The sequence below is a fragment of the Liolophura sinensis genome, chromosome 7 (genome assembly GCF_032854445.1).
Source record: "Liolophura sinensis isolate JHLJ2023 chromosome 7, CUHK_Ljap_v2, whole genome shotgun sequence".
Taxonomy (NCBI): Eukaryota; Metazoa; Mollusca; class Polyplacophora; order Chitonida; family Chitonidae; genus Liolophura; species Liolophura sinensis.
Window position 1 is genome coordinate 4,235,633 of NC_088301.1, and position 70,086 is coordinate 4,305,718.

Below are 70,086 nucleotides of genomic sequence, written 5' to 3' on the forward strand. Positions count from 1 at the left end.
TGCAGCTGTGGTATAACATCCCCTTAACGACCACGTCAGGGTAACTTTATAAGATGTACTCAGGGTAGTTACAGTTGTGGTATAACATCCCCTAACGACTACGTCAGGGTAATTTTATAAGATGTACTCATAGTAGTTACATTTGTGGTATAACATCCCCTTAAAGACAACGTCAGGGTAACTTTATAAAATGTACTCAGCAGAGCTGCAGTTGTGGTATAACATCCCCTCAACGACCACGTCATGGTAACTTTATAAGATGTACTCAGTAGAGCTGCAGATGTGGTATATGATCCGCTTAACAACCAGGTCAGGGTAACTTTACAAGATGTACTCAGGGTAGTTGCAATTGTGGTATGACATCCCCTTAACGACCACGTCAGGCTAACTTTATAAGATGTACTCAGTAGAGCTGCAATTGTGGTATATGATCCCCTTAACGACCACGTCAGGGTAACTTTATAAGATGCACTCAGGGTAGTTACAGTTGTGGTATAACATCCCCTTAATGACGACGTCAGGGAAACTTTATAGGATGTAGTTACAGGGTAGTTACAGTTGTGGTATAACATCCCCTAAACGGCCACGTCAAGGTAACTTTATAAGATGTACTCAGGGTAGTTGCAGTTGTGGTATAACATTTCCCTTAACGACCACGTCAAGGTAACTTTATAAGATGTACTCAGGGTAGTTACAGCTGTGGTATAACATTTCCATTAACGACCACGTCAAGGTAACTTTATAAGAAGCACTCAGGGTAGATACAGTTGTGGTATAACATCCCCTCAACGACCACGTCAGGGTAACTTTATAAGATGGTCTCAGGGTAGTTACAGCTGTGGTATAACATTTCCATTAACGACCACGTCAAGGTAACTTTATAAGAAGCACTCAGGGTAGATACAGTTGTGGTATAACATCCCCTCAACGGCCACGTCAGAGTAACTTTATCAGATGTACTCAGGGTAGTTACAGTTGTGGTATAACATGCCCTTAACGACCACGTTAGGGTAACTTTATAAGATGTACTCAGGGTAGTTACAGTTGTGGTATAACATCCCCTAACGACCAGGTCAGGGTAACTTTATAAGATGTACTCAGTAGAGCTGCAGATGTGGTATATGATCCGCTTAACAACCAGGTCAGGGTAACTTTACAAGATGTACTCAGGGTAGTTGCAGTTGTGGTATGACATCCCCTTAACGACCACGCCAGGCTAACTTTATAAGATGTACTCAGTAGAGCTGCAATTGTGGTATATGATCCCCTTAACGACCACGTCAGGGTAACTTTATAAGATGCACTCAGGGTAGTTACAGTTGTGGTATAACATCCCCTTAATGACGACGTCAGGGAAACTTTATAGGATGTAGTTACAGGGTAGTTACAGTTGTGGTATAACATCCCCTAAACGACCACGTCTAGGTAACTTTATAAGATGTACTCAGGGTAGATACAGTTGTTGTATAACATCCCCTCAACGACCACGTCAGGGTAACTTTATAAGATGTACTCAGGGTAGTTACAGTTGTGGTATAACATTTCCATTAACGACCACGTCAAGGTAACTTTATAAGATGTACTCAGGGTAGTTACAGCTGTGGTATAACATTTCCATTAACGACCACGTCAAGGTAACTTTATAAGAAGCACTCAGGGTAGATACAGTTGTGGTATAACATCCCCTCAACGACCACGTCAGGGTAACTTTATAAGATGGTCTCAGGATAGTTACAGCTGTGGTATAACATTTCCATTAACGACCACGTCAAGGTAACTTTATAAGATGTACTCAGGGTAGATACAGTTGTGGTATAACATCCCCTCAACGGCCACGTCAGAGTAACTTTATCAGATGTACTCAGGGTAGTTACAGTTGTGGTATAACATGCCCTTAACGACCACGTTAGGGTAACTTTATAAGATGTACTCAGGGTAGTTACAGTTGTGGTATAACATCCCCTAACGACCAGGTCAGGGTAACTTTATAAGATGTACTCAGTAGAGCTGCAGATGTGGTATATGATCCGCTTAACAACCAGGTCAGGGTAACTTTACAAGATGTACTCAGGGTAGTTGCAGTTGTGGTATGACATCCCCTTAACGACCACGTCAGGCTAACTTTATAAGATGTACTCAGTAGAGCTGCAATTGTGGTATATGATCCCCTTAACGACCACGTCAGGGTAACTTTATAAGATGCACTCAGGGTAGTTACAGTTGTGGTATAACATCCCCTTAACGACTACATCAGAGTAACTTTATAAGGTACAATCAGGGTAGTTGCGTGGTGGTATAACAGCCCCTTAACGGCTACGCCGGGTAACTTTAAAAGGTGCGCTCATAGTCGTTACAGGTGCGGTATAACAGCCCTCTTGCGGCCACGTCAGTGTAATTATAAGGTGCGTTTTTGGTATATTTACAGTTTCGATATAACATCCCCCTAACGATTTTAAGGGTGACTTTATAAGGTGCACCCATGGTAGATACAATTGTGGTATGAAATCCCCTTAAGGACCACGTCAGGGGTAACTTTATAAGGTGTACTCATAGTAGATACAACTGCTGTATAACATCCCCCTAACGACCACGTCAGGGTACTAAGTGTTAAACGACTAACGGAGCGTACTGGGATCACCATGGCTGCCAGTGTTACACTGGGTAAACAGATCATGGAAACTACGGCAGCGAACATCGTTACGATCACGTTACAGATTCAGAGGGCCTAATTGGCGGAAATGTCATTTTCCTGACTGACCAGTGTAATGGTGTGACTGGCCTACCGTAGTTGTTTTTTCATTGGCCTTGGAAAAAGAGTGGCGTATATGACAAAAACCACAGTTTATATCCTTAGAACCTCTAACTTGTTTAGGTCAAGGCCACGTAAGCATACTTATATATTTCCTGAATACGGCTAATCAATCCACCATGTAATTGATGTCTGCTAATTAGGTAGACATACAGCATATCACGAAAAGTCAATACCCAGGAGACCTTGGCCAGCTAAATATACCTCTGGGTAACACACATTTGTTATCACTACTCTCAGAGAAGTAGTTTGTCAGTGGGTTGTCTGAAAATTTAAACAAACCTGTAAGCGATGTATAGTAGTCGAGAAGCGCCAGTGTGTTGTAAACGTTGTGTATTAACAAAGGCCGTCAACATGGCTAAACGTATTTGCTATTATAAATGCAGTTACCGGTATTAATTAAGAATTACTATTAACTGTTATCGTTCTACATTTCAATAAAGAATGTTTGGCCAATTTGAAAGAGAAAATTGGGTTTGAATAGAGCTCTTTGGATATCGATGGGAAATGGAAGGGAAATTGTCAAGGAGTTTATGCATTTTTTAAAAAATTTAATTGGTTGGTGTTTTACACCGTTTTCTTATACGGCGGTGCAAGGAAACCGGACAGAGACTAGGGGAAAATGGTATTGGGTCGGGGAGAGCCATGGATGCCGAAAGGGAGGTGGTATTGAGAGGCAGATGGTATTGCGTCAAGGAGAGCCAGGAATGTGGGAGAGAGGTGGTATTGAGGGGAAGATGGTATTGGGTCAGGGAGAGCCATGGATGCCGGAAGGGAGGTGGTATTGAGAGGAAGATGGTATTGGGTCAGGGAGATGTTATATCGGTATTTGGAGGCAAGTTGCAATTGCAATGCAGTTATTATGTTGTACAATGATTGAAGAAGCTTTTGGATTGATAGCGGTTGCAAGGTGTACTTCAATGGTCAATCAAATTAATAAATACATAAATAAATACATAAATAAACAAATAAAATCGCATTTACGTGTATATGTGTGTTGTATAATCGATATACCAAGACCTCCTTTCCTAGCCATGCTGATGTGTGCCTATATACACCCTACACGCCTTGCCTACACGACGTACGACTTGTTTGGGGTAAGGTCATACAGATATAGATCTGTAAGTGTTATAATCCGTACTAATGATCACAGATGCTGACTGTGGGGCTTCTCGTGCCAGTCGATATTGACCCAAGCATATCGATTTTCACTTATTAGCCAGGCTTTGCCTACACTATGCAGAGAGAACGGTTTACGTAAAGAACCAGTCTCGTACATTGCTCATACACCTTCAAGCACTAACAACAGACCATATTTAAACAACATAGGGTGCGAGGGACAAATAAAATCGGAATCTCAAAATAACATCGTTACATCCAAAGAATAACCGTTTGGTGTATTTAAGTGTATCGGCATTTGTGGTTTCCTACATACAATATATAATGACTGCATTACAAATGGTGTCGTTACCGTTTGTTTTAACTTCCTCTTCTTATATTGAAAATACGTGGTTCGGCAGAAGTAGCTAAATTCGGCGGATACATCTATGGTAAAATGTAATTCTCTGTATGGTTTGAAAAAAAAAAACACTGTAAATCAATGATGCTGAAAGCCTGCCATACATAAAATAATTGTCAAGTAATTCCGAGAGAAACAGACAACTAAATATATAAAGATATACCGACATTTCATACTATGCCTGACTTATAACCAGAACGTTGCCTAATATTCGAAATGGCCGATGAAAGTCGCCCAGTAAGAACTAAACCAGTCAGAGCGGAGTGTATATAGAGCAGGAAGTGTACATAAAGCAGGAAGTTTATATTTAGCAGGGAGTGTACATAGAGCAAGAGGTGTATACAGAGCAAGGAGTGTATATAGAGCAGGGTGTGTATATAGAGCAGGAAGTGTTTACAGAGCAGGAAGTGTACATACAGCAGGGTGTGTAATATAGAGCAGGAAGTGTACATACATCAGGAGGTGTATACAGAACACGGAGTGTACGCAAAGCAGGAGTGTATAAAGCGCATGATGATGATGAATTTTCCCTAACTTTAAACCTGAAGTGCGAACGTTGTTAACGCCCTACTCTTGTACCTTGTACTCTTTAATAAATAGCCTATCTCTAAGCTTTAACTTGAACACGTAGTGAAAAAAAAAAACGGTTAAGCTTTTGCCTGAGTGCAAGTTCTTTGGATGGGAATTTCTGAGGATTATCCCAAAATAGTCCACCCAGAGTCTACGCCAGAACCACGGAGACATGTTTAAGTGTAAAGAGTTCACCTTCTCCAGTAACTACATAATTATACATGCCATCGGTAATCTTGAGAATGTTTTCTGAAGACGTTTTCTCAGCGTTCGTCACGTATCGGATTGCTGATATTCTAAGGGGAAAAATGCTATCTAACAGGAATGGAAGAGAATTTAAGCATCCATATATGGTGTGGGCTTATGTTAGTCAATACTTAGTTTTGTTATTTAATAACGATTGTTTCCTTCGGAAGTGTTAAGCTTCTATATCATTATTATATATATACATGTATAAAGAGATTATTAATAACACCTTATATCTGTAAAATTTTCTTGATCATTTAATTATAAACCACATAGCAGAGCCGTCGAGTGCATATAATTAATAAGGCCTGGAGAGCAACAGACAGGGGAATTCCAACTGGTCATGTATGACTATGGGACTGCGTCTGTACCTCGCCACCACGACCAATCACCTTCAAAGTACTGGAACCGGATACCCATTTCAGTGTTGTAGAATCGCTATGTGATCGTGCTGTCTTCCTTTCATAAAGCGATTTGCATTTTCTTTGCATTTTAGTCGTACTAAACTTTCATGGTTAATTTCGACATTTCCTGGTTAAATTCCTTGTAAATTTCCCCATGCCTTTCTTGGGGATTCATCGCAACCAAAATATCTGTTTGGCTCCACCATGTACACATGTACATCGTTAGATTCAGTTCAACCTCACTTCCACTCTACCATTCACCATTTTGTTTATTTCTTTGTGCTGGATTCGTTTTATGCAAAACTCCTACCGAATTGATTTAATTATACCGTGAATGTTTTTGTTTACTTCTTAGTGTCGCATTCACTTCTAACAAACTTGGCTTTCGTAAAATCATTTTCTTCACTTCTTTGCACCGAATTTGCTCCCTCTGTCCACCTTTTTCAAACCAGATAAATTTTAACCAAAGCTTCTATTTGGTTAACACGAATCTTTTTGTCCACTTCTTTGTGCCCAGTTTAATTTAATCAAAAGTTATGTTCGACTTTACCATGAATCATAGAACTCCCTTTTATTTGGATAACACAAATCTCCATGCCCACTTCATTGTACGGGGTTTGCTTGAAGCAAATCTATTATTGGCTTCTATAGCAAACAATTGTTCCGCATCTTCGTGTCGGATTCTCTTTAACGTAAATGTTCTTCATTTGGAGCATGCAGACAACCTGAGCACAGACCAGCATCACCGATAAACACTCGTTCTTTATACTGATGTTATGTTTAGGTTGTCACATCCGAACGCTGTATGCCACATTAACAGAAAGGCTTCCTTGTTGACGTCGGGAAATCGTCATCCACTCAGCGTAACACAGATGTCGTTTGGTACCAAAACAAGTGATTTAACGCTAGTTTAACTGAGACATTGCTCATTATGGCTTCAACAAAAAAACAAGTGGACAACCTTCTGTACTGTATGTGATCATCCATAGAACAACATTAAACAACTTTCTGCGGAACATTTCTCTTGGATTCGGGAAAAATAGGCCTCTACCGCAGAATTTGACGATGCTTCAGCAGCGTATAGCGACTTGGTAGCTGATTGATTATAACTACATTATTGTGCGAAAACTACAAACGATTTCGTTTGAAATCGCAAACACAACCTTAGGCCGTTTTTATACAATTTCGTACAACTCGTGCGCGTGTTGTGATTATTTTCTTGATGTTACACTGAATCAGGTTACACAAGTGACGCCATATTAAACTGCAATCGCACTGTCTGATTGTCGAGTCGACCCTTCCCATTCGACTAGTCGGATGAAAACATGACATGCGCCATTCCATGCGATTTTAGCATTCGACAAATCTCATCGTCTTAAAGCAGCCTATGAAACAGAATTGTCCTATTTTCAATCCAATTGTCGAATAGATTATGGTAGCTTATGACAGCTTATGGCAAGTTTGTTGTAGGGGTGTCAAAATCCCGTCATTACAGCGTCAGTTGTAAGTAGGCCTATACTTCAGCCATTCGTGGCAAACTATGCAGTAATATAGACGGTAAATTGGTTTCATTTAAAGAAAATAATCCAGATTATCTGATCATTTAACCGTTGTGTACAGCGCCGATACTATGGAACTGGGGTATATGGCTTTATAGGGAGGCGGCGTATTTTTTAATCCATGAGATTGTGTTAGTGTGAAGCAGGACCTTGAGCCGTTGTTACATCAACATGGCGACTCACCAACTACTGTGGCAGTTGTTTGCACGTACAAGTAGGCCTATATGATGACTATGTTAACAGAAAGTCATATCGTAAAATACACTCAATACCGTACTGGTCAGCATTCACAATGTAGAGCATACATGGTCATCATAATAGCAGGTGCCTCACCTTTGTGATTTGGCAGCAACCGTTCATATACGAGTCGACCTTGAGCTGGACTGATTCGATGCAATGTTAAACGTGGGCATGAGGGATACATGTTACGGGGATCAGTTAGACAGCGTTAGGCCTACACATGCAGGGTCCTAAGGATGGCACGTGCTGACTTATTTGGAGAGGCAATGTACGCGTCACAGTTTCGGCAAACATCCAAATAAAAAAAGTAGAAAGAAACATTCAAACAAATGACTCATCGTGTGTAAACTTGTTTCAATGGGCTGAATGCATTTCGCCCACTTCACCACACCAACAGGTAAAACCACTGATCAGCCTTATATCCGGATTGTTGTGTTTTTCTCCTCAGTTAGCTCCATCCTGCATGCTATATCAGGTTGTCACTGCATTTTATGTTGGGAGCAGAGAAACTGGTTAGGCGAACAACAGAGCGTGTTTCTGTCATTGCGTCCCGGATTTTACCACAACGAACGTGCTCATCTCACGGCGTTTTTAAAAGCCGCTTTCTGCATATGTTAAGTTTTAAATGTTCTAAAGGTATTTGTTCATGCTAGATATGACTGATATAGGCATCACGTATACAACGCCATTACACGAGGCAAGCGTATGAGTGGCAACAATGAACAGAATGTTCGTTTATGTAGAATCGTTTTCTTTGACAATATATCAGTTTCTAACCTGACCTGAGAGGAAACACAACCATACAATAGGACATAGTGCACAAAACATGTACACGCGCTGTAATTGGATATAAACCAGCCAGTCAAGTTCGTGTACTCAACGTCACGCGATGACGTGCCATTTCATGCCCCAACACCGTAGAGTGAAAATTAATCTCGAGTGGGTCGTTAAACACCAGTCAGTCAATGACTTAATCAAACAATCAATCAAAACTGTAAATGACGTTCCTTTCCCAGAGACACATCTAAGTTTCGCCATTTTAACACAACAGTTAAGAAATCAAATGCTAAATCAACCATTTCGGGCATAAAAGCCATATTTGAATCTTAAATTCGCATTGTCATAATTTGCTATTTGAGATTTTCAGTTCCTGTATGAACTGGTCAAAATTAAGCTTTTTTTGTGGACGGTTCAACCTTAACGGTAACACAGAACAATCATCGTTACATGACTGGATTTGTTCATTATGTACAGATAGGAAAGTGTAAAACTGAGCTAACTTGTAACGGTTGACCAAAGGCAAGGTATACACACACGCTGGCTTATCAGATTTCTCTGTGTGTGGACGTGCCATTCTTTATCCAGGGACAAGATAAGCACGTCTATTGAGGTCTACTCCTCCAGGAATTTATTTATTTATTTAGTTGATTGGTGTTTTACGCCGTACTCAAGAATATTTCACTTATACCATGGCGGCCAGCATTATGGTGGGTGGAAACCGGGCAGAGCTCGGGGGAACCCACGACCATCCGCAGGTTGCTGACAGACCTTCCCACGTACGACCTGAGAGTACTCCTCCAGGAAGTCCTGAGTAAAACTGACTGACAGCCTATTGTCACTGTGTCCTTACCTCAACAAAGACTCAATCAAACAAAGACTAGAGGAATTTATTGCACTACACTAAACTGGTAATCTTCAAAACCATTGAAGTAGAAGAAAACTTAAAACATGAGACTGAAAAGAGAACATTTTTTCTATCTGGTTGTGCCTGCTGCATAATTTTGCGATTTTTCCTTGCCATACAAGTAAAGCCTGAATACAGCAAAGCTGGCATAATTCACTGAGTCCATCGCGTCCTCCGTCTTTAACACCCTGTAATTTATGCTGGGGGTGTGTTGCCTCTCAGTCAGTGAGAGCCGCTAAAACTGCCGCCTTGTTCGTGTAAGCTCAGGCCTAGTTCTTAGGCAAAATGGAGTCGCCAACAGCGGATTTTGGCACGGACCTTACTTATTATTTATCAACTTGAGGTACATGTAAGAATTTTTTTACGGCATGCACCTGCGAGGAAATGCATACTCTTTTAAATAGTATTTGATTGATATTTAAATTTTCTTCTCCTTTAATGAAAAAAAGTTATTTGTATTCATTTATTAATTTCTCGTCTTTGTTGACCAAGACCTGCAAGTATAACCTTGTCCAAAAAATGTAAGTTTTGAACAGGTATACAGTGCTCCCTTAACTCTGCATGTGAATCAATGTCTGCGACAATAAATTTTTGTAGAGAAATCCATACTCTTTACAGCGCATGCGCCGCTCTCTACTCTTCGCTTTACATCACTACCACCAATAGACAAGCTTGACCTTGGAAGCCTAGGACACGCATGTAGGCTTACTTAGGCTTAGCCTCATAACGTGCGTCCTCCAGTGGAACTATTTAATCAGTACACATTAATAAAATTGTTTTAGGATTTGGTTGGAATCATGTTGTACACAGTCTAGATAAAAACAACGCTGAGGTCACTGTGGTTACGGTGATGTGGCCGGAAGTGTTGTCAGAAAACATTAACAGTCCGCTTCAACCTTTGTCTCTGATATTACATTATACACATGCATTATCTTTATCTAAAGTATGTACAGCGTGATTCTAACCAAAACCTGATATAAACCTGAAACAGGCTAAACTTGTCTGGTGGCGGCAGTGATGTAAAGCGAAAGGTAGAAAGAGATGCATGGGTGGTAATGAGCATGGGAGTGAAGTTCTCACCCACATTTTCGTGTCTCCATTTGACTTATTTTACACAGACCGCGAATTCGAGCTTCGTTTCATAATAAGACACTGACAACTGTTGGTAAAATGCATGCACATGTAAGTGTTTAATGTATGTGTAAACATCTGTGGCATGTGTAAAAGGCCTATATAACAGACAAGTTTTTTCACTTAACGCTATTACGTCGAATCCCCTTAGTCGAATGAAAATAGGATAAGCCCTATTTCATACGATTGTAAAGCGCGTCTTGCAAGTAGACTTGCCCTATTTCATGCCACTGTAGTATTTGACAAATTGCCATGTCTGAACACGTCTTGCAAGTAGACTTGCACAATTTTCTTGGCACTGGTTGTATTCAACGGGTCGCTACATCAATTCAGTTGTGTGAAGACGGCTTATAAGTCAGATTTGCATTCTCTGTTCTTTCAACTTGTCCAGTTCGACAAATCGTATGATGTGAATGCGGCTTAACTAAAGTTTGATACACAAATTTAAAAAGTATAACCAGAAGTCAGAGTTCATATCACCTGTAAATAATCTTTCTTTACATAATATTTTACAATATTTACAACTGTCAACAGGTAAGAGAGTATAACCAGGGTAACAATGTTAACAATTAAATTATAGGCCGTTCAAATACAATACTTCACGTGAAAATAAAAAATGAAATAAACCATACAAACTGTGTAAGGGTTTCCATGTTACAAATTCAATAATAACTCAATAGTTAAAAAAAACCTTCAATATTGCCCTGGAAAGAACTTATATGTGGATGAGAGGGTTAGGAGTATGTGTGAGAGTGGGGGTAGGATGTGTGTTGGGGAGTGGGTTGGATGGGTTGGGGGTGGGGTCTGATGGCGCTCCGTGAATCATACTGGAGGTAGTTTTGGCCATTACATGTTTACTCAGTGTTACAGCAAACAATGAACCTACATTTTTAAACACCATGTTTACATTACATGCATATATCTTACCCAGTTTGACAATATGATTGGTTACATTTCAGTTTTGAAATGTATTCAGTTGGGGCAAAATCTTGCAACTTTTTCCTATATGAATCAATCAGCTGATTTGATAGCCAGTGGTAAACCTCACGATTTTGTAAACCTCGGACCGCTACACCATTCTTCTATCAGCTGCCTTGATAAAAACGATTCAACTTGCAGTACTGTCCGTCATACCTTTCTAAGGTATTGCAAGACTTTAACAATAAGCAGGTATCAAATTTACACAGTAAACGATAACAATAAATCTGAGATCATTGGAGCAATGCTTTCCTGTTATAAAGCTCGTTCTAGGCTATAGCCAATCCAGTCAATATAGTCCCAAGTCTAGACTCTAACCAATATGGTTATAAATAAGTAATACTTCTCTAGGAAAAATCAGACCGAAACTTTCACCATATTCTGTCCATATTTACTTCTAAATAAAACCAGTCCTTTCACAATACAAAACAAAATCACAATACAAAACAAAATCACAAAACAAACCCCTAACACCCTAACCCCTCGCAACAAACAAGAATTAACACTTTTCAATGCCCAAGGACTCGTAGAATGGCTTCATCCCTCATCTCTATCCTGGGATGAAATAGACAAATGAATAAATGTAAAATTGTAGTACTCATTGCTACATTTCTTACCTAAACTATCTTTCTGACGAAGTTCCATCTCTTGTACCCAATGTATTGCAAGAGTAATCAATTGACTTAGATTATACTCTCATGCAAAAGTGCATATAACAATCCATTATTCATCAATATTTTTAAAAATAAAAACTATGCATAAATCACTCTAATTAAGCAAAATATGAATGAGCGATACATACAAATACTTTCTCCACTTAGAACTGGGCACCAACAATGTGCTTCTTATCACTAGATCTCAAACCATTTCAACCTTGCTGGCACATCCACTGCTTACTACTGGGTTCCGCTTAAAGCTTTTCTCATAAAATGGCTTGGGAGACTTGTTCTGCACAAGCCCAGGTTACCTAGTGTTCTCTCCTCTAAGAGGAAGAGGGGCCTCCGTGGCTCAGTCTAAGAGGAAGAAGAGTTGTACTGATGAATAGGGCTTCAGATCAAACAAAACTGGAGGCAAAAAATAAAAATCAAAAAAGTAATAAAGCTCTACTTCTAACACTCTTCTAAAGGCTACCACACATATCAGTTAATTTCAGGTGGAATGAGATTTGAAATTTGAGATCACTCTACACTACTTGATATTGCTTTTCCTACAGATTAGCACCCATGTGAGCCCCTGAGCCACTTATTCCCCAATGGCACCTCAACATGTAGCTGTTACTCATTCACCATTATTACACTGATACATCTAAAATCACAAGGTAATAAAAAACAAATTAACAGTAATTGGTGCCAATAAAATATACACAAGTTACAGTAAAGTTATTATTATTTGTTTCAGTTGTGTTAGCTAGCCGTACTGTAACTGTGTTGAAATTCCCGGAGAAGCCTTGTCAAATTCTCCAGACCAAACAAGTAGCCACGATCTGGTCCATTGTGATCTGCTACATCTTGAAGGAAGTCCTTGTGCGTAGCATGGGCAAAGTCTATCATACGCACGTCCACGCTGGGTGTGCCCAATGTCCGATGCTTGTGGTTATCACATAGTGTGTCAGATGACAATGATGTGGATGTACTAGGTAATGATTCTAGAGACACTGAATTGTCCGTGTTAGGGTTCTGTGCGGGTGAGGGGTGTGGAGTGGAGGGGCCAGGATTACCCTGGGGAGAGGGGCTAGACGTATCTGTGAGCTCCGCCCCATCATACATCATCAGCAGAGAGCTGGAGTAAAAGCGGAAAGTCTCCTGTTTCTCTACTACTGTATAAAGTTGCTGAAGCTTTGCCACGAACAAGTGAATGACATCTGTCCGTAAGCGATGACCGTTGTGTAAAAACTGATGTAATGCCTGTTTGAACCCATCTACACTCAAGCTCCGCCCATAGTACTTGTTGTGACAGATGTACTTCCCACTACTTGCCTGGTACACCTGCAATTTGAAATAAAAAAGCTTTGAAGTTGATAAACAAGTAGCCTCCACTCCCACTCCATTATGTTTACTCATTACAATTGCAGGTCATTCAAACATATCGTTCTTTATAAGAATCTAGCCCCTTAATGTTCATGAGGGTTTGTTTTGTTTTCGTCTTTTTCTTTTTGGCCTTAATATATGCATTCACTTTTTTATATATATCCCCTGCTTTCCTTGTTTGCTAGAAATATATGACTTTTCCTTTGTTTTCCAGGAAAGTTTCCAGGCCCTGAATGTTCAATATTAAGATCATGCTCAGGTTTTCCAGGCTTATGAAGCCTTGCCCAAAAGAGGCGTTTATTTCTGCTACATTCTACGTATTAGCACTGAATCCACTTCACAGCTCTGACATATCTCACAGCCTAACAGTTGGCTTTCTGCAATCCTCAGTGGTTCAACGACCGAAACCCAGGTAAAGGTTTTTAACGCCTCAAAACCATGTACAGGCCACTGTGTAATCAACCACGCCATGCTTTCTGCATTGCTGATCATTCATGCCAGGCAAGGATATCATGGTTGAGTGGCTATTTTAGCCAGGCTATATTACAATCCACCGGTAGGAAAAATTTGTCAGTCCTCATGCTGTGAACACACTGTATGTGTTAACTGTAGAATGTGGCTGTATTGCCCTCTCTGACTAGGAGGCCAATTTTCTGCACTACCACTGCTGAGTACACTTGTCAGAGAGGATCACAAAAGCAATGTTTAAGAGTTTCCCCAAAGCGTAAACACAATAACTATGAATAACTTCATATTAAGTGATCTGTAACTTACCCATGTCAATGGCATATGTTAATTTCATAAACTAAGCTATTAAAAAAAGAAAGTCTGCGGTCTTTCATTAACTTTCTTGTTATTGTCATTACTTATTTAGGGGGTTTTAACACCACTGTTAGGAATATTTCACTTGTATGACAAAGGTCAAGTTCATACACATATATGTTAGCTATTGGCATTCTATAAATGCACATATTGGGACTGTTTGACAAACTTCAGCGTGCTTCACAAATTCTATAGCTTAATCAGTCCAGGACCCCCTATGTATTAAAGTGAAATATTTTTGAGTACCATGTAAAATTCCTATCAAATCTCATGAAAACAGAGGTGATGTCAAAATATTCAGGTATCCAGGTAAGAAGTCGATGTACTACCACAAGGACATACCTGCATACCACAAATTCTTAGGCCTATTGTTGCTGATGTTGTTGTTTCACATTTCATCATCTGACTTTTTTTCTTAGACTCGGGCGCATCATCTCCGTGTTGCCGGGTGCCCATTTTGAGGTCAAGGACACATGGATACCTGAACTGAGCAGCAACATTCTCCAGTAAGATAAACTCTGCAGCTGGGTCAAGGACAATATGAATACCAATGTGTCTTACATGTAACCTGATTGGAGTTTAATTTTCAGTGCCTGGGAGCCATTGGGAGTTGCGTACCTTATTTAACAATATTTGCACCAGGTTACAACTGTCTCTATTTCACACCCTCACTCACAAGACACTTGGGGAAAATCACATCACCAAGACTCCAGCTTCAAGGCAAAAAAGCAAAACAAAAACGTCAATGGTGTCCAAACTGGCTTGAAGCAGGAGACTACTGACAAACACAAGTGCAATAATGTTGTAATGTTGGGATTATCTGTTCCTGGAAATATAAACAGATCTGGTTGTAAGAGAGGAAAGCCAGGCTTCAAATATGCACTGAATTTCAACAAAAGGATACTGGAGTCAGAGTCAGAGTCTGCCTTGGACTTCCTCATCTTGGCCATTTGTCGCTTATGACAGCTGATACTCCACGGGTTCAGACTGGCAGCTGTGCCTGACCCATCGAATTTGCTGTCTGAGAACTGCTTCCCTGTCTGGCTGACCATCTCTATACTGCCACTGCGCAGTAACCGCATACTGCAAACACAATAACATGAGCACTACATTACACTGTTCACAGTCCCCAAACTGTAGTCATAATTCATACCATATCATGTACCTTTTAAACCATTCAGGAAGATGAAGTCCCATATACATGTAGCATGATGGAAATGCAGATGGGGCCTGGGGGTGGTTTCATTAAGCGTTCTTAGTTAAGTAAGCCCTTAACTACCATGGCAACCTATGTTGTAGAGATATAAAGTGCACTTAGCTAAGGGATACTTAAGTATGCTTCATGAGACCAGCCCCTGGCCCTTGGCTATTTCAGGCAAAAGTTGGTCACAAGTACATGAAACACAGATAAGGAAAATACTGCAAATCTCAGCTGGGGCCTGGCTATTTTAGGTAGAATGTGGTCACAAGTACATGAAAAGTAGATGAAGAAAATACTGCAAATCTCAGCTGGGGCCTGGCTATTTTAGGTAGAATGTGGTCACAAGTACATGAAACACAGATAAGGAAAATACTGCAAATCTCAGCTGGGGCCTGGCTATTTTAGGCAAAATGTGGTCACAAGTACATGAAACACAAATGAGGAAAATACTGCAAATCTCAGCTGGGGCCTGGCTATTTTAGGCAGAATGTGATCACAAGTACATGAAACACAGATATGGAAAATACTGCAAATCTCAGCTGGGGTCTGGCTATTTTAGGCAGAATGTGATCACAAGTACATGAAACACAGATATGGAAAATACTGCAAATCTCAGCTGGGGTCTGGCTATTTTACGCACAATGTGGTCACAAGTACATGAAACACAGATAAGGAAAATACTGCAAATCTCAGCTGGGGTCTGGCTGTTTTAGGCAGAATGTGGTCACAAGTACATGAAACACAGATATGGAAAATACTGCAAATCTCAGCTGGGGTCTGGCTATTTTACGCACAATGTGGTCACAAGTACATGAAACACAGATAAGGAAAATACTGCAAATCTCAGCTGGGGTCTGGCTATTTTACGCACAATGTGGTCACAAGTACATGAAACACAAACAAGGAAAATACTGCAAATCTCAGCTGGGATCTGGCTATTTCAGAATGTGGTCTCCATTAATACAAAGAAAATACTGTTACATAGTATGATAATTCTGGATACTGTGTATCAGACTGGTTGATTGGTTGGATTATTTGATTGGTGTCGAACACCATACTCAAGACCTTGGCATGCATATGACAGCTGCTAGGTTTAAGGGCGGAGGAAACTGGGATGCCCGTAGTATACCACTGTCCTGTGGCAGGTATCTCACAAACCTCATGATTTAAAGCCCCATCCAAAGCAGTGAGAGCTGGACTTGAGCACATGATCTCAGCAGTCCATAGCCATCTGAGCCAGTAAAGGCCCCTGTATCCCAGCTTGAGAATGACCTTAAAACCCAGTCATAAACAATCAGGATATGGTCTTCATTAACAGACACTGAAAGGCCCAAATTACTGGGGTCACTATGGTATTTACTGGGGTCACTACAGTATTTACTGGAGTCACTACAGTATTTACTGGGGTCACTATGGTATTTGCTGGGGTCACTACGATATTTACTGGGGTCACTGCGGTAATTACTGGGGTTACCACAGTATTTACTGGTGTCACTACATATTTAGTCCAACAGTGTCAGTAGAAGACAGTGACCTTCCACCTAATTCTATGTCTGCTGGGTTTCACCTATTTCTAAAATGTGGACCATAAACACATTGTAGCCAGTGTCAGTTACAGAGAGAGCCAGTAAGTAGGTCAAAAGATCACTTAAGTTCTATTTATATTTTGATCACATGATTCATAATGTTTACACGCTCTAAAAAGCAATGCTAATGTTTAGAGGACAACAACTTTTACCACATGTCCACAGTCTGCATTTTCCAATCTTTCTTTCTTACACTGGAGAGCAAACTACACATCAAAATAGATCATTTAATTTTGGCAAGGACCAGTATGAGACGAGTGTAAAACATGAGAGATGTACTCCTAAATTTATCAAAATTATCTACGCTGAACACATCTACCTAAAATGTCAATTTCTCGCTAGCAGACTTGCTTTAATTAACCCTCTAATACAGTTATTATGACATAATTTAGTAGTTCCTATATTTTTACTAACGCACAAAACAGATGATGCGTAACAAACTCATGAAAGCCATCTGACTGAGTGAATGTTTTATCATTCATCTTACTCTCACTCACTTCAAGCATGTCAGGAGAGTAAAAAGAGGAGCTAGCCCAATGCATGGTGTCCGATTTTTGCTCCTCCATTTCAAGACAAACTTTATCTTCCAGTACAATTGTTTGACAAATGAAGTTTCACATTGTGTATAATTTTCAAACAGTTCTTTTCAAGCCTCAGTGAGAAACATATGAGTTTTTGTTATGATTTCTTTGGCGTAAAGCCATTACCTATAACAGCCGTGTGTGGGACTCTTCCCTGCTCGAGATTGAGATGTCATATCTGGACTCCTCCTGCCTTTGTTCTCTGAAGGTCTTGATGAGCATGGCACGTCTTTAGAAGCATGGGACGGGTAACCCACAAATGTCACGTAACCCTCACTGTCTTCTATCAACTGGACCTCTATACTCCCTGCACAAAAACACAACATGTGCCTGACAATTACAAGGAGCCAGTCTCTATAAACTTTAAAAATTATCATTTGACATGTCTTTAATTGATTCCGGGTTAGTACACTTTGGTCTCATTCAGGCCTATTTCAGTTCCATTATGTATACTGTTTATCTGTAATATTTTTGTTCAGACAAGCAGGTATTTTCATCATTCTTAAGTTAACATAATTCTTGTTACTGTCCTAATGATTCTACCCGTGAAACACTCACCTTTGAATTCTGGGGTAAAAGGATGCAACTCTTGAGGCAGTGTTGAATAGAAATGGTATTCTCGTGAACAAAGGGGTTTACACACAGTGTTCTCATTAAATCGAAACATGCTAGTATGGCCCCCAACCTGGTGGATGAACGGCTGCAGTTCTACAGGCTGACACTCGGCACTTCCTGACTCCATGTTTTGTTCTGGCATTGTAATGTTGTGATCCTTTCGGATTTCCTGTAAAACTTATTTAAGTCTGAAAAATATAAGAAGAAAAAACATGTGTGCACAATGTATGTATGTATGCATGGGGTATTACAGTGTACTTAATAATTTTTCGGTCATATAACAACAAGGTGTCATTAGGTGTGTGTACATGTACTCTGTCTTCTTGGGGAAGGACGAGTCCATGCTGCCAAAGTGCTGCCGTCACTGAAGTATCAAGTCGAAGATACGAGACAGGACACCCCACCCAGTCACATTATACTGACACTAGGCCAACCAGTCCTGTTTCCTCACAGTGCTAAGCACGAAGCGAAGCAGCAAGAAGTAACATATTAAAAGTCTTTGGTATGACCGGGCTCCAAAGTGGCCACCGAAGTGGTAAATGTACAAAGTAAATATGACATACAGTATACATGTATAGGATTTATACATGTAACTTACCAGACATGCCAGCTTGCATCTTCCAGTCATAAGTGAAAAGCCTCTAGGAAGGTAATTTAGTCACTAATATTCAGGGTTTAACTTAGTTTCTTTTTTTGGTGGTGGCTGCGTGGATTTTGCTACACATTTATAATATGTAGGTCATAGGTGAGAGGAATATGTCTGGATATAATATATAACGTGACAAGTGTATGAAACAATGCACACAAAACACTTTAATTTATAGTGAAGTCAGATTAATGGTACAAGCAACCACAATCAAAGCGATTACACAGTTTCACATAGCATGTGGCGTTGTAAATCTTGAAACATATTTGCTAACGTTTATGAGCCTGGTAATCTATGGTTTATTGCATACACATCCTGGTTTCTAAACTAGATGTGGGTCCAGCATTTATCTTACAAGTCACAAGTCAGCACCAAAACATATTATACCAGTTGAAGGGGAAGTTGCATTCTTTCTTCATGTACACATTTCTTTTAGATTTGAACATCTTTATTTTATGTTTATAACACTCAGAATTGTTTGGCTTTGACTGGGACCAGTATAACACCAACATATATCTGTTATATTAGCCCAAGAATTGGATGAGGAATGACAAACATTAAATTAATGGGATTTGACTTGTGGACTTTTGCGTACATGTGGACAGAAAACTCAAAACTACTTTCAGGCTTAGATGAAGAACATTTCTGGAGGTTTTAGATATTCATGTATCTATACAGAGCAGAGCATGACTTGTGGAATTGTTGAAATAAAGCAAGTTGAAGCTCTTCAACTGAAACTACATGTATGTACATTTTTCTAGACCGTCCTGCTGCATGGTTGCCAGTCCAACACTTTCTAGCAGTCACCAATGTAACTTGTGAACATAGCCATGTCAGCATACTGATAATAATTAAACTAGCAGAACACAAAGGTCAAGGTCTACATGTATCTAGTTTAACAGCTGACACCACCTCAATGACACTGACATACATGTGTAGGCAAGTGTGACAGCTTAGCTTAGAGAGCAGGCAAATGGTCAGCCCAGTGCCCCAGAGTAGCTTGTCAATGGAAATTTTCTAACAGGTGCATGTTAATGGGTGTAGCAATCTGACATGCGTGGGCAGATCACACACTCCGCTGCCACATTTCCAGTTTTCTTGCCACTAATAGCCTGCATTTCTGCTTAAAGCCTTTTAAACTGTCATTATCTTATACAAAAACTATACAAAAGATATGTTTATCTGTACATTAACCTAATAGTGAAAATAAACAGGATAATAGGTATATATGAAAGTTGAAACAACAATGTCTCCATTCAACAAGCCAGACCAGAATCCTGAATTACAGATGCTTAATCAACATGGACCAAATCTGAAAACTCTAAGAAATCTAATTGTCAGTAAAACTTAAGGGTCACAATGAGTATTTATAGCTCGCTGATGAAATACAATATACATGGTCATAATTTTCCACTGTGATTAATAAACAAAACCATGCACACTCTTAATTTAAAATTATTCACATCAACAATGGTTTCACGTCTTCAGCACAATTTTTACCTCATTCTATGGCATATACGAGTGATAAATCTATGATATCTTGCTTTTGTGCCCTACTCACAACCGCTACAACAGTGACATTTTTCACAGGACGCTATTGTTTTTGTTTGATACACATGCCCACCAGAGTTACCATTTATGTCACAGCACATCAATCTCCTGTCAAAGTGTTCATTTCTCGTCAACTTAAAAAGCATATGGGACTTCTTCTTTATTCTAGAACAAGCTTAAAGACAGCATCTTTGTCCACCTTTGCCTGTTAAGCAGTTCTATAGCTTGGAATATTTAAGTAATCTTGTGAAATACTTTTCGATATTTTCACATTATGATTGACATATCAACGCGGGTTCAATCATGTAAACTTGGCGTCAGATGTCAAATAGCAGATGACGTATTGACACATCAAGCAATACAGAGCCACACCCAAACCTGGAAGAAATCAGCTGAGACTAAGTAGCACACTCTCACAGTCATGTGACTTGGGGATTCCCACAAGAAATCATCTGTTGTCGGGATATACATAAATAGGTGGCTTATGTAGTAGCTCATACATATTCAGGTCACCCAACATCCCACAAAAGAATCAACATCCCACACACACTCTCAGACTCTTTTTAAGAACACAGCAAACATGATAACATGTAGATACTAGACGTAGTGACTCGAATAGAGCTGTCAGCAATACAACTCAACACACTCGGTAATTTGCAAACACATTTGTCCCTCAGTGAGTTCTGTGAGCAAAATTTGGCTGGGAAGACCTGCGAGCATGTCACTTGACATTACACAAGATTGCGCAGTTATATTGGATACAAACAAACCTTTTGTTCCAAGACGGAGATCCCGCAGTGAGAACACATAGATTTACCGTATATATTGACCGGAACCTACAAAACGAAGACGCCGGAATGTTCAAATATGTTTGATCCTGTTGTTAACAGATAAATATACCAGGTCAGTCCTTGTTATAATGCATTTCTGAAGTTTTCTGTCAGGAAGCAAGTTTTTCTGCTTCCAATACCAGCGATTTCATCTCAGGAGTGGGTGAAGCTGACATGCTTGGTACGTTCGTACTTAGTTAAATCAGGTGTCAGCTCACTCGTGGAGCTAAGTTTGACTGAGATTTCCTGAAGAATTATCCACGAAAGTTATTATATTTTATCAGCACTAGACATGTTCGATAACAAAGACAATGAGTCTAAACCTTTGTTAAACCTTAACACTGTAAGCATCAAGACTTCTTACAACTATTCCACGCCAGTATAGGGAAAAGAGTTGGTGTCTTTCAGCAACTCATTTGTATTTTGCAAAAATACTGAAATTAAGTAATCCATAGTCCTGACTCGTAGGGTCTCGAGAGCGCTGTCATCCAGGCATTAAGTAGGCCTAATCCATAGGCCTTAACTACCCACCTCTGACCAGAGGGCTCAAGGGTTACAATCTTCCAATCCAGTTAATCCCTATCTTTGATCTTGAAGAGTAAAAGTGATCGAAACTCTGAAACAGACTATTGGTCTTACTGTGTGTTTCGAATGGCAAAAGAACGCTAAACGAAAACTGCACCTCCGATGAAGTCGCTCTGAGGTAACACAGACAGATCAATCCAGCGTCAGTTTCGAAATCAAGAAATCTTCGATTACAAATTTCACAACATTTCGCAATCATTGCTACCTTACTTCGTACTCACCACCGATCCTCACGATATGCCCATTCTTTGGCGCTTTGGAAAGACCGCCCCTTTACCAACTTAAGGTAAAAATTTGAAGAATATAACAAGATGCGCTGACTGAACTGTCAATCCAACAGTACTCGTCAGCCTACATCCACGAGGGGAACGGAAGTACATCCACCAGGAGAACGGACATCCATCAGGAGGACGGTGTAGTGCGCATGACCACACATATGGCGCGAAATGTAAAGTAGTGGGATATAGTTACACATTTGTGTTCACTAAAAAGACATACGGATTATATCACTGTATATCTCATACTATTAACTTAAATTTTATTTACTACAGGGCTTCTCCAAATGATCGAACTATAGACAACAGATGATGAATAAGACAAGGTACCTTATAAATTATCGGTATAAATTATCGAACTATCGAAGACAGATGATGAATAAGACAAGGTATTCTATATCATAATAACCCAAAAGACCACGGCCTCTCCAGACCCGTTGTCCCGACATGCGGTTCATAGGCCTGTAGGACTATACAATATACAGGGACTTGGCAAGACGGTTGTTTTCCCCCGGCATCTATATAAAATGTGCCTAATTTACCTTCATATAGATATAAAGTACAACATCCATACGGAGGACGGTGGCTATTTTAACTTCCTGCAGGTATACAGTACAACATCCATGAGGAGGACGGTGGCTAATTTAACTTCCTGCAGGTATCAGGTACAACATCCACAAGGTGGACGGTGGCTAATTTACCTTCCTACTGTTATAAGGTAGAACATCCACGAGGAGGACGGTGACTAATTTACCTTTCTGCAGGTGTGATGTACAACATCCACGAGGAGGACGGTGGCTAATTTACCTTTCTGCAGGTGTGAAGTACAATATCCATGAGGAGGAAGGTGACTAATTTAACTTCCTGCAGGTGTAAAGTACAACATCCACGAGGAGGACGGTGACTAATTTACCTTTCTGCAGGTGTAAAATACAACATCCACGAGAAGGACGGTGACTAATTTACCTTTCTGCAGGTGTAAAGTACAACATCCATGAGGAGGACGTTGGCTAGTTTACTTTCCTATAGGTATAAAGTACAACATCCACGAGGAGGACGGTGGCTAATTTACCTTCCTCCAGGTATCAGGAACAACATCCACGAGGAGGACGGTGGGTGATTTACCTTCCTGCAGGTATAAAGTACAACATCCACGAGGAGGACGGGGACTAATTTACCTTCCTCCAGGTATCAAGAACAAAATCCACGAGGAGGACGGTGGATGCTTTACCTTCATATAGTTATAAAGTACAACATCCACGAGGAAAACGGTGGCTAATTTACCTGCCTATAGGTATAAAGTACAACATCCACATGGAAGACGGTGGCTAGTTTACATCCCTATATGTATAAAGTACAACATCCACGAGGAGGACGGTGGATAATTTACCTTCCTGCAGGTATAAAGTACAATATCCACGAGGAGGACGGTGACTAATTTATGTTCCTATAGGCATAAAGTACAACAACCACGAAGCGGACGGTGACTAATTTAACTTCCTGCAGGTGTAAAGAACAACATCCACGAGGAGGACGGTGGCTAATTTACCTTTCTGCAGGTGTAAAGTACAACATCCACGAGAAGGACGGTGACTAATTTACCTTTCTGCAGGTGTAGAGTACAACATCCATGAGGAGGACGGTGGCTAGTTTACTTTCCTATAGGTATAAAGTACAACATCCATGAGGAGGACGGTGACTAAATTACCTTTCTGCAGGTGTAAAGTACAACATCCATGAGGAGGACAGTGACTAATTTACCTTTCTGCAGGTGTAGAGTACAATATCCACAAGGAGGACGGTGGCTAATTTACCTTCTGCAGGTGTGAAGTACAACATCTATGAGGAGGACGGTGGCTAACTTACCTTTCTGCAGGTGTGAAGTACAACATCCATGAGGAGGACGGTGGCTAATTTACCTTTCTGCAGGTGTGAAGTACAACATCCACGAGGAGGACGGTGGCTAATTTACCTTTCTGCAGGTGTAAAGTACATCATCCACGAGGAGGACGGTGACTAATTTACCTTTCTGCAGGTGTAAAGTACAACATCCACGAGGAGGACGGTGGCTAATTTAACTTCCTGCAGGTGTAAAGTACAACATCCACGAGGATGACGGCGGCTAATTTACCTTCCTGCAGGTGTGAAGTACAACATCTATGAGGAGGACGGTGGCTAATTTACCTTTCTGCAGGTGTGAAGTACAACATCCACGAGGAGAACGGTGGCTAATTTACCTTTCTGCAGGTGTGAAGTACAACATCCATGAGGAGGACGGTGGCTAATTTACCTTTCTGCAGGTGTAAAATACAACATCCACGAGGAGGACGGTGACTGATTTACCTTCCTGCAGGTGTAAAGTACAACATCCACGAGGAGGACGGTGACTAATTTACCTTTCTGCAGGTGTAAAGTACAACATCCACGAGGAGGACGGTGACTACCTTTCTGCAGGTGTAAAATACATCATCCACGAGGAGGACGGTGACTAATTTATGTTCATATAGTCATAAGGTACAACAACCACAAAGCGGACGGTGACTAATTTATGTTCCTGTAGGTATAAAGTACAACATCCACGAGGCTATAGCTATAAAGTACAACATCCACGAGGAGGACGTTGGCTACTTTACCTTCCTATAGCTATAAAGTACAACATCCACGAGAAGGACGGTTGCTAATTTACCTTACTGCAGGTATCAGGTACAACATCCACGCGGAGGACGGTGGCTACTTTACCTTACTGCAGGTATCAGGTACAACATCCGTGAGGAGGACGGTGGCTAATTTAACTTCCTGCCGGTATAAGGTACAACGTCCATGAGGAGGATGGTAGCTAATTAACCTTCCTGCAGATATAAGGTACAGCATCCACGAAGAGGACGGTAGCTAATTTAACTTCCTGCAGGTGTAAAGTACAACATCCACGAGGAGGACGGCGGCTACTTTACCTTTCTGCAGGTGTAAAGAACAACATCAACAAGGAGGACGGTGACTAATTTACCTCCCTATAGATATAAAGTACAACATCAACAAGGAGGAAGGTGGCTAATTTACCTTACTATAGGTATAAAATACAACATCCATGAGGAGGACGGTGGCTAATTTACCTTCCCCCAGGTGCCAGGCACATCATCCACGAAGAGGACGGTGGCTAATTTAACTTCCTAGAGGTAAAATGTACAACATCCCCTAGGAGGACGGTGCCTAATTTACCTTCCTACAGGTATCAGGAACAACATCCACGAGGAGGACGGTGGGTAATTTACCTTCCTGCATGTATAAAGTACAACAACCACGAGGAGGAGGGTGGCTAATTTACCTTCCTCCAGGTATCAGGGACAACATCCACGAGGAGGACGGTGGATGCTTTACCTTCATATAGTTATAAAGTACAACATCCACGAGGAGGACGGTGGCTAATTTACCTTCCTGCAGGTATAAAGTACAAAATCCACGAGGAGGACGGTGGCTAATTTACCTTTCTCCAGGTATCAGGAACAACATCCACGAGGAGGACGGTGGTTGCTTTACCTTCCTATAGGTATATAGTATAACATCCACGAGGAGGACGGTGACTAATTTATGTTCCTATAGGCCTAAGGTACAACACCACGAAGCGTACGGTGACTAATTTATGTTCCTGCAGGCATAATGTACAACATCCACGAGGCTATAGCTATATTGTACAACATCCACGAGGAGGACAGTGGCTAATTTATCTTCCTATTGGTATAAAGTACAACATCTATGAGGAGGACGGTGGCTAATTTACATCCATATAGGTATAAGGTACAACATCCACGAGGAGGACGGTGACTAATTTACATCCCTATAGGTTTAAAGTACAACATTCATGAGGAGGACGGTGGCTGATTTACCTCCCTGTAGGTATAAGGTACAACATCCACAAGGAGGACGGTAGCTACCTTACCTTACTATAGGTTTAAGATACAACATCCACGAGGATGACGGTGACTAATTTATGTTCCTGCAGGTATAAAGTACAACATCCATTAGGAGGACGGTGGCTACTTTACCTTTCTATAGCCATAAAGTACAACATCCACGAGGAGGACAGTGGGTAATTTATCTTCCTATATAGGTATAAAGTACAACATCCACTAGGAGGACGGTGGCTAATTTACATCCCTATAGGTTTAAAGTACAAAATCCATGAGGAGGACGGTGGCTAATTTACATTCCTGCAGGAATAAAGTACAACATCCATAAGGAGGACAGTGGTTAATTGACGTTCCTATAGGTATCAGGTAAAAAATCCACGAGGAGGACGGTGACTAATTTACCATCCTTTTTCTCCGCAGATAGGAAAAGCCCAACACGAACGAGGACAAACCGAGGGTGCCTTTCTCTACATGTACGTAGATGAGAAAGTTTTCACAGAGCCTTAGAATATAATCCTCGAATCATCCAATATGAGAATTCCAGTGACCACCAATTCCGGACAGTTGAATAAAAAAGTCAACAACCACATTCTAGTTTAAATATATGTATTTTAATGAGCCCTGTCGCAGTGCCATAACCCACCGCATATGGAGAGTTTGCCAACAGAAACTCTAATTCAACAAGTTCCTTTCCCTAAAAATGGTTACAGCATTGTATTCATCCGGTTTGCAAAAACCTTTACAGAAAAACTATTATAAACTGAAGAACGCTTTACTGGGATGTACGGATAAAAGTTGTATTTCATTACATATGCTGCAGTACCCTAGGCAAGTTTATTAGTGTATTAACTCTCTTGTACATTCTAAGATTCTATACATGTGTAAGTGAAGCAATGAATGGTATGGAGGTGGAATGGAAAATACATTATAGGTGTAGGCTATATGTACAAGGCATATAGCCATGATACAATGATAACAATGATATAAAATACACATTGTCAACTCATCAGTCATCTATTATTTACACACACAGCATGCCATTTACGACTCGGTACTGCTGATTAAGCGGTGTGCTCTTAATTGTTCACTTTTTTTAAGTGCCGTGTGTAACGATGAATGTTCAGTTTGACAGCATCTTCGTCTTGCTTCTGGTAAAGATATGTGCAGTTTGTTGGATACAAGCAGTGCGACTACATCCCGAACCAAAGCTTCCTTACATCTCCTACTCCTGACTGTCCCTTCGTACCTACAAAGAAAAAAATGTGAACAGAATGCAATCCTGTTAAAGGCTTCCTATTCATTTGTAAAAGACTGAAATCTGGAAATGTATATAGATTGCTACTAATTAAACATATATGCCTGCACACTTTTTAGCAAGTCATGCGCGGAACAAAATTATGAAATTATAATGATAAATAATTAAACACACATCTACATGTAAATGACTACTTGATGACTGCAATATTCTTAGTTACTTTCCTTCTTTTTTATGGCTTTAGCCTTGTCAAATGTTTATACACATTTGAACTGTCTGTATATAGATAACTTGAAAGCTGGAAAGCCATTCCGATACTACTTCATGCATGACTGGAGCCAAAATAGCCATATCTAATTATACCAAAAAATAAAAACAGACAGATAAAATACAAGGTAAATACAAACCCATCCACATTTAAAATCTTCTGAATTCGCTCGGTTCCTGGTAGCTGGACTAGCTTGTGTACAAATCCAGATGTGACGGGGGGCCTGAAGCAATGTTTCACACAAGAATATAATCACACAGTGAAAGATAATCATGGCCTATTTCCCATGCACATATACAGACAAGGTATACAAAAGCATATGCAGACTGTTTCGCATAATTTAATCACGCTCCATGTAAGCAGCAATGAATCCGTCACTTTCTTCTTCACTCTTGGACCAAAATAAGTTGTGACAACAAACAAACAGAACATCCCAGATCTGTACTGTAACAAAAAAACCCTTATAGGCATGATTATTTGAAACATGCATGGAGCAGACCGGGATTACTGGCAACCACCCTATCTGCATGTACCTATACGTACCGTTTGTCCCTAAGCTTCAATTTGAAGAACTTTTTTCCACATAGGCTTCGAGATATGTATAAGCCTAAAAGAGAAAATCTTATTAAGTACCATACGCATACCCATTCGAAATAACACCCAGAATGACCATAATTTACTCACAAAACATTTACAAAATTCCAAAGTCCCGCAGCGTTGTTTTTGGTACGTAAAACATATATAAATATAGTAACAGGGCTTTTTCCATACAAAGGGTATTTTCAGTACATATAAATCAAGCTAAGCGAAAAATTCAATATCAATTTATACACGGAAATCACACTTTTACGTACCAAGTCCAAGACATAACCGAAACCAAAGCCCTTTAGAAAGTCCCTTCTCGGATTTGTCAAGAAAATCTCCAGCTCAGAGCTCTCGGACCTAGATAAACACGTAATCATGTATACAGTTGTACGAGGAAGGGGTTAGGAGAAGATATCAATATAACACAGTGAAACACACTAAAACACTCTTTTTAGATACATAATAATATATCCCGGGCGATGAAGTGCATGAGGATCTTTATGAAATCACATGCTACCATCAAGTGTGGCTGTATGATGTGAAACAATACATTAAACTATATGTCATGTAACAAATTAATTATTTGTATCGCAGCAACTATTCTTCAAATAGCAGCGAAATCTTTCGAGTTTGTGTGATATGAATGTACAGTGGTGCTGCACGCCACTATAGAAGAATAGGGAAATACAGAAATGATCATATGTTTAAAACTACTGTATATAGTCAAATACAAGAGTCAGTTAAATACACTGTGTCTGTAAATTCTAATTGCGCAGAAAAATGTGTAAGTATTCCTAAGCTAATTGTTGTTCACACCAGTCACTGTGCGAAACTCCAGAATGCGCCTACACATATGAGGAAATATAGAAAAACATGTAAAAGACAAAGAAAATAAATGCAGTGTACAGATTTAAGCTATACATACCACTTTGAGCCTCTGTCTGTCAACAAGCCTTCCACATACTGGTCTATCACATCAACCTGAAATATCAACATTATGCGGCATATATATATATACAATCCAAACATTGTGTTTAAGTCAGTTAAAAATCCAAAAATTGTCAGACACAGTTTAATGGTATTTTTCTACTGATGCTGAATACTTGAGGCTCAGACCCACCTGTTATTTCTAAACATTTTCAGTATATGCCTCAATGTCATCTGTGGCCTCCGTGGCTCAGTCGGTTAGCGCGCTAGCGCAGCGTAATGACCTAGGAGTCTCTCACCAATGCGGTCGCTGTGAGTTCAAGTCCAGCTCATGCTGGCTTCCTCTCCGGCAGTACGTGGGAAGGTCTGCCAGCAACCTGCGGATGGTCTTGGGTTTCTCCCGGGCTCTGCCCGGTTTCCTCCCACCATAATGCTGGCCGCCGTCGTATAAGTGAAATATTCTTGAGTACGGCGTAAAACACCTATCAAATAAACAAATCAATGTCACCTGCATGACAACTGCTCCCTTATCCATACCTGTGAAATGACATCAGATAGACAAATAAACATGTTGGAATCCTGCTCCTCATTGTTGAGTTCCTCGTCCGCAAATGGAATAATCCTGGACACTTGTAAGTCTTCTGACGAAAACCTACAGAAATCAAGACATCACAAAAGTTGTATCTTTCTTGAAAACATACGAGAAATGACTGCAACACTTATCAAAATCGACGCCCACATCGTTACACATTCTAAAGCATTCTAAACACGTATTGGAAAGAATGTGTTCAAGACAAAGACCTTAACCCTAAGACATGCAACAATGTTCAGTCATGCCCAGCATTTGTCGCCCCAAGCACCACAATGCAGATATACACGAGTATAATATTCAATTCAGATTTGAAATGCATTTCCTTAATTAGTGTTATGAATTGAGGCACTCTAGGCTGACAGGCCCGTTTCCGCGTGAAGTACCTTGTCGGGTCATACCAACAGAACTTGATGCTGCCTCGCTTGGCGCTCAGCATTGAGAGGTTAGAGCAAAGAAACAGGACTGTTCCGCCCGATGTCAGTATAATGTGACTGGGTGGTGTGTCACGTTTGGTGTCTTCGGCATGACGTTCCAGTGGCGGCAAACCTTGGCGCCCCACCACAAGAAGACACATTTCATATGCACAACCTAGAAGAACTCCTCGTCGTCATATGACTGAAAAATTGTTCAGTACGACGTTAAACCCCAAGCACTCACTCATTCAATCCGCGTGTAGTAATATTTATTTATTTATTTGGTTGATGTTTTACGCCGTATTCAATAATATTTCACTTACATGACAGCATTATGGGGGGAGGAAACCTGGCAAAGGCCGGGGGGGGGGGGGGGAACCCACGACCATCCGCACGTTGCTGGCAGACCTTCCCACATACGGCCGGAGAGGAAGCCAGCATGAGCTGGACTTAAACTCACAGCGACACCGCATTGGTGGGAGGCTTCTGGGTCATTGCGCTGCGCTACATGTCGTAATAAGGTTATCCTTACTGTGGGAGCTCTTCGTGTAGCTCAGGTGAGGCTATTTTGTCATCTTCTGCTCTACAGGGCACCTGTGTAAGAAACAAAAAAACTGCCTAATTCAGATATCTTGAATTTATTTTAAGGTTTCTTGAATTAATTTTCAGATATCTGCAATTCATTTCTAGATTTCTTAAATAGCAGCCTTGTGTTAATATATAGATCATGAGCTTCACATATCTGAAAATCCTTTTCAGACATCAAAAATTCTTTTGAACATATCTCGGAATAAAAAACAAGGATGCACATAACCGTAAAAGAGCCACAGAAACTGCGCCAAAATGTACAAAATGCAATAACTGCTCCCTGAGCGGAAACAGAATTAGTACAGATCTGCTCATGCGTAGGGGGCCTACTGCAAGCCATCATGGATGATCGTGGTGATATAATTAAGGAGCATACATTTTGTTCACATAAATAACCAGACAAATGTAGGGCACCTATCACAAAGAGACTTCCAGATCAAATTGACGTCTATTTAAGAGATCTTGAATTCATTTTGTTATATCTGGAAATGCTTTTTGTGATATATGCAGCACGAAATTTATTTTAGATATCTTAAAATGAATTTCAGATGTCTGAAAATGATTTCCAGATATGTCCAAATGAACTCAAGATATCTGGAATGAATTCAAAATGTCTTAAATAAATGCTCTATGGCCGGAACGGCTTGCCATAGTAAGTTACAGCAAGATATGTCGGAAATTTTGACTTTATACTTCCAGGATAAATAATTATTTAACATCATCAGAGTTTTAGAATTTATCAACAATCCAAATATGACCTAGTCCGATGGCTTATGAAACTACTTTCAGTTTTATGCTTTTGGTATGAAAGTTGACATGTATGGGCAGGTAATCGAATATGTATTTATGGTTTTGCTGTTGGGGTGTTACTGTTAATATTGCTGGATATCTAGAGCGCTTTTCAACCGCGTTTATACATGTCATTGTGTAACATTAAATCTAATCTTCTGATTCAGAATATTCAGAAATGTATATCATCCAATTACATGTCTTGTCATATACGCTGCATGCCCAACTACCTGAATGGCGGAACGCTACTTTGCGACATGTGTCGAAGATAAGTATGGAAGGGTGATACCCACAAAGGACACAATGGAAACTGTAATCGTGGTCAGTTCATGCCTCGAAATGTAGGTATGCTTGATGTAAAGTGTAGGTATCAACATTCTCTCCGATCATTTCTTGAAACATGGCAACAGACCGCCCTATTGCAACGTGGTTCTGAAAACAATTAAACGTCAAAATTTTATCTTCAATATTGATAACTGAAGTTTTAGTAAGTATATCCTGACTTGAGATAACATTAAACTGGAAGGTTTGTTGATGTTAAATTTTCTGTTAAAATCTACATTCTGCATGCTCAATAGAGTGAAATAAATAAAATAGAGTAAATCTGACCATTCCATGCTGAATCATTAATACACTACATCATATTTACGTATATCACTCTCGCCAAAAGCTTTTGTGTTTTTTATGAGAACATTTCCAACGTGGGTGTATATTTGACCAAATATCCACATAATCTTTTCAATTATCGGACAGCTTTGCTCGCGATGCCGTGAGCGTATGATATATAGGATCAGACATAAAGGCTTAATATAATTATTTAACAGTGAATATATTACAATGTCATGTTTAATATTAAGCCAAGCTGGTTTTTTCATTGTTCAGTTCTGCTTAGTGCCCTGAATTTGGACCTAGCTTGTGCCAGGATACCGTATGACAAGAATATTGTGGATATATCATGTCCATAACCATTCATTCCTTCAGTTGTTCAGAGCACAGTGACCTAAAGTTCTTGATAGTTGGAGACCTTACCTTTTACCACTAGTTGTAAATGTATTATTTTCGACTTGCTGGAAACAAGACGAACATCGAGTGGTCCTTGGCATCGAACACATGATGTTTCTCTTGGTGTGATTTCGAGGATACCGTCAAATTTGTGATTTCTGATAATTTGCCTGACTTCCAGAGGGATATCCTTTGGTATACTCCTTGGTAATGATCGGAAATGTTGGCTGTTATTTCTCAGTGGAACGGGCTTTTGGCTCCCGTTTACCTGTTCGGTGTCAGATTCTTGTTGGTCAGTTTCTTGATCAGATAATGACTGCACGTCATCTGACGATATCAATTCTGGTAGCTCTTGTTTTAGATACCATTTGCAGATGAGTTTATGGAGGCATGTGCGAATGCTTTTTGTGCACCTGCATATTGTGGTGTTTCTTTGTTAATCGTACGTTACTATAGTCCGTTGTAGTTTGCACCAGAACCTTTTTTCCCCGTGTACACAGACAGATGAATATGTCTAGGATAATAGGTCGACTGATGAGGTGGAATGAGTACTACAAATGGGCGTCCTGACCTTTCAGCTGTTTCTTGGCACTGCTTTAGTTCATTGTATCTACTTTCAGTGATGAAATTTTCACTCCGCATGCATTCAAGCGTGTCTTGTCTAAGAATCGTTTCTCTTCCAGGAATGACATAAGGAACGGAACGAACGTGATCACACTCAAAGGAACTGTTCCCACCTCTTCTTGCCGCCGATTTCAACTCAATTCATGAGTTGTTTTCACAAATGCTGATCGGAGCATTTGTGAGCGTATTTTTCTGCAGATGTATCGTGATTTGAGGACCACTTCTTGATTTGGACGAACAATACACTCCTTTGGCTGGATAGATTACAACAGTATGGTGATGATTGTAGACATTAACATCATGCTGTAGAGACTGGTGAGATTTCAAGTGCGATTTCATCCATTTCACTGTTATAATTTTACCACATAGTGTACAACTTGCTCGAAGGGATGACGCCTTTGTTGAAATATGGGAATCTAATGATCTAGAACAAGTCGTCTTCAGATTAATACTCTGGGTGGCATAGCAATGGTCTTTGTCACTTGTCACCGCGTCACTTTCCTGTGCCTCTACTGCGTTATTCTGATGGTTTTCTGATCTGTGTTTTGCAAGCAACGAATGAGAATTTTTCGCTGTACGGATAGAGGGGATTAATTTGGATGCAACAGGCGTGTTAAGACTATTAACACATGTTTGAACGTGGTGCTTCAAGTTTTCTTTGCGAATAATTATCCTTGAACATGACGTGCAATGGAAATGCCGTGTAGAACTGTGTTCAGTTAGATTTGACAAATAGATTATGAATCTGGCTTTGCTTTTGTTCTAGCTTTGTTCTAGCTTAAAAAGTTTGACCACAATTTACCTACTGTTCATGCATTAGGCATAAAGAGCTAACCACGAATGTGGCTTTGTTTTGGTTCTAAAGAAGTTTTCGCTTTTAGGCACACTTTATTCTGATTTTTGAGACACGATGCGAAAAGCAGTAATGGTGCAATGTTGAAAGTTGGTCAGCAGGACAAATTGTGCTCTTCTCTCGTATCAAATTATTTCAGATGAATAGTTTTCCAGTGATTGGCATTAAAATTTTTGCCACCGTTCATGCATTATGTAAGAAAAACATCTGTTGGCTTTCGAGTTACGGTTAGCGCAGCGGGAGCGTTCTTTACATTGTGTGGTATTAAAACATACACGCCAAATGACTACTCTGTTGGTCTAATAGAGAGAATATGTACACAAACACTACACAACTACTATTCACATGAGGCCATTGAGTAGAAGTTCAATTGCAGGCATAGATGATCTGATCTATTTGTGTTAGTTATTTTTTCCATTGCAAATTAGACACTTGCATTTGCCCGTCCGGAAGTTGATGGCATCTTTTTGTTTTACATCCATCGCCGGGGCCAATAACGAAAATAAGATCTGTAAGTTTAGATTTCCTTTGATACCTATTTTACTCTGCCTCATCAGTGGAAGAATATTTTAAATTGGCGTCACCTACAGAGCCGATAAATCTGCATATACGTCTGGATGACCACTAGGAGTATACATTTCGAAAAAAGATGTAGAAAAATAATTTAAGAACATATCATCTCATTGACAGGGAATGTATCTATTTTTTTAACATGAAAAGTTAATCAAAAAGCTCGCCTATCATGTAAAGCCGCAGACGATAACTATATATGTACACAGTATTTAAGATGAATGAAACGTATTGATGCTTAATTTTACGTACCGTTTTGTCCCTCGACGCGTGCTTTCCAGTGTACAGCTCTCAAATGGTTCTCTACTTTCTTCTTCCTTGTTGGCTTGAACTTTGACGGTGGACATAACGGACAATGGAATGAAATATAGTCTCCTTTACAACAATCCTTGCAACTTTTTACACAACTTAACAATTCATCCACAGACTGAATCACGACAGGTTGGTGTGCTGTCATTGTTACATTGCAGCGTCCAGAAATAAACTCGTCGGAAAAGTGGAAAGCTTTTATAAAAGCTATGTACTACATTAGCCAAACTGCAAAGCTAACAAGTCACCCTGATATAGTATTACTTCAGCAGACATGCGATGGGAAACTATGTTTACAAACACACCGCCACCTCGGCTTTCCACGGTCCAGACACACAAAAGTTACCCATAAATTTGTTTTGTTTAGACATTGTGGCAAGTGATGCACGGAGGTATAAAAGTGTAGAAAGAGCAGGCCTATATACTGAATGTTCTTATAAACTCCACGTTTTTAACTTTGACTGAAAATGTTTTATCTTATAATCGAATTAGAAAATCATTTATACCTCTATCAACATCGAGTTTTTCCAAATATTGTATTGCTCTGGCGTCCGAAAAACATAAACAAACTCGTACATGATAGAACTCGTTAATTTTTCTGGAAATAACTCTCCACCGTCGAATTCCAAGTAAATTGGGATTAGGAGACATGAAGATCATTCATGTGAGACAACATGTCCATATGAACAAAATAAAATAGTCCTACTTAATTTCTAAGATGAAGGTATTGGTCCGAAGTACATTTTAAATTCTTCAACCATAACAAAAGTTATCACGGCACTGCAGATATGACTTTCAAGCACTATAGTAGGCCCAATGTGCTAGGTAGTACAAATGAAATGGTATTTGCTTGACATACTTCCTTTTTAGCCATTTCATGAGGATTTCATTCATTGTATGAATAAAATCAAAGCCCTATTCAAAAAGCCCGACCCCAATTCATATTGTATTATACATGGATCTTCTGCTGCTTGGTTGTCGGGCAGGGAAAGGCAAATTTTAATGCGAATTGAGTTACATAATTACATTGACGGTATATTTACATACACCTGTATTGTTGCATTCTTTTGCCTGTACACATATTTGTTAAGAAATATTTTGTGATGTGTGGATTTTTATGATTCTGATCATTTTATTTTTTAAAACTTAATATTAGTAGTAATAAATGCATCTTGCTTAGGTCAAAGAAAACAATTCTGGGTATGAGAAAGTTATAGCTGACAGATTTCCTTGACAAGGAGATAAGTCTGAATTCCTTTTTAAGTCTGAGGACTATAATGTCTTTCTAAAAATTCCACCGTGGTTTGCTGGGCTAGGATGTTATATACATTACGTTGTGAATAAACAAACCATGTGTCCTAAAGAGAGGATGGCGTTAAACAATAATCAAATAAATAAATACATAAATAAAGCAAGTAACTTTATGGTAGCGCGACATATGAAAACCCTATAAGATGGAGACGCCTAATTTAGTTTCAATATAAATGTTTTCACTTAGAGAATTCAGGAGCAATAAAGCGGGCGATCACTTGTCCACCAGTGAAATCTGATATATGTGGATGTAAGCCTCTGCGGTATAACAAAATAAACTGGGTCATGCATGAAAGTCAGAGGTCAGACACACAGAATTTAGACGCTTGAACCTTTCTCTGCCATAAGAGGAAATAATGTGTGGGGTGTGTTAAGAAGCAAACTCTGAAAAACTTACTTGATATCTTTGGCAAAATAAGCTTTCTTAAATATTCAATGTTTTTCGCACTTTACAAATTATGGTCTCAAGCTACATATGTGTATTTTTGGGGTTATAAATAAGGCTATACAACAGCAGCAAAGACCTTGTTTGTCCTTATCAAGGAACTGAGCGTAACAAGTCGCCAGGCTTTATATCTCTGCAAGTTTTTACAAACTAATTAAATGGCCATTGAACGTTAATTGACAACAAGAGCGCTGTGAACAGCTATGCACAGGCAGAGATCAAAAGGGATTACAACATTAAGCGTCAGAAGTTTACTGTACACAGAATAAAGCAAAAATAATAATCATGTACATAAAACATATAACATTTCTAAGTAACAATAAACAACCTATGGTTAATTACCACACAAGTGTCATCAGGCTGGCGAAAAGCTATTATATAACTTATAGGGCTTCCATTCAAATCGGGCTATTACTTAGTTTTAAAAAAGTTTCCTAAACATGTAACAAACCCTGGTATCCATCACCTTACATACATACTTATACATTATATGTTATATATATTTCTCAGAAATAAACAAGGCAACAGTCCTCCGCATATAGATTTTAGCTGTACCAAAACGACATATAACTTATCTATTGTCCTCATAAGTGTGTGTCAATCAATCAGTTAAATCTTTATTAGAAGTTAATTTGGTAATCATCAATGTTGTACTGCATACCTGAAGGATGGAAAACTTTATACCTATAAAGGTTGAACTTTATACCTATAGGAAGGTAAATCAGCCACCGTCCTTCTCATGGATGTTGTACTCTATAGCTATAGGAAGGTAAACTGGTCACCGTCCTCCTCGTGGATGTTGAATTTTATACATGTAGAAAGGTTAATTAGCCACTCTCCTTCTCGTGGATGTTGTACTTTATAACTATGGGAAGATAAATTTTCCACCGTCCTCCTCGTGGATGTGGTACCTTATACGTATGGGAAAGCAAATTAGCCACCGTCTTCCTCATGGATGTTGTACTTTATACCAGTAGGAATGTAAATTAGCCACCGTCCTCCTCATGGATGTTGTACCTCATGCTTACATGGAGGTAAGTTAGCCACCGTCCTCCTCGTGGATGTTGTACTTTATACCTACATGGAGGTAAATTAGCCACCGTCCTCCTCATGGATGTTGTACTTTATACCAGTAGGAAGGTAAATTAGGCACCGTCCTCCTCGTGGATGTTGTACTTTATACCAGTAGGAAGGTAAACTAGCCACCGTCCTCCTCGTGGATGTTGAACTTTATACCTATAGAAAGGTAAACTAGCCACCGTCCTCCTCGTGGATGTTGTACCTCATGCTTACATGGAGGTAAGTTAGCCTCCGTCCTCCTCGTGGATGTTGTACCTTATACCTACATGGAGGTAAATTAGCCACCGTCCTCCTCATGGATGTTGTACTTTATACCAGTAGGAAGGTAAATTAGGCACCGTCCTCCTCGTGGATGTTGTACTTTATACCAGTAGGAAGGTAAACTAGCCACCGTCCTCCTCGTGGATGTTGAACTTTATACCTATAGAAAGGTAAACTAGTCACCGTCCTCCTCGTGGATGTTGTACTTTATACCTATATGAAGGTAAATTAGCCACCGTCCTCCTCGTGGATGTTGTACCTCATGCTTACATGGAGGTAAGTTAGCCACCGTCCTCCTCGTGGATGTTGTACCTTATACCTACATGGAGGTAAATTAGCCACCGTCCTCCTCATGGATGTTGTACTTTATACCAGTAGGAAGGTAAATTAGGCACCGTCCTCCTCGTGGAAGTTGTACCTGACACTTCCAGAAAGGTAAACTAGCCACCGTCCTCCTCGTGGATGTTGTACTTTATACCAGTAGGAAGGTAAACTAGTCACCGTCCTCCTCGTGGATGTTGAACTTTATACCTATAGAAAGGGAAACTAGTCACCGTCCTCCTCGTGGATGTTGAATTTTATACATGTAGGAAGGTAAATTAGCCACCGTCCTCCTTATGGATGTTGTACTTTATACTAGTAGGAAGGTAAATTAGGCGCCGTCCTCCTCGTGGATGTTGTACCTGACACCTCCAGAAAGGTAAACTAGCCATCGTCCTCCTCGTGGATGTTGTACTTTATACCAGTAGGAAGGTAAACTAGTCACCGTCCTCCTCGTGGATGTTGAAGTTTATACCTATAGAAAGGTAAACTAGTCACCGTCCTCCTCGTGGATGTTGTACTCTATACCTATAGGAAGGTAAACTGGTCACCGTCCTCCTCGTGGATGTTGAATTTTATACATGCAGGAAGGTAAATTAGCCACCGTCCTCCTCGTGGATGTTGTACTTTATACCTACATGAAGGTAAATTAGCCACCGTCCTCCTCGTGGATGTTGTACTTTATGGCTAAAGGAAGGTAAATTAGCCACCGTCCTCCTCGTGGATGTTGTACTTTATACCTATATGAAGGTAAATTAGCCACCGTCCTCCTCGTGGATGTTGTACCTCATGCTTACATGGAGGTAAGTTAGCCACCGTCCTTCTCGTGGATGTTGTACCTTATACCTACATGGAGGTAAATTAGCCACCGTCCTCCTTATGGATGTTGTACTTTATACCTATATGAAGGTAAATTAGCCACCGTCCTCCTCGTGGATGTTGTACTTTATACCTATGGGAAAGCAAATTAGCCACCGTCCTCCGCGTGGATGTTGTACCTCATGCCTACATGGAGGTAAGTTAGCCACCGTCCTCCTCCTGGATGTTGTACCTTATACCTACATGGAGGTAAATTAGCCACCGTCCTCCTCATGGATGTTGTACTTTATACCAGTAGGAAGGTAAATTAGGCACAGTCCTCCTCGTGGATGTTATACCTGACACCTCCAGAAAGGTAAACTAGCCAACGTTCCCTTCGTGGATGTTGTACTTTACACCTGAGGAAAGGTAAATTAGCCACCGTCCTCTTTGTGGATGTTGTACCTAATACCTGCAGGAAGGTAAATTGGCCACCGTCCTCCTCATGGATGTTGTACTTTATACCTATAGTAAGGTAAATTAGCCTCCGTGTTCTTTGTAGATGTTGTACCTGATACCTGCAGGAAGGTAAACTGGTCACCGTCCTCCTCATGGGTGTTGTACCTTATACCTGCAGGAAGGTAAATTAGCCACCGTCCTCCTCGTGGATGTTGTACTTTATGGCTATAGGAAGGTAAATTAGCCACCGTCCTCCTCGTGGATATTGTACTTTATACCTATATGAGGGTAAATTAGCCACCGTCCTCCTCATGGATGTTGTACCTTATACCTATATGAAGTTAAATTAGCCACCGTCCTCCTCGTGGATGTTGTACCTGATACCTGCAGTAAGGTAAAGTAGCCACCGTCCTCCTCGTGGAGGTTCTACCTGATACCTATAGGAAGGTAAACTAGCAACCGTCCTCCTCGTGGATGTTGTACTTTATGGCTATAGGAAGGTAGGCTAAATTAGCCACCGTCCTTCTCGTGGATGTTGTACTTTATATACGAGGGTAAACGGTGGCTAATTTGAGGGTAAATTAGCCACCGTCCTCCTCGTGGATGTTGTACCTTTTACCTGGAGGAAGGTAAATTAGCCACTGTCCTTCTCGTCGATGTTGTATCTTATGCCAGTAGGAAGGTAAATTAGCCACCGTCCTCCTCGTGGATGTTATACTTTATACCTATGGGGAGGTGAACTAGGCAAGGTCCTCCTCGTGGATCTTTAATATTTTTTCTTCACGTTAGTGATGGAGGACTATTAGGTTACTAATTAACAATGACACATTAGAGAAGGTCTTCAGGGTTACCGTAATGTCTGTGTTTTCGGATAATAAGGGGTTTAAAGTGTTGAGAATTTATCTGGTCGGCTATAGGCCTATATAAATATACAGGCCTATAGTCTCGTACCTTGCCCAATTATTCGTAAACGAACAAGTTACTTGTTCCGTTCTGCTCATGGATGTCCGTTCTCCTCGTGGACGTTCTCCTCGTGGATGGCGGCTGCCCAGTGCTACTCTGTCAATCGCCTCGGTTGTCCGAGCTATGAAAACCAACCAATTAGAACGCGTTTCAAGGCTCGTACCTTGCCCTGCTATTCGCAAAGGCAAAGCCCATAAAATATCGCAAAGGTCAATAGACATCATAACAGTGTAAACTTTTAAGAATTGATCACAGGGGTCATGATGAGCTGTAGACAACCGAAGATGCGTTGGGCACCAAAAATTGTCAATTTGTAAATTAGCTTTAAGATCGCGTGATTCAATTTTTGAAACGGATTTATCTTATGTGAACACGTTACGCAACATAATGAAGGCCTCTTATCTTTATGGCTTTTGAAACACTAGTAATGGGAGTGTACATGTACAATTATGTGCACGTATCGACATATGAGCTCATCGTGGGAGACGGAACGTCGTGGATGAATGCTGACCTTCGACCCATTTTAGGCCACTAAAATCGGAATAAACGTTTTGTTTTTTTCTTCTTCTTTTTTTAAATAATCGATATTCGTAACTTTTGCTATCTTTACAATGAATACCAAGAGATTTTCTTGGGAACATATTTTACAGAACAAACAAAGCCAGCGTTCGGATAATTCACGGTGTATTTCTGGAGATGTCTTCATTTTTTTCTGACTATAATTGTACGGAGTACGTACCTAACTGACTATATAGGGCCTCGGCGTCAGGATATATATATATATATATATATATATATATATATATATATATATATATATATATATACACATAACAGTTTAGGAGTTGGAAAAAAAAAACTTTGTGGCACTTCCAAACGCCCATCGAATTAGTTAAGAAAGGGCTGGCAATGTATATACAACTGTACCGTTGAAGACACACTTCCGTCATTTCTCAAATTTAATTTTTAGATATTCCATCGACACTCCGAAAGCATATATGGGAACAAATGTATGACTTCAAATTTGCATTGATGTTTTTTTTTGTAAAAATATTGTATGATAATCCAAAATCACAAAGAAAGTTGGCGTCATGTGAAAATCTGTGATACAAAAGATGGGCCTACCTGCGATAATGACATCAATTCATCACGATGAATTTCATTTCTCGAAGGTTATTTCTGATAAAGAGTGCATGGAATTAACTTTTTGGAAATTCTTAAAACACGATACAAACCTGTCCCATTAGAGAATGGGAGCTAATAAACAAATGGCAGTGTTCAGGGTAGGATTACAACACAAGTGTTTCAACGAACTCTACACATTGAACATATGAATGAAAGAAGGATTCATGTTTTGCCATAAGTGGTTAAGGCAACATTGGTAGCATTTCAGGCATGAGAATGAAAACATCCAAAATCGGAAGAAAAAGCCAACAGAAACTTGTAAAATTAAAATGAACTTTTGAAAAACTGTAATTTATTTATTTATTTGATTGGTGTTTTACGCCGTACTCAAGAATATTTCACTTATACGACGGCGGCCAGCATTATGGTGGGTGGAAACCGGGCAGGGCTCAGAGGAAACCCACGACCATCCGCAGGTTGCTGGAAGACCTTCCCACGTACGGCCGGAGAGGAAGCCAGCGTGAGCTGGACTTGAACTGTAATTTAAAAATACATTTTACATATATTACATAACATAATTTTACAGATAGTTCTTATTACAAAATTATCGTAAATATTTAACTGCGGCATCACTGGCAACGCTGTCAAAAGGGACAACATCCTGACACGTGCAAGTACAAAAGTTGACTTAAAAGTGGCAGGATAATCTATAAAATACACATCAACAAAGCGTTATAGAAAGCCTAAACTGAAGGGCGTGTAAAAATGCATACATAAAAGCTTTTTTATATAACCGTTAAAATTGATTGGTGTCGTCGCACCCGGGGTCAGGTTTGTGGATACGGAGGCTACATGAGTGCGAGGACTAAACCATCATCCAGATAAATGAAGAACAAAGCCTGTGACTTAAAGCTGAAGCCGAACCAACGACAGTTGGATTCGAACCCGCGACCTCATTTTTGGGTGGTCCAAGGAGGATACAATGGTAACACTTTCGTAGGATTCGACCCGTAACAGGGTAGAATGCAGTATCTACAAATGCAGAATGAATGGGAATGGGCCTTTGGTCTAGTATAAGAAGCAAAGGCTATGTTCCTGAAGGTCGTTGGTTGTAACAGCAACAGGGTAGGCCCTATACATAAATAAAGGTAGCTTATATTTTACGAAGAAATAATCCTGTGATAAACATAAGCTGATTTACGTAATTATAGCCTCCAGTTATTATAGACTGGCCCCTTCAATGAAGTACTAGTTAACTCTCATTGATTCAGTAGTTTCACAGCATGCGACAAAACCCAATGTAACGTTTGTTGTACTAGTATATGGCACACGATTTTAGTGTAAGTCTTACAATGGCGGCCTAACATTTGTTGTATAAATCCTTCAATCGTGGCCTACCATTTGTTGTATAAATCTTACAATCGCGGCCTGACATTTGTTATATAGATGTTACAATCGCGACCTAACATTTGTGTTACAAATCCTACAATCGCGGCTTAACATTTGTTAAACAGATTTTAAAATGGCGGCCTAACATATACTATATAAATCTTACAATCGCGGCCTAACATTTGTTATATAAATTTTACAATCTTAGTATTGTTATATACTAAACTGTGAAGTGTGTATAACAAAACAATGGCCGTTTGAGAGCTACGGAAATGTTTGCGGTTTCTAACCTGCTACTGAGGACGATTAAAACTGAAAACAATGCAAAACTTACCGCGTTGCTTGATAAGGAATGAGTGACTGGCGCCGATGATAGTGAATTCATGTGTTTTGCGTTGAACTGCTTAAAAGGTGACAGGTCACTTTACCAGGTGTTTAAAAGTACTCATCAATATGGAAGCTGATAGCGGCCATCCGTGCTTTCGTCCTTTCTGTTGTTTATTTAGACCAGAAAACAACTACGAAAGGACGAAACAACGAAAGGGCGAGGCAAAAGTGCGAGGCAAAAAATAGAAAAGACGAAAAAAAAAGTACAAAAGGGCGAGGCGAAAGTACAAAAGTGCGAGGTGGCAAAACCTTGTTGTTTTGCTTCATAATGATTTGAGGGCGGTGTGGATTTAGAGATGGGTGTTTGGAATTTGAAGCCATGTAGAACATTTGCAGAGACAGTATAGTGTAGGCTGTGTTACTGCATGGAGATTGTTCTAAACAGCTTGTTCGTGCAGCTATTGTAAAACAAATTACTTTCGACGGCCATTGTCCAGCATGCAACTTGCTTTTGAATAGTAAAGACGTCACCCGAGGCAATGAGTTCTTGGTGTTGAAACTAAGCTTATGGAGTTTAACATTACGAATTAGAAAAAGTATTGTAGTTGTATTGTATTGTAATAATATGGACGTTCAACATATCACTGCGTAGCGCTTATGTTGTTATGTGTCACTAACTAAAGGCAATTTTGGTAGCGAGTATTCAGCTGTCTGATTTTACAGACAGCTGAATATAGGCGACTCCATTAATACTATTACTATTAATACTATATGTATTCGGTGAAACACGCAGTTTAATAGCCTAAATGTATAAAACTCTCTTCCCATTTTTTCTAGCTGGACAATTTTTTTCCCTTTGTCAAAATTAATTTAAAAAATATAGGCCGTATATACAGTCTAAAACCTCAGGCTAAAGTTGTATCATTTGCCATAAGCAGGGAAATAGGGAAATTCTCATGGTTTTTCAAACACAAGGCAGTGAAGATTTCCGAGAGTTCAAATCTGGCGCGGATTTGACTTGAAACTGATTATTAAATTAAATAGTAGTAGGAACTTCAGGTGATTTTTTAAAATTACATGCATCGAGCTAAAAATAACACCATCGGAAATAGTTCGGCGTATGATTTTCAAAACATTTCTCAGAATGAAAATCCGTGCAGTAGTTTTCGATGAATTCAATTTTTAAGATCCCAGAAGGGGTCATTTATTAGAAAAATGGATTGTATGGAAAGGATAGGAAATGGGTCCGTCATGATGGCACAAGTTTTCCACTTTATGACATGCCAGGGTTCACTCATTAAAATCCGAACTTAATATTATTCAGCGTATAAGACGAAATTTGGCAGCCCTCTTAATGATGTATGTTGTATAAATTAATATCATTTAAATTTTACAAATTTTAAAATTGTGGCCTATTTTGCATAACATTTGGATATTAATAGACAATTAAAACACGGCTTTGGTATTTAGAGCCTCTATATCAAGCCCAGCCGAGAAGATATTGGCAAGAAATTACTGAATCAGATATGGTATAGGAGTAGGTTGGATTTTTGATGACAAAAACAGTTTCTAAACACATTTACACTAGTTACCATGGCAACAGGATATTTTTATGGAAAATGATGGTTTCAGAGGTAATTTGGGGGGCATTTTATTCCACCATCAACTTCATACAATTCATTAAAATGCGCCGTTACACAAAAAGTCACAAATTACCGCTAAAACAAAATTTGAGGCCTATTTTGGTTACCATGGCAACATGGTTACCATTACCATAAGTGTATAGTCATGAAGGTAATCCAACAATTACAGTGGTTTCCATGGAAACGCAGTGGTAATATGTAGGAAATGGCTTCTCAGAGGTTTTAAATAATATTGTTGCATCTTCTTTCATGTAAAAAAAAAAGGCTGAAAAAGAGATCAACTTTCAGCCATGAGATTTTTTTTTTTGCTTTATTGTCTATATTATAAGCTGGTTTCCATAGCAACATGGTTCTGTTAAAATCAATGAAGATTGCTTTTTGTGTGATTATATACATGTATCCTCACACGATGTATAAAAGCATATAATTAGCCTATGTTATATGTGCACTGAAATTTCTTTTCACTTCATAAAGTTTTCTTTGTCGTTCCCATGCCATTACTTTCTAATATATGTGTTAATAAGTCTTTATGGTACATTTTCTTATGATTGTCTATTCTATGAAAGAAAACATGGCAGTAGAACAATGTTTCGCCGTTTAAATTCGTTTTGGCTGAAAGTTTTAACCATCTTCAGCTTCATGCTGGTTTCCATGACAGCGACAATTAGTTGTAAGCGGGCCAGACTTTATTGTTCATCTTAGTATTATTTCAACAGTATATCAAGTGTAACAAACAGGTGACCCACCCAATTTTGTGCTTTCCGTATCTTCTGTGACCGGGATGAGATTTGCATTCACCAGTACCCCTATTGTAAATACGGGGTCATTGCGTCAGGTATAGGCCTATATACTTTGTGTAATTCTATTTTACATCGTGGTCCGGATGAGCTGGGTGATTTTAACGCGTGCACACTCTCTTCCCAATCCAACATTAGATGGCTTTTTTCCCCCACTATGTTGAAAAATATATAGTCAGTCAACTTACTAACAAACAAGCGCTTACCGGACTTTCTCCCCCCCCACCCCCAACACAAACACGCACAAAAAAACCCCTCAGACACGTGCAAGTGACCCCAAAGGAAATCCATACAGGCCTACACCACCGTAGAGCATCATAAACTTTCTGTTCTTCCACATTTACACTGCAGTAAAATGAACAACAAAGACTATAGATAAAAATCATTATTTCTTAATCAAATAGATTAAGTGACGACACCATGGATTTTTATTTATCTATAATTGCGTCTGGTTAAATACACAGTTTGGGATATCATACAGTTTAGAGCTTGATTCTCTATGGTTTTCACAAATAATGTGAAGAAAGAAAGTATTAAAATTTAAGTTAAGAATTAAGAAATGCTTCACTTTAGCTGTCGATCATATCAGGCTTGTACGAAGCCTTTGACACTGAAAAACAAAATCGCCTCATCTGTGGCTGTCATGTAAAAACATAGTCCACAATATTTAACTTGGAATCACGACTCCTAAACTCTGCGCACTTTTTAAACTCAAGTCTCGGGGCACCAATTAACTTTGAATGGCTGAAAATTCGACTATTTCATTTTATAATAACTTTTTTGATATTTATAATAATCCGTTAAAAAAAGCTAATACAGGAGAATGTAATATATACACAAAGGTAACATAACTTGTAACACAACTGGACTAACTCCTACCCGACAACGCACGCCACTCCCGTAACATCAGGGTATTTCTAGAAAATACCTGCGGATGGTCGTGGGTTTCCCGCGGGCTCTGCCCGGTTTCCTCCCACCATAATGCTGGCCGCCGTCGTACAAGTGACATATTCTTGAGTACGGCGTAAAACACCAATCAAATAACTAAATAAATTTCTAGAAAACAGGCGAGAATAAAAAACATTTTGGTCATAAGACCTGGGGTATAAAATCGTAACCACTAAGTTTGTGCATAATGTTTGCTATAATCTGTGGTCTAGGCCTACATACCTCCTAAAGTCAGTGAATTATACTAATGTTTCACTTTGAAAATGAAATAAATAGCATATACAAGATACAAACGTTCGAGTTTCTTTATTTCGTATTTACTTGATCAAACCAACCGAATATGACATGATCAGAAATGAGAGTTAGGCCTGTCTCCCATACTCCTTACACCAACATCACTGCCACCACGAGCATATTTTATACAGAAATCTTGAACAACGCCGAGGTGACTGGGGTCAGGGTGATGAGGCAGGAAGTGATGTTAGAAAAAATCAAAACTCTGTCTAAACCTTTGCTAATACTTTATACACATGTATTCTATTTATCTAAAGTATGATCGGTATGATTCCAACCAACACCTGAAAAATTTTATTGATGAATGCTCATTAAGTAGTTCCGCGCGAGGACACAAGTGGTAAGACGAAGCCTAAACAAGCCTACGTGCGCCAAGCAGGCACAAACGGTCAAGTTTGTCTAGTGGTGGCAGTGATGTAAAGCGAGTGTCAGATCGACACATGCCATGTAAGGAGTATGCCTATCGCTGTGTTTAGAACAGACGTCATCCAATTAGAAAACAGTAACCAAAAGGATTGACGCTTTACACATAAAGAAAAAAATTGTTTTATTGCACGATATCAATTTCTCTGCTACATCTAGAACGCAAAGGGATTTCAGAGATAGGCCTACCGTATTTATATAACAATTGTCTTAATGGGTATACATAATTGTACCCAATGGGAATTTTTTTTTCGGTTAGCCCTGGACATACCACCGGGCATTTATTGACCTTTGGCCATGAATTTACAGCCTTAAAATACCCACGTTCTCATATATTGCATATGACAGTGCAATGCCAAGGAATTAGCCTTTACCTGGTGCCCATTTTCCCTGCTTGAACTAAACTAGTGCTCAAAAGAAAGTATACAGCTGTTTGATCAGACATCAAATAAAAACGGAAAGAAATATATTTGAAATTATTTTTAATTCCATAAGAATATTCCATTTCACCTGAAACGTCCATACATACAGTTCATTGAATGGTGAAGGTTTGGTTTGATGGTCAGTCAAAAAGATGTGGTGTCAACAGAACATTTACACATTTGCAAAATTCAAATGAAGCATTTTTCCCTCTGGAAATGTCATTCAAATCATGCTCAGTAGCGAGTGTGGCCTCCATTGGCATTGATGCAGGCCACAACACGTCGCCGCATTGATGACGTCAGGCGTCGAATGACGTTAGGTGTGATTCGTTGCCATTCTTGTTGGAGACACTCTTCCAGATGTTGAACGGTCACAGGTGGCACTGGCAGTCTTCTGACTTGTCTGCCCAGGTGGTCCCACAAGTACTCAATTGGATTGAGGTCGGGTGAACATGCCGGTCATGGTAAGAGATCGATGTTGGCGTTCTGTAGAAAGTTGTTCGTCAATCTTGCAGTATGAGGTCTTGCATTATCATGCTGGTACAAAATTCCTCTATGCTGTTGGTGGATAAATGGCACTACAACCGGTCGTAAAACTTCATCCGTGTATCTGCGAGCATTGAGGTTCCCATGAATCACCACCAGCCTCGTCTTCAGATCGCCGCAGATGCCTCCCCACACCATCACACTACCACCTCCAACGCTCGAACTTGCTGAACGCAATTTGGCACCAAACGTTCTCCTACACGCCTGTATACCCTAGCCCGACCGTCATTTTTGTACACGCAAAACCTGCTCTCGTCGGAGAACATTACCCGTGCCCATTCACGCCTCTGCCGGCGTAGAACGCGCCTGGCCCATATCAGCCGACGACGTTGAGTTTGAGGCGTCAGATAAACTCCACAATACGGTCGACGTGCCCTAATGCCGTGTTGACGTAGTCGACGGTAGACTGTGTGTCGACTAATCGGGTGCCCTAGTGCCGTCTCCGCCGTTGACGTTGCCGTTACGTTCCGATTGCGGAGGTGAATGGTCCGGATGTGTCGATCTTCAGCGGGGGTGGTGACGCGTGGTCGACCGCTCCTAGACCTGTCGGATGTAACGCCTGTCTGCCGGAGTCGCTGCATAGGTCTGACGATAGTTGCTCTTGTGCAACCAAAGGTTCTGGCAATGGCGGCGTTGGTCGCTCCTTGCTGGGCCATGCCGACAGCTCTCTCTCGCTCAACTTGGCTCAAACGTGGCATACCTCTGGTGTTTTTTTGACGACTGTGTTCCTAACGTTTCCCGTCGACTCATTTATACCGCCAAAATGTACGTTCATGTCGTGTTACACGTGGAAGGGCCATTTTTCGATTTTATGCTAAGTTTAGGCAAATCTTGCTTTGTTGGGCCAGTTTGTTCCCTGGATGGATCGGCGTTTACACGGGTAATAGGGCTCATCATGGATAATTTCTCAATTTTTACTTTGCGCGATTTTTATGTATTTGTTTTGGTGTATACTTTCTTTTGAGCACTAGTATATATCAGCAGTATAAGAGCTTTCTAAAGTTCTCCGAAAAATGTTTCAGTTTAAAATTGTTTATCAATGCAAGAATTTAATGATTTATCCGAAGTTATTTCAAATGGCAATATGTCATTCACAGTTTCCATTTAATTTCCAAATAGTTCAGGGCTAATATTCTAAGATCAGCGCACCTTGTGTAACCACTAGTTTATTCTGTCAGACATATATACTTTGTACAAAGCTCAGCTTACTGTGGTCAGGAGGAGCTGAGTTACCCGAACCCTTGTTTAGCACTACCTTTGCCCTCCATCAATAGACCATTATCTGTTTTGTCACTTGTCGTTCTAGCTACTGTTGTCAAGGAAGAAAAGAACTATAAATTTTGATTAGACAAAATGCTCACACTTGGGTTATCTCTTAAACAAAACATCCGTCTAACGACTTACCATAGAATGACCTCATGAATTGAAGTACGGCTTTCTATTTATTCATTAATTTATTTATTTATTCATTTATTTATTCATTTCTGTTATCTTTTAAACTAAACATGACTCAACATGCCTTGTCTCAATTCATGAGAATTCTATTTATTTAGTGGTGTTTAACGCCGTACTCAAGACGGGGACTAAATGCCAAATATTCTTACTACAAGGTTTTCTGCGCTTCTCACAATAATTGACAACTTTATTAGATTGTCGAATTAAAATAAACAAATCATTAAGTGTTGACAACTATAGGCATATAAATCATTAGTTAAATGGTCTGTGTATGTAAATTCTTTTTAACATTGGTAAAGGTCTAGTAAGTTGAATAAATGGGTTTTCAATTGCCCAATTCATTCGTGGGGTATTTTTGCAGATGTGATATGCATCTGTGCCTCAGAATCAACTAGCCATCTCTACTGCCACAAACCAAACCATAACTTAAGTCTCTATTGTGTCCGTGAGTCGCGTTCTCGGGTGAGTAAGTGAATGCTTGGGGTTTAACGTCGTACTTAACATTTTTTCAGTCATATGACGACGAAGGAATCCTTAGAGCTGCTTCACTAAGACACCTTACCGAAAACAAGTAAACTGCCCCGCCCGAGACATTATATATACTGATACACGTCAACCAGTCGTTGCACTATCCTCCTCATGCTAAACGCCAGGCGACGAAGTTACAACTTCCTCTTTTAAGGTCTTAGGTCTGACGCGACCCAGGATTGACCCTGGATCTACCGCTCTGGAAGCGAGTTTCTTTATTTCTAAATACCAACTGTGCTATCGGGGCCAGTCACGTACTCGAATCCAGCTCGATCGCGGGTGGATTCATCGCCTGGGGTCTTATTGTAAGCTGTAAAATATTGATATCATTTACTGAATTCAGGATATCATCTGAATGCCGACATATTTTAGGAAAAAAATCCATATATTTATTTTAAGAATACCATATAAATAAAGAAACAATGCGTAAGGAAATGCATGATTTATGTGTAACTCTTTTCGATTGTAGAAAATTTACACACCATAACTCCTTAGTAAAATATTTAAAAAATGTACAATTTTCTTACGCACAATAGAGTATACCTAAAGTGATCTGTAGGGAGAAAATTACAGGTGATTTTGCACTGCGCAGGGGTTGTCTCCCTTTTATAGGCTGACACGTTCAGTGGTTGGAGCAGCGAGTATCCATGACTTCAGTGGGTTCTTTGAACAATTTTTCAACATTTGAAATAGTTTAGAAATACAAGAATTGCCTGACTTATCCGACATGAATGGATGAAAATATGTCAATCAACGCTTCTGTGGAATATATATATATATTTCAGGGGGGGGGGGGGGGTTAAGGGAACTAAAACCCCTGATGTAAACACGTGTTCATTGTGTTAGGTATATATACTTTGTGCAATGCCAACAAAAGCGTGGTCCGGAGGAGCTGGGTTATCTTGAATCATTCACAATCTCTTCCCACTCCAACATTAGACCGCTTTTTTTTTTCTTTTTTTTTTCCCCCTTCCCACATTCTGATGATTAATATGTAGGTAATGAACTTACTAACCAAGCAAGCTCCGTTTTGTTAACGGAAGACACCGGTCTAACCTCTACCTGTATCACATGGCATGGTATAGACCTTATTCTGGTGCAGATTTCAGAATAACACTTGTATTCTTAAAAATGGTTGAATTGCAAACAGAAATATTGAATAGTGTAACGCCTTGCGTGCATTTCTTGGAGTTGTAATGTATATCCCTGAATATAAAATTCCCACGGACCATAACACTGTTGTCATCCAATATATGCATGAGTTTGGAAATACAGTAGTATTTGTAGTCGTCATATTGCACTCTGTCAACTGGAATTGTACTTAACTGTATTGAAATCGAAGTGTACTTTTCATCTTCTAATTCAACATTATTAGTACATCAGTTGTTTTATTAAAGATATAAAATAATGGACCTTGGTGAGATTATATAGGGCCTAAGTAGTAGGTACAACGTTGCTGGGTATACATTTGTGCAGTCTATAACCTTGTGAGTCTATTGAAAACCACTGTGTTCTTACAGCGGGTTTTAATCGCAGTGTGCACAGTCTACATATAAAGGAGAACGTTTAATTCTGCTATATAGCCGTGTAATAACAGAAGGTGGGAGGTGAGGAGACGTTTATCACATCCGGTCGTGCCTCATTCACTGGGCTTTCTGCATGTCCGTGGTAATGTGGCGGTGGCAGTGATGCTAAATCAGTACAAATGAAGCCCTAAACAACGAGTCACACAAGATGCGGGTCCAGTCCACGTCTTGTACAGGCTATGTGTAGATTCTGTATCTCTCTTTGTTCATAACAGAACTTTAGTGAGTATGGAAGCCGGCTGAGGACATATTGCCCTGCGGCTTCAGGTACCATGACCAATCACACCAATGGTGACCGTGTGTGCCGTAATTGTTGTGTATAACCGAATACTTTATCAATTTTGTAATTACAATGCTAATTCACTAATAATATTCATACAGGGACTCTCTGTGCTGAGCGCCATGGGAGGTAGCGACAAGTACCATTTGTTATAGCCAGGCTCAGTCTGCCTGCTTTATGCAGTGTAATAAGGGACACATGCACTTGCGTATGGAGTGCACATGTATTTAGAAACACTAGTAAGGCGGTTCACGTGTTAGATCAGGACCCTGTATATTGCTTGTCTAGTCAGGCTAATGTCCACACAGAATTTGTTGGACAAAGTATTCAGGCAATATTGTCGTAAGAAATTACTCAATCCAACATGGTATAGAAGTGGGTTGGATTTTCGATGACAAAAACGGTTTCTAAACAGATTTACACTGGTTACCATGGCAGTAGGATAAATTTTTATGAGAAAATGATTTATATGTCACAGAGGTAATTTTTTGGGCATTTTATGCCACTGTTAACTTCATATAATTTATTCATTTCCTGTTACACAAAAAGTCACAAATCACCACTAAAACAACTTTTGGTTCCTATTTTCGTTACCATGGCATCAGCATTTTCTAGATATACTAGTAACACAGAATATATCAGCATGATAGCCTCGAAAGCCTTGAAAAGATATGTCGAGAAGACAGTTAACTAAACGAAAGGTATGTGTTAAGTGTACAGTCATGTAGGTAATCTAACAATTGTAGTGGTTTCCATGGCAACACTATGGTAATATGTTGGAAATGGTTTCTGAAACCAACTGTCAGCCATGAGGTTAATTCGTTTCTTTATTGTTTATATTATAAGCTGGTTTCGATGGTTCAACATGGTTAGAATCAGTGAAGATTGGTTTCTGTGTGATTATATACATGAATTCTCATACGGTGTATAGCCTATGATAGGCTAAACATATAATTAACCTATGTTATATGTGCATTGAAAAATTTTTCTTTGGGGCCTCCGTAGCTCAGTTGGTTAGCGCGCTAGCGCAGCGTAATGACCCAGGAGTCTCTCACCAATGCAGTCGCTGTAAGTACGTCCAGCTCATGCTGGCTTCCTCTCCGGTCGTACGTGGGACGGTCTGCCAAGAACCTCCGGATGGTCGTGGGATTCCCGGTTTCCACCTATCATAATGCTGGCCGCCGTCGTATAAGTGAAATATTCTTGAGTACGGCGTAAAACACCAAATAAATAAATAAATAAATAAAAATGTTCTTACTTCATAAAGTTTTCTTTGTCGTTACTATGACAGTGATTTTCTAATAAATGTGCTAACAAGTCTTTATGGTATCTTTATGTATGATTATCTAGTCAGTTAAAAGAAACATGGTAGTGGAACAAAATATTTGGCCGTTTAAAGTCTTTTTCACGGAAAGATTTAACCATTTTCAGCTTCATGACAGCGACAATTGGTTATAAGCGGGCCAGCCTCTATTTTTCATCTCAATGTCATTTCAACAATATATCGCACGCACCAAACAACCAAGTGACCAACTCAATTTTATTCTTCCAGTATCTTGTGTGGCAGGGATAAGTATTCGTAATTTCTCTGAAAATGGATGTCAAACATCTGTACAGTGGCAGCTTGAGTATTTTCTGTCATTTTGCAATGCACCTTTATATTCACATGCATTTAATGAGAAGATTTTTTTATGATGACAAACAAATCGAAATGTTTCTGTTGAAACTGCTGGATACATGTAGGTTGATATGTACTTTACTTTCAAGCAAAGGTTCAAAACAATACTCCTACCATATCTACCGTGTTTAGTCATTCAGTGATCAGTATCTGAAGGTTTTAACAGTGGCTATTGGTGAAGTAACAAATTTGACAATTAAGCAGCATGTATTTATTAAAGAATTTTGGAGAAACACATCTACATATAAACTACTGTAGTTCAAGCCATGTGTTCTTTCAAACACACAATAGCGTGTAGTCTGGCAGAAGGAACTATTGCACGTTATTGTGCGATGCGCAGGAGTTGCCGCCCCTTTCAGCCGTTTACTTTTTTGCGTGACGCGTCAAGTATTCATGACTCTAGTTGAGTTCTTTGAACAATGTTTCAAGATTTAAAATAGTTTACAAATACGAAATTTTCGAGTTTTATCCCATATCATTTTAAATGGAAAGATATAATTTAGATTTTTATTTAAATTTGTTTTCCACATATACGTATATATAATTGTGCCCAATGGGAATATTTTTTTTGTAGTTCGCTCTGGACGTACCACTGGGCATTTATTGACCTTTCACACTGAATATACAGTTCACCTTCAGAGTACCCACGTTCTCATGTATTGCAGGTGCCCGTGCAATGTCAAGAAATTAGTTCTCTTTGCTGGTGCCCATTTTCCCTGCATGAACTGTATCAGCAGTGTATATGAACTTTGTGAAGTTCTCGGAAAAATGATTCACTCTTTAAAATCGTTTATCGGTGAAAGAATTTAATGATTTATCCGAAGTTATTTCAAACGGCAACATGTCATTAACAGTTTCCATGTAATTTCCAAACAGTTCAGGGCTAATATTCTAATATCAGCGCACCTTGTGTAACCACGAGTTTATTCTGTCAGACATATATACTTTGTACAAAGCTCAGCTTTCTGTGGTCAGGAGGAGCTGAGTTACCCGAACCCTTGTTTAGCACTACCTTTGCCCTCCATCAATAGACCATTATCTGTTTTGTCACTTGTCGTTCTAGCTACTATTGTCAAGGAAGAAAAGAACTATAAATTTTGATTAGACAAAATGCTCACACTTGGGTTATCTCTTAAACAAAACATCCGTCTAACGACTTACCATAGAATGACCTCATGAATTGAAGTACGGCTTTCTATTTATTCATTAATTTATTTATTTATTCATTTATTTATTCATTTCTGTTATCTTTTAAACTAAACATGACTCAACATGCCTTGTCTCAATTCATGAGAATTCTATTTATTTAGTGGTGTTTAACGCCGTACTCAAGACGGGGACTCAATGTAGGGACGAAAAGCGCACAGAGCCCAGTGAAACACAGGACCAACCGCAGGATGCCTCCAAATCTTCTTACTACAGGGTTTTCTGCGCTTCTCACAATAATTGACAACTTTATTAGATTGTCGAATTAAAATAAACAAATCATTAAGTGTTGACAACTATAGGCATATAAATCATTAGTTAAATGGTCTGTGTATGTAAATTCTTTTTAACATTGGTAAAGGTCTAGTAAGTTGAATAAATGGGCTTTCAATTGCCCAATTCATTCGTGGGGTATTATTGCAGATGTGATATGCACCTGTGCCTCAGAATCACTTAAATCTCTATTGCGTCCGTGAGTCGCGTTCTCGGGTGAGTAAGTGAATGCTTGGGGTTTAACGTCGTACTTAACATTTTTTCAGCCATATGACGACGAAGGAATCCTTAGAGCTGCTTCACTAAGACACCTTACCGAAAACAAGTAAACTGCCCCGCCCGAGACATTATATATACTGATACACGTCAACCAGTCGTTGCACTATCCTCCTCATGCTAAACGCCAGGCGACGAAGTTACAACTTCCTCTTTTAAGGTCTTAGGTCTGACGCGACCCAGGATTGACCCTGGATCTACCGCCCTGGAAGCGAGTTTCTTTATTTCTAAATACCAACTGTGCTATCGGGACCAGTCACGTTCTCGAATCCAGCTCGATCGCGGGTGGATTTATCGCCAGGGGTCTTATTGTAAGCTGTAAAATATTAATATCATTTACTGAATTCAGGATATCATCTGAATGCCGACATATTTTAGGAAAAAAGTCCATATATTTATTTTATGAATACCATATAAATAAAGAAACAATGCGTAAGGAAATGAATGATTTATGTGTAATTCTTTTCTATTGTAGAAAATTTACACACCATAACTCCTTAGTAAAATATTTAAAAAATGTACAATTTTCTTACGCACAATAGAGTATACCTAAAGTGATCTGTAGGGAGAAAATTACAGGTGATTTTGCACTGCGCAGGGGTTGTCTCCCTTTTATAGGCTGACACTTTCAGTGGTTGGAGCAGCGAGTATCCATGACTTCAGTGGGTTTTTTGAACAATTTTTCAACATTTGAAATAGTTTAGAAATACAAGAATTTCCTGATTTATCCGACATGAATGGGTAAAAATATGTCAATCAACGCTTCTGTGTAATTAATAAATATTTCAGGGATGGGGGGGGGGGGGGGGAACTCAAAACCCCTGATGTAAACACGTGTTCATTGTGTCAGGTATATATACTTTGTGCAATGCCAACAAAAGCGTGGTCCGGAGGAGCTGGGTTATCTTGAATCGTTCAAAATCTCTTCCCACTCCAACCTTAGACCGCTTTTTTTTTTTTTTTTTTCCCTCCCACATTCTGATGATTAATATGTAGGTAATGAACTTACTAACCAAGCAAGCTCCGTTTTGTTAACGGAAGACACCGGTCTAACCTCTACCTGTATCACATGGCATGGTATAGACCTTATTCTGGTGCAGATTTCAGAATAAAACTTGTATTCTTAGAAATGGTTGAATTGCAAACAGAAATATTGAATAGTGTAACGCCTTGCGTGCATTTCTTGGAGTTGTAATGTATATCCCTGAATATAAAATTCCCACGGACCATAACACTGTTGTCATCCAATATATGCATGGGTTTGGAAATACAGTAGTACTTGTAGTCGTCATATTGCACTCTGTCAACTGGAATTGTGCTTAACTGTATTGAAATCAAAGTGTACTTTTCATCTTCTAATTCAACATTATTAGTACATCAGTTGTTTTATTAAAGATATAAAATAATGGACCTTGGTGAGATTATATTGGGCCTAAGTAGTACGTACAACGTTGCTGGGTATACATTTGTGCAGTCTATAACCTTGTGAGTCTGTTGAAAACCATTGTCTTCCTACAGCGGGTTTTAACCGCAGTGTGCACAGTCTGCATATAAAGGAGAACGTTTAATTCTACTATATAGCCGTGTAATAACAGAAGGTGGGAGGTGAGGAGACGTTTATCACATCTGCTCGGGCTTTCTGCATGTCCGTGGTAATGCGGCGGTGGCAGTGATGCTAAATCAGTACAAATGAAGCCCTAAACAACGAGTCACACAAGATGCGGGTCCAGTCCACGTCTTGTACAGGCTATGTGTAGATTCTGCATCTCTCTTTGTCCATATCAGAACTTTAGTGAGTATGGAAGTCGGCTGAGGACATATTGCCCTGCGGCTCCAGGTACCATGACCAATCACACCAATGGTGACCGTGTGTGCCGTAATTGTTGTGTATAACCGAATACTTTATCAATTTTGTAATCACAATGCTAATTCACTAATAATATTCATACAGGGACTCTCTGTGCTGAGCGCCATGGGAGGTAGCGACAAGTACCATTTGTTATAGCCAGGCACAGTCTGCCTGCTTTATGCAGTGTAATAAGGGACACATGCACTTGCGTATGGAGTGCACATGTATTTAGAAACACTAGTAAGGCGGTTCACGTGTTAGATCAGGACCCTGTATATTGCTTGTCTAATCAGGCTAATGTCCACACAGAATTTGTTGGGCAAAGTATTCAGGCAATATTGTCGTGAGTGATACAGAAAAACGTGCAGATATTGGTAAAGAAATTACTCAATCCGACATGGTATAGAAGTGGGTTGGATTTTCGATGACAAAAACGGTTTCTAAACACATTTACACTGGTTACCATGGCAGCAAGATAAATTTTTATGAGAAAATGATTTATATGTCACAGAGGTAATTTTTTTGGCATTTTATGCCACTGTTAACTTCATATAATTTATTCATTTCCTGTTACACAAAAAGTCACAAATCACCACTAAAACAACTTTTGGTTCCTATTTTCGTTACCATGGCATCAGCATTTTCTAGATATACTAGTAACACAGAATATATCAGCATGATAGCCTCGAAAGCCTTGAAAAGATATGTCGAGAAGACAGTTAACTAAACGAAAGGTATGTGTTAAGTGTACAGCCATGTAGGTAATCTAACAAATGTAGTGGTTTCCATGGCAACACTATGGTAATATGTTGGAAATGGTTTCTGAAACCAACTGTCAGCCATGAGGTTAATTCGTTTCTTTATTGTTTATATTATAAGCTGGTTTCGATGGTTCAACATGGTTAGAATCAGTGAAGATTGGTTTCTGTGTGATTATATACATGAATTCTCATACGATGTATAGCCTATGATAGGCTAAACATATAATTAATCTATGTTATATGTGCATTGAAAAATTTTTCTTTGGGGCCTCCGTAGCTCAGTTGGTTAGCGCGCTAGCGCAGCGTAATGACCCAGGAGTCTCTCACCAATGCAGTCGCTGTAAGTTCGTCCAGCTCATGCTGGCTTCCTCTCCGGCCGTACGTGGGAAGGTCTGGCCAACAACCTCCGGATGGTCGTGGGATTCCCGGGTTTCCACCCCATCATAATGCTGGCCGCCGATCGTATAAGTGAAATATTCTTGAGTACGGCGTAAAACACCAAATAAATAAATAAATAAAAAATGTCTTACTTCATAAAGTTTTCTTTGTCGTTACTATGACAGTGGATTTTCTAATAAATGTGCTAACAATGGTAATAACAATGTTTAATAACAATGGTATCTTTATGTATGATTATCTAGTCAATTAAAAGAAACATGGTAGTGGAAACAAAATATTTGGCCGTTTAAAGTCTTTTTCACATGAAAGATTTAACCATTTTCAGCTTCATGACAGCGACAATTGGTTATAAGCGGGTCAGCCTCTATTGCAGTGTCATTTCAACAATATATCGCACGCACCAAACAACCAAGTGACCAACTCAATTTTATTCTTCCAGTATCTTGTGTGGCAGGGATAAGTATTCGTAATTTCTCTGAAAATGTATGTCAAACATCTGTACAGTGGCAGATTGAGTATTTTCTGTCATTTTGCAATGCACTTTTATATTCACATGCATTTAATTAGAAGATTTTTTTATGATGACAAATCGAAATCGAAATGTTTCTGTTGAAATTGCTGGATACATGTAGGTTGATATGTACTTTACTTTCAAGCAAAGGTTCAAAACAATACTCCTACCATATCTACCGTGTTTAGTCATTCAGTGATCAGTGTCTGAAGGTTTTAACAGTGGCTATTGCTGAAGTAACAAATTTGACAATTAAGCAGCATGTATTTATTAAAGAATTTTGGAGAAACACATCTACATATAAACTACTGTAGTTCAAGCCATGTGTTCTTTCAAACACACAATAGCGTGTAGTCTGGCAGAAGGCACTATTGCACGTTATTGTGCGATTCGCAGGAGTTGCCGCCCCTTTCAGCCGTTTACTTTTTTGCGTGACGCGTCAAGTATTCATGACTCTAGTTGAGTTCTTTGAACAATGTTTCAAGATTTAAAATAGTTTACAAATACGAAATTTTCGAGTTTTATCCCATATCATTTTAAAATGGAAAGATATAATTTAGATTTTTATTTAAATTTTGTTTTCCACATATACGTATATATAATTGTGCCCAGTGGGAATATTTTTTTTGTAGTTCGCTCTGGACGTACCACTGGGCATTTATTGACCTTTCACACTGAATATAACAGTTCACCTTCAGAGTACCCACGTTCTCATGTATTGCAGGTGCCCGTGCAATGTCAAGGAATTAGTTCTCTTTGCCTGGTGCCCATTTTCCCTGCATGAACTGTATCAGCAGTGTAGGTCTATATGAACTTTGTGAAGTTCTCGGAAAAATGATTCACTCTTTAAATTGTGTATCATTGCAAGAATTTAATGATTTATCCGAAGTTATTTCAAACGGCAATATGTCATTAACAGTTTCCATGTAATTTCCAAACAGTTCAGGGCTAATATTCTAATATCTGCGCACCTTGTGTAACCACGAGTTTATTCTGTCAGACATATACTTTGTACAAAGCTCAGCTTACTGTGGTCAGGAGGAGCTGAGTTGTCCCGAACCCTTGTTAAGCACTACCTTGCCCTCCATCAATAGACCATTATCTGTTTTGTCACTTGTCGTTCTAGCTACTGTTGTCAAGGAAGAAAAGAACTATAAATTTTGATTAGACAAAATGCTCACACTTGGGTTATTTCTTAAACAAAACATCCTTCTAACGACTTACCATAGAATGACCTCATGAATTGAAGTAGGGCATTCTATTTATTTATTCATTTATTTAGTGGTGTTTTACGCCGTACTCAAGAATATATTTAACTTATACAACGACGGCGAACATTATGTAGGGACGAAACCGCACAGAACCCAGTGAAACCCAGGACCAACCGCCGGATGCCTCCAAATCTTCTTACTACAAGGCTTTCTGCGCTTCTCACAATAATTGACAACTTTATTAGATTGTCAAATTAGAATAAAGAAAAGGAATTAAGTGTTGACAACTATAGGCATATAGATCATAAGTTAATAGGTCTATGTGTGTAAATTTTTAAAGGTCTAGTAAGTTGAATAAATGGGCTTTCAATTGCTGATCCATTGCTCATGTGATATGCACCTGTGCCTCAGAATCAACTAGCCATCTCTACTGCCACAAACCAAACCATAACTTAAGTCTCTATTGCGTCCGTGAGTCGCGTTCTCGGGTGAGTAAGTGAATGCTTGGGGTTTAACGTCGTACTTAACATTTTTTTCAGTCATATGACGACGAAGGAATCCTTAGAGTGCATGTAATGTACCTTCTTGTTGCAGGACGGATGTTCACCGCTGCTTCAGTGAGACGCCTTACCGAAGGCAAGTAAACCTCCCCGCCCGAGACATTATACTGATACACGTCAACCAGTCGTCGCACTATCGCTTTCATGCCAAACGCCAAGCGAGGAACTCCTCTTTTAAGGTCTTAGGTGTGACTCGACCCAGGATTGACCCTGGATCTACCGCTCCCGAACCGGACGCTCCACCAACTGTGCTATCGGGGCCGGTCGCGTACTCGAATCCAGCTGGATTCATCGCCAGGGGTCTTATGGCAAGCTGTAAATTAATGATATCAAACAATGATTAGTATTCTTGATATCATGAACTGAATATGTGATATCTTAAATCCAATTAATGATATCATAAATCCGTTTTATAATATCATTACATGAATTCAAGATATCTTAAATTATTTTAACATATCAAAAATTGCGTTTATAAAGTAAAACGGCTTGCCATACGGTCTAACATCAGCATCTTGTCAGGCTAAATTTCCCGTCAGGGCTCTGTATATATCTGAGTGCCGACATATTTTAGGAAAAAAGTCCATATATTTTTTTTAAGAATACTAGAAATAAACATACAATGACTAAGAAAATCCATGTCTATCTGATTACCGTAAACACACTCACCTTTCACAGTGTTCCATTCCGGCACAAGTTTGAAATAAAATTGAATAATTAACTGTACACACATAACAGTGGAGTAAAACTATTTACTTGAAAAGTTTGAAAAGTGGCTATTGGTGAAGTAACGTATTGGACAATTAAACAGCGTCGTTGTATTTATTAAAGATTTTTTTTTCAGACACATGCATACATTCATATATTTATATTCAATACATTAGTGAATTTTGAACTGTATAATCTACAGTACGAGCTGACTACACAAACTTGGTAATGAAGGCTTTGTTACCGGTATATATAAAACGTATAGGCCTATATACATGCCAGGGAGTGTCTCAATTCATATTTATGATTGATGTGTAATTCTTTTCTATTGTAGAAAATTTACACACCATAACTCCTTAGTAAAATATTGAAAAATGTATAACTTTCAAACGCACAATAGAGTATACCTAAAGTGATCTACATGTATATGGAGAAAATTACAGGTGATAATGCAATACGCTGGGGTTGTCTCCCTTTTATGGGCTGACACTTTCAGTGGTTGGAGCAGCGAGTATCCATGACTTCAGTGAGTTCTTTGAACAATTTTTCAACATTTGAAATAGTTTAGAAATACAAGAATTTCCTGATTTATCCGATATGAATGAGTGAAAATATGTAGTTTACAGCTTCTGTGTAATTTATAAATATTTCAGGGGATTGGGGTGTCTAAATACCCATGATGTAAACACGTGTTCATTGTGTCAGGTATATATACTCTGTGCAGTCCTTTCATTACCGTGGTCCGGAGGAGCTGGGTTATCTTGAAACTTTCAATCTGTCTTCCCACTCCAACATTAGACCGCTTTTTGTTTTCTTTTTTTCTTCTTCTTTTTTTTCCCCTCCCACATTCTGATGATTAATATGTAGGTAATGAACTTACTAACCAAGCAAGCTCCGTTTTGTTAACGGAAGACACCGGTCTAACCTCTACCTGTATCACATGGTGTAGACCTTATTTTGGTGCAGATTTCAGAATAAAACTTGTATTCTTAAAAATGGTTGAATTGCAAACAGAAATATCGAATAGTGTAACGCCTTGCGTGCATTTCTTGGAGTTGTAATGTATATCCCTGAATATAAAATTCCCACGGACCATAACACTGTTGTCATCCAATATATGCATGAGTTTGGAAATACAGTAGTATTTGTAGTCGTCATATTGCACTCTGTCAACTGGAATTGTACTTAACTGTATTGGAATCAAAGTGTACTTTTCATCTTCTAATTCAACATTATTAGTACATCAGTTGTTTTATTAAAGATATACAATAATGGGCCTTGGTGAGATTATATAGGGCCCAAGTAGTACGTACAGCGCTGCTGGGTATACATTTGTGCAGTCTATAACCCTGTGAGTCTGTTGAAAACCACTGTGTTCTTACAGCGGGGTTTTTAATCGCAGTGTGCACAGTCTACATATAAAGGAGAACGTTTAATTCTACTATACAGCCGTGTAATAACAGAAGGTGGGAGGTGAGGAGACGTTTATCACATCCCGTCGTGCCTCATTCACTGGGCTCTGCATGTCCGTGGTAATGCGGCGGTGGCAGTGATGCTAAATCAGTACAAATGAAGCCCTAAACAACGAGTCACACAAGATGCGGGTCCAGTCCACGTCTTGTACAGGCTATGTGTAGATTCTGCATCTCTCTTTGTCCATATCAGAACTTTAGTGAGTATGGAAGTCGGCTGAGGACATATCGCCCTGCGGCTCCAGGTACGACGACCAGTCACACCAATGGTGACCGTGTGGCGTTTGACAAGATGTCATCATCCGGCTTCCATAAGTGAGAGCTATAGTGATAGACGGCACTCGTAGGCCCGTTCGCACTGATTTTCCACGTGGGAGTGTTCGTCGGTAACTTGACTTTCAGTCGTTAGAACATGAACACGAAGTTTTCTACTTAGGAGTTGTGACCGGCCCGGATAGCACAGTTGGTAGAGCGTCCGCTTCGGGACCGGTAGATCCAGGATCAATCCTTGATCGAGTCACACCTAAGACTTTAAAAGAGGAAGTTGTAACTTCCTCGCTTGGCGTTCAGCATGAAGGGGATAGTGCAACGACTGGTTGACCCGTATCAGTATAATGACTCGGGCGAAGCGGCTTACTTGCCTTCGGTAAGTGTCTCAGTGAAGCAGCACTAAATAAAAGAGCGGTGGAAATCCGTCTGCAACAAGGAGGCACATTACACGTACATGCACCCTAAGGATTCCTTCTTCGTCATATGACTGAAAAATTGTTGAGTACGACGTTAAACCCCAAGCACTCACTCACTCACTACTTAGGAGTTGTCTTCCATTTGTCGGAAAGTTCGTCAGTGACTTGCCTAACGTGGGTGGTTTACGCCATGCGCTCTGATTAATTTACCAATTAAACTGATCACAATCGTGTAAATGTAAAATTCTTCAGTTTTGCCAGAACAATGAAAAAATAAATAAATAAAGTTAGTGAGTGTAGCATTAAACAACAATCAATCAGTAAATCACTGCATAGAAAGCGGAGCATGGACTGTTACGGAGGTACATATTTACAAACCGTAAGTGTCTGATGGGACATGCACAATAGCAATTACAGGTAATTAAGGTGAATTAGTAAACATGAAAAGAATCTTCAGAAGAGTTCATTTTGGTGAATGAATATAATATCGACAAGGGCTTAAAAGCTATGTTTCTGTACGATAATTTCCAGACGAAAATATAACAGTAGTGTGTCGTAATTTGTTGTGTATAATCGAATACTTTATCTCTTTGTAATCACAATGCTATTTTCACCAATAATATTTTCAAGAGGACATGACAATGTATTTATTTATCTTCGTTTCACCCTATATAAGAGTTTAAGTGAAAGAATACGCTATATTAAAGCAGTATGAAGATTATAGTTTTCAATGGCCTTCACACTGGAGCTCTCAGTGCTGAGCACTATGTGACGTATCGACAAGCACCATTTATTAAAAAGTCTTTGCATGACATGACCCGACCCGGGTTTGATCCCAGGACTCCAGATTTGAGATTTTGAGGCGAACGCTCTAAGCATTTCAACTGCATATGATTTACAATCTGCAATAAGTATGTTTTTGATCACTTCGCCACGTATTCATTGCCCAGTTTACCAATCTTCTCATGTCTCCCTCCGCGCGGCTCCCGGCTTTTGGAAGAGTGGTGTATTTTGCTTAATACTGATTGAGGGGGGGGGGGGGGGCTTATGTCCGGCAGGTTTTTTTGTTCGCGGGGTTTTTGTCCCGTCCTCCCCACCCCACCCACCGTATTTTCCACTCATATCTTGGCTGAGGTCTCACGGTATACATGTACATGAACTCACATGGTAACAAATATATAGCCATGGCACATATACGTGTAAGTAACATATAGTATGATGACAGTACTGATTCCTTTACAATATAAGAACCAGGATACAAAGGCACAATATAGAGTATAATGCCAGTAAACTAATTCAAAGAATAAAAAAATAAATAAAAGTCATTGTGAAAAAATTTCGTCACAGACGCTCATCTGTGGCTGTCGTATTAATGGCTGGGCCACAGCTCTTAAACTCGGAGACCCCAATGTTAAACTTTCATGAAATCTCGACGCGAAACTCGGAACACTGGCTTTTAATAATTTTTTTTGGTCAGTTGTACGGCTTTTCGACCCCACGTCTCGAGGCACCAGTTAACTTTCAATGGCTGCATGAGAAAGCCTCCATAGGTCACACGAGTTCCGGGGTCTAACATGATCTGAGGTAGACTTTTTAAAACTCTGTCATTTTTTTTTTTTTTTTGCGTATATCACTTTCCCGGCTCGGTACTCTTAAGCCCCTTTGTCGGTACTCCCAAAATGGCTCATCTACGGTAATCTAGGGTTGCGGAGCTTCCGGGGCTAGGGTCCGTGTTAGTTACCCCATTGCCCAAAACCCGCTACCGTCCAAGCCCACTTTGAATTCTATTCCAACGCCACTATTGGAGATATGTAAAATCTATGATTTCAACCGTATATTTAGTCACTTAATTCATATAGGGTCTATTTAGTTCAAGTATTTTAATTCAAGGACTGTGATATAAAAAAACGTGTTCACGAGGAGTTTCAGCCGATGTAAGAATATTGACTGGAATTTAATCACTGATGTGTAACTCATTTCGAGAAAATTCAGGCACCGAAGTTCCTGATTATACTACTGAAATATGTATAAATTCAAACAGATAAAAGTCTGTATTCTCGAATTAATGTATACCGGTAACATTCAGACCGGTAGTGGCGTAGTATAGAATTCTGATTCCAAACAGGTGATTGTGCAAGGCGAATAGGTTGCCTCCCTTCATACGTGCACACTTTACTTGCCTTATGTATCAAAGATGAATAGCTTTTGCACAGTGTTTTAAACAATATTTCATTATTTAAAAATCCCCAAAATACAAAAATTTCTTGATTTTTCCCACATTAGTTTAAGTGGAAATATGTCACCGCATAGTTTCCACACAGTTCAGGGCTAAATCCAGTAACCCTGATGTAAGCACGTGTTCAGTGGGTCAGTTACATAAACCCTATACAATTCTAGTCGTGTGTGGTTCGGAGGAACTGGGTTATCCGATCGTGCTGAATTGTCATCCCATGCCATAAATAGACCGCATCATTTTTACTTATCTTTATTTCTTGGTGTTATTGGGTGATTATGTTTCGTGGTTGTTCTCGTGTCGCGCTCTAGCTTCCCGCTCTGTTGTCAATTGAGGGCTTGTGAATTCACATATGATAGGTACACATATCATGCTAGGGGGGTGTTGAGGGTTAACATCCTTATCTTCTCTTCGCTCCCTGGACAAACGAGTTTCAATCCCATCCCCAGACATTCCATCACTTATAGAGATAACTAACTATATTTTGTAGCGCGTGGTATTCAAAAAGTTGATTATTTTTAAAATCAGTCAATATCAAAACCAATCAATATTGTGTGTGGCCGCCCTTTGCTTCTATATGCATGCAAAATCTCTCCGATGCATAGAAAAAGTCATTCGTCAGATGAGATGGCCTGAGATTCGTTGCCACTCACCTTGAAGAGCGAACGCCATTTCTTGTCCGTTGGCTGCAAGGTGTGGCCGTTGTCTTACTCGACGACCCATGATATCCCAACGGTGTTCTGTGGGGGGACATATCTGGGCAACTTGCAGGCCACGGCAAGACGTTGACGTCGTTGGCATCCAGGAAGTTCTGCATAACTCGAGCTTTATGTGGCCTGGCGTTGTCCTGCTGGTACAGAACACCACGTGGCTGCTCTTGAAGGACAACAGGACGTAGAATTTCATCCACGTAACGTTGAGCTATTAGGTTCCCATAGATGTTGACCAGTGGTGTCCGTTCCTCTCCAAAAATCCCACCACACCCCATCAAGCTGCCAGCACCAAACTGTACCACCTCCTGGACGCAAGATGCAGCCATTCGTTCGCCTCTTCGACGGTAAACTCGCTGTCTGCCATCGGCTCGGAACACGCAGAAGCGGCTTTCGTCCGTGAAAACAACACGTTGCCAATCACGTCGCTGCCAACGGCATACAATTCGAGCCCATAGCAACCTCTGGCGACGATGTTAGGCTGTCAACAACTGCTCTGAGAATGGTCGATAGGCCCTAATTCCGTGAACCATGAGTCTCCTGGACATCGTCTGCCGACTGACCCGGTGACCTAAGGCATTGATTGACGATGGCGTCACTGTCTGGAAGCGGTTCCTCAGGTGTAAGGTGCGCAGGTACCCGTCTTCCCTGGGCCTGCCTGTTCTTGGCCTGTCTGATGTCTACCCTGTCTGTCTGTAACGTTGCATCAAGTTTGACACAGTTACACGTAAGCAGCCGAAGGTCCTTGCAATGTGGGCATGGGTGGCTCCCATGGATACCATACCATGGGCCCTCTCGCGTTGTTCTGGAGTCAATCGAGGCAGTACTTTGGTGGTTTTTAGTCAGTGTGCAAGTCCAGCAGACTGTGTGTAACGTTTTTATATACTTATTACATGTGCAGTTGTGGCCATCCATGGGTCCCGTGATTTTTCAACTTTCTTCGTTGTCTCAAAACAAATTCGTGTGGGCGTATATGACGCTTGTCGCACATGAGAATGCGCTTCGCACAATGTTTTTTTCTTACAATAATTTCGGGGGCCTCCGTGGCTCATTCGGTTAGCGCGCTAGCGCAGCGTAATGACCCAGGAGCCTCTCACCAATGCGGTCGCTATGAGTTCAAGTCCAGCTCATGCTGGCTTCCTCTCCGGCCGTACGTGGGAAGGTCTGCCAGCAACCTGCGGATGGTCGTGGGTTTCCCCCGGGCTCTGCCCGGTTTCCACCCACCATAATGCTGGCCGCCGTCGTATAAGTGAAATATTCTTGAGTACGGCGTAAAACACCGATCAAATAAATAAATAAATACAATAATTTGGTATTAATTTGCTTAGAAGGCTGGTTAAGTTTAACTCACAGAGTCGTAAAGTTTCTTTTGGCCGTCAGTTTATTAAGAATATTGCAGGTGATCGGGCAGTGAAAAACTCCCGCCCCTTTTGCACGCAGGTGAACACCTTTCCTGTATAAAAATCGAATCATTTATGACTACATGTTTGAAAATATTTGAAATTGCTTGCATGCATTGATAGTGTGTACGCCTACGGCGCCAATACTGTATACGTTCAGTGTTATATTTCGCCAAATTGTTCTGTAGAACTGTTAAAATTGTTTATATCGCAATACATTCTGTTATCAACCATTTGTGGACCTCTCTGTTGCCTGGAAGACAGTTTTCTCATGTTTGACATAGGTCTGTATATGAAATTTCAATCCTTCTCGCCTCCTTCTCACGAACAAATCTATCAAAATTCCCTAAAAGAAATCTACGTGAAAAACTGACCCCTGAATTAATTACAGACATATATGTATACAGGCATCTGATTACTGTTTCACACAATATTAATGAATTCGTCACTTTCACCATTAAGTTTTATGGGTGGAGGAATCTAGGGTACCTGAAATTTTCTGTAGGTTACGCAGTTAGACTTGGTTTTGCCGCGGGGCATTTTGGTGGAAAACAGGTATTAGTCAAAGGCTTGTATATACGTATAGGTATACAGTCTTCCTTCATAAGCTTTCCCTATCGCAACACGCATGCCTAGCTTTATCTTAACAATCAGTGTCAAAGCAAAAACATCACACACATCAGCCTCAAGTATAAAATCTGTTACAGTTTGATGTCCGTTTCACAAAGCCAGAACTTCGGGATTTTGATTAAATTTCGACAGCTGGTTCGGTGCTGTGGGTGTCAGTCAAGTTTGAACATTTCAAATATTTCGTTTTGCAAAGGTTTAAGATTTGGACTTGCCAAAAATTGCTTTCTAAAGCAGGCTCCTATAATAGAAAGGGGCTTCCATGGCTGAGGTGGTATAGTGTGCCAGCGCAAAGCATTGATCCAGAAACCTCTCACCAATGTGGTCGTTGTAAGTGCAAGTCCAGTTCATGCTGGCTTCCTCTCCGGCCGCACGTGGGAAGGTCTGCAAGGAACCTGCGGATGGTGGTGGGTCACCCCCCACCCCCAACCCCCGAGTCCGGTTTCTTCTCACCATATTGCTTGCCCCTGTCGCATGAGCGAAATATTCTTGAAAACAGCATAAAAATCAATTAGATAAATTAAAAAAATAAATACTATAGAAATTATTCTCTACGTAGACGCTTGCCAAAATGCGAGGAATTAACCAGTATCTTAATTACCAGCAATTAAGTAGACCCTATGGGGTCCAAAGTGAGGTCTTAAAAAAGTCAACATGCGTCAAACGTCTCCTTCTGTAGCTCATCTCAGTGATACCTTGGTGGTTTTTGTCCGTCATCGCTTATAGGCCTGCAGCGCAGTCCAGCCGCCATGTTCTCAACCAACAATCTCACAGTATATACTGAAGTTAGGCATCCACGAGAGCTTAAGGCACGATCCAACTCCACTCAACTGGTCGTACAGAGTGATAGTATCTGACTGCAATACTATAAAGACTAACCAGCATACACGTAACGGCTTCATTACAACTCCAGTTGAATGGTGTCGTCTACGCAACAGTCTAGTTGAGTCCCGTATTATTAAGTAGAACCCCAGCGCTGGGCCGTTCAAGCTTCATATAGATGGTTTGATGTCCCCTGAATCGATTCAGATCGTTCAAAGCAATGAAAGCGGAAGAAAAAAGGTAGAATTTGGCGATCAGACGTCAGAAATCTACATCTTTGACCTTGTGACGTCACGGTGGTACATTCGCCGCACACGTGAGGCTTCTCTTTGTGTACAACACAGACCAAAAAGACAATCGCTACACTTCTACAACAAATTTCAAGTGTATTCCATGCCCAAGTGTGACTTGCGACTGCAGCAGCACAACGTAGGATAATGCTTGTAAAGTTACCAACATGGCCTAAGAATGGCACAGATTGTGAAAATATGAACCAGACCTCACCAAAAACACTTTGATTACTGAGCTAATGACCCAAATGGACTGAACTCCACTGCTTCGTCGGGTGCTATGCAAAACTGAATGTTGTACTCGTGTAGTCGTGACGTGCAGGTCGTTCAACCCGCAAGTCGTACGCCCATCGGCGATCAACTCCGTGCGACTAGTTTGTGGAGTGGCGCCTATGCCGAATTTTACTCATCGCAGCTTACATATCGACGGGCGCATGTACTATGACATAGTTGTGGAGGAGGGCAACTCTTATC

At 39.9% G+C, this 70,086-nt stretch overlaps 1 protein-coding gene and 1 long non-coding RNA gene across 3 annotated transcripts; both read right to left on the reverse strand.

The window, feature by feature from the left end:
* Positions 1 to 10,645: 10,645 nt before the first annotated feature.
* Positions 10,646 to 21,915, reverse strand: LOC135470291 (inositol hexakisphosphate kinase 1-like). Of its 2 annotated transcripts, XM_064749143.1 has the most exons (7): positions 21,806 to 21,915; positions 20,940 to 21,005; positions 17,916 to 18,160; positions 17,484 to 17,664; positions 14,894 to 15,072; positions 14,332 to 14,507; positions 10,646 to 13,125 (listed from the first exon to the last, which is right to left on the reverse strand). In XM_064749143.1, exons 3-7 carry the CDS (start codon positions 18,112 to 18,114, stop codon positions 12,544 to 12,546), a joined length of 1,317 nt encoding a protein of 438 aa, XP_064605213.1. In that variant the 5' UTR covers positions 18,115 to 18,160; positions 20,940 to 21,005; positions 21,806 to 21,915; the 3' UTR covers positions 10,646 to 12,543. The 2 variants fall into 2 exon arrangements, with proteins under 2 accessions (XP_064605213.1, XP_064605211.1); XM_064749141.1 differs by lacking the exon at positions 20,940 to 21,005 and having other exon boundaries at positions 21,806 to 21,912.
* Positions 21,916 to 29,321: 7,406 nt separating this feature from the next.
* On the reverse strand, positions 29,322 to 31,967 carry LOC135471840 (uncharacterized). Its single transcript, XR_010444473.1, has 3 exons — positions 31,515 to 31,967; positions 30,337 to 30,398; positions 29,322 to 29,451 (listed from the first exon to the last, which is right to left on the reverse strand). It is a non-coding gene; the product is annotated as an uncharacterized LOC135471840 (long non-coding RNA).
* Positions 31,968 to 70,086: the final 38,119 nt, after the last annotated feature.

Coding starts and splice junctions, on each gene's coding strand:
- LOC135470291 (XM_064749143.1), bottom strand. CDS start 18,114: ATGCCAGAACAAAACATGGAGTCAGGAAGTGCCGAGTGTCAGCCTGTA. Junction 15,073..17,483: donor CCCACACACGGCTGTTATAG/GTAATGGCTTTA, acceptor TTGTGTTTGCAG/TATGCGGTTACTGCGCAGTG. Junction 14,508..14,893: donor AGACTCTGACTCTGACTCCA/GTATCCTTTTGT, acceptor ACCCAGCTGCAG/AGTTTATCTTACTGGAGAAT.